Here is a 72,089-nt window from a genome sequence, read left to right as displayed (position 1 = left end):
TATATTTAAAAAGTAGAGCCAGACAGAATTTACTGAGATAATTACTTAGGAAAATTGCCTGCTCTAAAATTCCTATTTTTTTTCCCTTTCTCAGTTTCTATTTATAGATATATTAGGATGCTGTGGCAGATTCAGGAAGTCAAATTTCTTGGCTATAGAACAGTGGTTCTCAACCTTCCTAATGCCGCGACCCTTTAATACAGTTCCTCATGTTGTGGTAACCCCCAACCATAAAATTATTTTCATTGCTACTTCATAACTGTAATTTTGCTACTGTTATGAATCTCAATGTAAATATCTGATATGCAGGATGTATTTTCATTGTTGCAAATTGAACATAATTAAAGCATAGTGATTAATCACAAAAACAATATGTAATTGTATATTCAATATGTGTTTTCCGATGGTCTTAGGTGACCCCTGTGAAAGGGTCATTCGACCCCCAAAGGGGTCGCAACCCACAGGTTGAGAACCGCTGCTATAGAGGGTAAAATTTGAAGTAGATAAAAGTTCTAGAAAACTTTATATTATTTCTCAATATTTTTGTCTTGTTATATTTATTCTAGGATGTTCAGATAAAATGGGATAAAAGATAAAATGCAAACTGTTTGCCCTTTCTCTAAGTATGTAGTAAATATTACTTTTAATGAGGTGTGGCTGCAACATTTATTTTTAACTTCATGGTTCTGTCTTTGTGTTTACCTAACAGTAACAACATATATCCATCTTGGAAAATGCAAAAGATCAAAGGGTTTCTCCTCCATTTCTCTTCAAAGATAGAAAAGGGACAACAGGAAAAGAATGATAGTGGACATTTTCCACTTTTGAACTCTGTTACTATTTTTTAGTGTATTTTCACATTTCATTTTCGTGGTTAGTTTAAAACCTCTATAATTTGCTCTAGTAAACAAGGAATGATGAAAGTGTTTTCTTGTGATTATGAAGTAAACAAAAAACTTAACTCCACTTAAGAAAAAAATTCCAGGATATACAAGAAAAACAAAACACGGATGAGCTATAATTTCAGTGAATGACAGCATGCTAGCTAGCAAAAGCAAGGTGTCTGGTGACTTGCTACTTAGGTGCCAGGAACCTCTGAGAATTTTATATAAGCTACTAGAGCAGCGGTTCTCAACCTGTGGGTCGCGACCCCTTTGGCAGTCGAATGACCCTTTCACAGGGGTTGCCTGAGACCATCCTGCATATCAGATATTTACATTACGATTCATAACAGTAGCAACATTACAGTTATGAAGTAGCAACGAAAATAATTTTATGGTTGGGTCACACCATAAGGAACTGTATTTAAAGGGCCAGAAGGTTGAGAACCACTGTACTAGAGGAAGAGAAAAGGTGTTTCCCAAACTTCCTGAAGATATGAATAGCTGCCCTTTGATAAAAGAATTGTTTATATAAATAAAATTGGAAACACTGGGTTAATTTAAGTAGTCAGTTTATTTATTACTCATTCCCAGGGCTCTCACGTCTCAAACTTTATTCAGCCTAGAGAGACATAGCCATATGGAGATATCTTTATGAAGTGCATGTTCTAAGTGCTTTGTCCATTTAAAAATTTACCACATGAACTCGCTCATTTATGGATAATAAAGAACATTATAACCTGATGAACAAAAAGATACAGGGGCAGAGAAGCATCGAACAGACTGCCAAAGTACAGCGGGAAGGCTGGGGAGTTTTGCGGGGGTGGGGGGGTGGGAGGGGGGCGTGGGGAGGGGGGTGGTTAAAAGATCAACTGAAGGACTTGTATGCATGCATATAAGCACAACCAATGGACACAGACACTGGGGGGTTGGGGTGAGGGCATGTGCCGGGGGATAGGGGAGGCTGGGGGAAGGTCAATGGGGAAAAAAAGGAGACATATGCACTACTATTTATAATACTTTAAACAATAAAATCAAATTTTAAAAAAGGCTGTTCATTCTTTTTGTTATTGCTTTGAAGCTCTTTATGAATTCTGCTAGACATATGAGTTAACAATTCTTTCTAACACTCTGTATCTTGTCTTCTCAAACCCCCTCCATTCTTATTTCCTAAAGTTTCAGAGAAAGAAAAATAGTGTCCCATTTAGGTCAGAATGACTAGTGCAGGGAGAGAATTTCATGGATAAGGCAGGAAAATACTGTTTTGGTTTTTTGTTGCTAAACTGTCAGGTTCCATAGATGCTGACAAAACCCTACAAGAGCCTGAAGTTGCACTTCAAAAGGGGTGAGTTAAATGTCATGTTGGCACTGGGGGAGATATAATTTGCTAGTTTCATTTAGGCATTTAGTCAGGATTGACTCCAAACACAAGACATAGGCAAGTCATCAATTAGATACTTAAATTGAGGTGGGACCAACAGTGCACATGTTTAAGTTAGTTTCTCTTTAAAAAAAAATCAGTAAATGAATTTTGATACCTTATCAGGTAAATGAGAAACAAAACATGGGAGTTAACTAGACCTGAATTAAAATTCTGCCTCTGGCTCTAGCCGGTTTGGCTCAGTGGATGGAGCGTTGGCCTGCGGACTGAAGGGTCCCAGGTTCGGTTCTGGCCAAGGGCGCATGCCTGGGTTGCAGGCTAGATCCCCAGCGGGGGGCGTGCAGGAGGCAGCCGATCAATGATTCTCTCTCATCACTGATGTTTCTATCTCTCTATCCCTCTCCCTTCCTCTCTAAAATCAATAAAGATATATTTTTTAAAAAATAAAAAATAAAAAATAAATAAAATTCTGCCTCTGCCACCTAATAGTTGAGTGACTATTAACTAACCAAGTAACTGAATTTTTCAGTTCCCCTATTTATAAATTGGGCTTATAATACTGACCTCCTAAGACTGTTGTGAAGGCTGAAGAATACCCAGTCTGGAAAGGACCCAGCTTAGCACCTGGAGGCAGTAGTTGCTTAATAGCCATTATTAATAAAAGAAGGGTACACAGAGTCAGGCTCTACTCTAGTATCTTCAGCATGTGGCTCAGACACAGGCACTTGTTCATCATTTATATTTCGTAATCTACTCTTAAAGCACTGAGTCCAAAATGAGACGAGACATTGATTTGGAGTCTACCAGGCAGCTCAGAGGCAGAAGGCTGAAATGTTGAACCTGTGCAGTGAGGGCCTTTCTCCAGCATCCTGAGTTCACATTCTAGGCTGAATCCAATCATTTTTATAGCTACTTTGAAGCCTTTAAAATTATTTATAGTTTTTGAAAATATTTTCCATTACAAAAAGACTATGTAATATAATAGGGCGAATGTTTATTCACAGGCCATTTGGTTTGTGTGTGTGTGTGTGTGTTTTTTTCAAGTCAGAAACAGGTCTTGTGACAACCTAGAAAAATATTGTTCAACATCCCCACCTACTGGTGACTCTAAATAATATTATTGAATTAGTGAAAGATCTGAAAATTCCTAGTTTTAAAGATATAATATACGACTAATAATGGTAATGATTATTACCATTATTAATAATAATGGTAATAATCATTACCATTAATGTGTACTGAGCACTGACTACATGTCGGAGTCCTTTCCAAGAGCTTTATCGATATGGTAAATCACAGGATAATAAACTGCTTTGGATTGAGTGAATATAGCATAAGGAAGAAATAATTTTAAACATTATCACTGGGCGAGAGAACAAATCATTTACTCAATCTAAATTGAGTAAATCTAAGCATTGGGCCCACATTATCTTGTGTCTAGAGGATTGCAACATCCTCCTAAGTGGCCTCTCTGCCTTCAGTTTCCCCCCAAGCCAGTCCATTCTGCACTGTGATAGGGAGGGAGCTTGTTTCCTACAGGGTTTCCCACATAGCTACCCATACAAAGAGCACTTCAAGCCTACTGCTCACTTAATGAAGCAATGAAACATCACATCCTTCCATTTCCTGGTATGAAGAATGTTCATAAAACATTGGAAGGTCATGAATTTGAATAAGATCACTTTACAATTTTAACTTTTATGACATGTATTCATTTCCACAAATTTTACTGAGTACCAATTTTTCTAGCTTAAAAATTTGGATTCAGTCTCATCCAAGTGATGATGATATAATTGTAAGTCTAACATATACATATTGTTGGCACATGGGATTATTCTTTCCCTCTGTGGGCTTGTAATTATTAATACCCCGGAACAGGGTCAGAATAGAACTCATCCTTACCATGACCCTGACTTCACTAAACTCTTTCTTTTTACCTTAATCACTTCCTGTCTCAACTTTTGCAATTTCCTTTTTTTTTTTTTAATGGTCTTTCTCAATCCTCTCATTTCTAGCATTAAGTGAATGCTGGAGGCAGCTGGCAATCCATAGATTATTTAATGGAAACTGGTCATAGGAGAATTTTCCATTAGTTTAATTTTTCTTATATGGTTCACTAGCAATCATATAATGATCTTGATCATTGACCTTCTATCTCTGGAGAGACCAATTAACATTTATGCCTCTCACGTCTCCTTTCAAAATTAACTCATAGTTAGAAACAGATAATCAACTACCTTTTCAATGGGATTTAAGTTATAAATTAGCAGTTATAATAGCTATGCTGTAAGGATGAAGTGGTTATTTATTCAGTTCATAAAACTAAAAATTAGTTCACATTTACTGTAAGTTTGTGAATAAGCTTAATGTGCACTTTGGTTTTACATCTGATTTTATGTTGCCCTGATTGCCAATGAGTTGTTTCTGGAGACATGAGCAAACAAAAATTACAAATCAATCAACCCAAAATGTGTAATCATGTGTAATTATTTGCTTTCCATGTTAGTGTAAATGTTACTATAGTTTACTTTTAGTACTGTGTGCCATTTAATTTTAAGTTGATATGTTATTTTCAAAGTTATATATTCTGACTTATTTTAATGTGTCCAATTAGTATTGAAAGACATATTGCTAAAATTCAACATAGTTTGACCTATGTATTTATGGAAACTCATATATTTTTTTATATATTTTTTATTGATTAAGATATTACATATGTGAACCCTCTAACCCCCCCCCCCCCCCCCCGCTTATCCCCTCACCCCCCCGTTGTCCGTGTCCATTGGTTAGGCCTATATGCTTGCATATAAGTCCTTTGGTTGATCTTTCCCCCTTGCCCCCACCCTCCCCTACCTTCCCTCCAAGGCCCGGCAGTCCAATCAATGCCTCTCCATCTCTGGATCAGTCCTTGTTCATCAGTTTATGTTATTCATTATATTCCACAAATGAGTGAGATCCTGTGGTATTTATCCGCTCTCCAGTTCCATCCATGCTGTGGCAAATGGTAAGAGTTCCTTTTTCTTCTTCCTCTTCTTAAAGAATACCTTTCAGCATTTCATATAATGCTGATTTGGTGGTGATGAACTCCTTTAGCTTTTTCTTATCCGTGAAGCTCTTTATCTGACCTTCCATTCTGAATGATAGCTTTGCTGGATAAAGTAATCTTGGTTGCAGGTTCTTGCTATTCATCTCTTTGAATATTTCTTGCCACTCTCTTCTGGCCTGCATGGTTTCTGTTGAGAAATCAGCTGACAGTCGAATGGGTACTCCCTTGTAGGTAACTGACTGTCTTTCTCTTGCTGCTTTTAAGATTCTCTCTTTATCTTTTGCTCTTGGCATTTTAATTATGATGTGTCTTGGTGTGGTCCTCTTTGGATTCCTTTTGTTTGGGGTTCTCTGCGCTTCCTGGACTTGTAGGTCCATTTCTTTCACCAGGTGGGGGAAGTTTTCTGTCATTATTTCTTCAAAAAGGTTTTCAATATCTTGCCCTCTCTCTCCTTCTGGTACCCCTATAATTCTGATGTTGGTACGCTTGAAGTTGTCCCAGAGGTTCCTTACACTATCTTCATATTTTTTGAATCTCTTTTCTTTTTTCTTTTTCGGTTGGGTATTTTTTGTTTCTTTGTATTTCAAATCTTTGACTTGATTCTTGGGATCCTCTTGTCTGCTGTTGGATCTCTGTAAATTATTCTTTATTTCAGTCAGTGTATGCTTAATTTCTAGTTGGTCCTTTTTCATGTCCTCCATGGTCTCACTATACTCCTTGGGGGATTCATTAAATTTATCGGCGGTTTCCATAAAATTCTTGAAAAACCTTATAAACGTGGCCTTGAACTCTATATCCAGTCGTTTGCTTTCCTCCGTTTCTGCCATTTGTGACCTGTTTCTTTGTCTCCGCATTTTGGCTGCTTCCCTGTGTTGATAGTGTGGCCCTGCGCGCCAGGTGTCGTGTAGGGCCCAGTGGCTCAGCCTCCCCAGTTACCTGGGGTGGACACTCTTGGTGCACTCTTGGTGCCTTGGTTGTTGTAGGATCACTGGGAGGAATTGACCTCCACGCCAACCGGCTGTGGGAATCAGCTGTGTCTGAAGTGGGAGGATGGTCCCCCTCTGACCACTGGGTACAGTGGCTCCTGGATCTAAGGAGGTGCTAATTCAGCCCCTGCCTGAGGCCACACAGCAGGAGCCACGAAGAGGCTCAGCTGTGAAGCAATGCAAGCCGCTGCGGGGCCTTGGGCCTTCTCTTGGAAGTTCCGGGTCTGCCTGGCTGGGCTGTAGTTAGGTACATTCACATGCAAAAGCCTCTGCCACAGCCTGGGTGGGGCGGGGTCTCAGGGAGTCAAAGGGCGGAGAAAGCAGCTATGGTGATTCTCTGTGCCCGGAGTCGCGCGTCTCAGTGTCCCGGTAACGGCTGCAAGCACCTCTGAGGGAAAGCCGCCCTCAAGTTCGCCCGCTGCCACCTGACGGACCAGCTTCTCCCCGTATGAGTCCTGGGTCCCCAGAGACTTCCCAGAACCGGAGTTCAGAGCAGTCGGGAGCTTGTGGTTCAAAAAGACAGCCGCGTCCTCAGGTGCCACCCCCTTTCCGCGCGCGCGAGCCGCCACCGTACCTCTGCACTCAGCCTCCGCAGCTCCTCTGGCTCTCAGCGTGCTTTTCTTTTCTTCTAGTTGTAGAAATTACACTCAGCCAGCCTTCCTGTTGTTCTGGACGATGTTTGCTCCGTCCTTTGGGATATTTTTCAATTGTTGTGTGAGGCGACTATTTCCCGGTGTTTATCTATGCCGCCATCTTAGTTTCTCCTCGAAACTCATATTTTTAGTATCAAAGAATTTAGAAGAATAATCAATAAGCATTTTTATTTGAAATAATAATTTGATGTTTTAAACTATTTTTGGTTTTATAAAAGTTACTATGAAAGCCACTTTTTGACTCCTCTATCCCTTATTGTTGCCTTCTCCCCACTTTATTTTTTTAACCTAAAATGTATGATTGTTTTTAAAATATATTTTTATTGATTTCAGAGAGGAAGGGAGAGGCAGAGAGAGATAGAAACATCAATGGTGAGAATCATTGATTGGCTACCTCCGGCATTCCCTACACTGGGGATCAGATCGAGCCCACAATGCTGACTGGAATCAAACCTAACTGGGAATTGAACCATGACCTCCTGGTTCATATATCAATGCTCAACCACTGAGCCACACCAGCTGGACTGACTTTTTTTTTTTTTTTTAGGATGGAACATGATCAACAAATCATTTTGATTTAAGGATGAAAATGGATTCTATTGCCTTGCTCTATATTTTTCATTTTCTTATTTTATATTTACATTATATTTTTTAATTTTCTGTGTGGTAATAAAAATTCTCTTAAAATTTTACTTCACATCATCATCAATGGCTAACTGGAAATACAAGATATGTAAATTGTATATGCTTTCTAATGCAACAATTATTAAATTATTTATTTCCTTCAAATGTAAATAACATACAATAATCAAGAAAAATATTCTACATATAATGCCATATTCCCTTAATAGTATTTACTGATGGGTAAATAAAGAATATCCCATATGCTCCTTTACAAGGAGCAGGAGAATGACCCAGCAACTTACCGGTGGTAGCCTTCTTGTTATTCAAAGTAGAGGAACAAAACCAGTGAGTGCCCAGGCATTGCTAAGAGCACATAGTGCTGAACACACGAACAAAGAAGTGATGGATATTCCTTGGAGCACTTCCTCAATAGTGCGACCCCAAGGAGATGGCATTGACTCCTTATCTCCTTTGGGGTGTTCAGCATCTTTGGTAGGCTTCCCTCTTCCTGTGAGCAGGCTTATGTGTTTTCCCCAGTGTGCTGGGGTAACATTATCCTTTGTGACCTACATGTACCATGGCACAAAAAACCAAACCAGGAGAGCGCTGTTGAGACTACTGAGAGCCTGTGATCACATTTTCTTTCTTTTTTTTTTTTAAAAAAATATATTTTATTGATTTTTTACGGAGAGGAAGGGAGAGGGATAGAGAGTTAGAAACATCGATGAGAGAGAAACATTGATCAGCTGCCTCCTGCACAACCCCCTACTGGGGATGTGCCTGCAACCAAGGTACATGCCCTTGGCTGGAATCAAACCTGGGAACCTTCAGTCCTCAGGCAATGCTCTATCCACTGAGCCAAACCAGTTAGGGCCACATTCTCATTCTTCATCCTACCCTCGACACTTGCCCCCTCCTCCTTCCTTTAACTCTCTCCTCCACACTGCCTTTCTGATTGAGCCAATGCTACGTCATGATCCACCTGAAAGCATCCTTTATTGCATCCCTAAGATGTTAGACTATGGCTGGGACACATCTCCCCTCATGCCTCCTACAAGCCAATTTTTCTTGTCTTGATGTGAGACATATTATACATTTATGATGTAATATTGATAAAATTTATTTCAAGTAATTCTCTGGTTCTGAGGTGAGTATTGCATATATCACATGTATTTCAGGTAATTCTGTTGCAGATAGTACAACTTCAAGAACTACCATTTTAATCCTTGCATTAGATATAACCAACTACCTCTTCTCTTGACCTAATGTTTACTTACTTATTATACTAGCGGCTGGATGCATGAAATTCCTGCAAGGGGCTTGGCCCCCCGCCGCCATGACGGCTGCCTATGACTCTGTCCCTGGAAGGTCATCCGGAAGGACGTCCAGTCTAATTAGCATATTACGCTTTTATTGTTATAGATTCTATGTTTTTTTTATCCTCTACTGGCACCCAGAAGCAATATGTTGTGGAAAAAGTAGCATTTACTCAGCTCCTCCAATTGATAAACTGTTCTGTAGAGATGATATATTGGGCTAAAGCTATCAAGCACAGTGAGAGATGAGAAATAAATGCACTGTACATACAGTCTTAAAACCACAGCCTGGAGTTAGGAGGCATAGTTATCCATTACACTCAGTCACAAGTCACATAACTAGTGATTTAAGCAAAACTAATCTTGTGTAGTTTGAGGAAATTACATGAGTTCTAAAAAGAGTTATTGATTTCAATATTGTATTTAAAAGGCAATGTATTCATCAAAATTACTAACGATTATTAGTCAAATGAGTATATACAGCAAAGTGATTACAATCAGTACATTCACAAGTCATTTTTATAAAATACAGAAAGTTGGAAGGCTGAGAAAAAGTAAATGCTAAAGTCTTTTAATTTTTAAGGAACAGGAATTGTAAGGAAAGGAACCATTGAGAGTACATTTCACCACTGTACACTGATACACAGTCATTCACTGAGAAGAAAAACATGTTTGGAGCCAGTTATTGATTACAAAAAATAAGGGCAAACTTAGGATAAATCATGCATGCTGCTTAAATTTTAAATGATCTAATTTATTCTATATCATTCCTGATAGTAGATAAAACATGACTAAAATTCATACTTACAATATGTCTCTTAATTTCAATTATTGCCTCATATGATAGGAATGTTGGGACCTAAAAAGCATTCTGTTGCTGTTTCTCCCAAATGAACACTGATATGACATGAAGCAGTTGTTTTGTCTTCATCTTGTAGGTTACATATTATGCTTTGAAATTAAACGCTGGAAAAAATAGCATAGTTTGTTACATAATTTGTTTTCTGAAATAATAGACACCTCAGCTCAAGGCCACTAGGAAAATAGGTGGTGTATATAATACTGTAAGTAAAATGTTCAAAAATGAAGAAGAATGTAGCCCTTAAACATGTTTAATTTATTTGGAGGGATAAGGGTTTAGACTTGGAATCCCTTACTCTGCTTTTACCCATAGTGTGTGTCTCTGTGCGGACACTTCATTTCAAACAGCAGAATTGTTCGGGTTTGGGGGTGGATGGAGAGATATGCCTGGGAAAATTACATGCCACCTGTAGGCAGAAACTCTCAGATGCTGTTTTAGAGTGGACTGGGATACTCCCAGGTTTCTCCCCAAAATGGGATGTATATGTGTATCTGGATGTGTAAATCTACCTGTGTGAATTCCTTAAGAAGTCAAATAGAAAATAAAGTACATATAATCTACTTATGTACAGACTTATAAGGTAACAATTATTTTTCACCTGGTGTTTTAGTGTATACTATTGCATTTGATCTTTATATGAACCCTTTAAAACAAGTTATATTATTCAAAATCTCACATTTGAGTTCTAGTCTTCTTCATCTAAAAACACAAAAACAAAAAATCCCATCAAAAATTAAAAATCTCCTTAGCCGGTTTGGCTCAGTGGATAGAGCTTCGGCCTGCAGACCGAAGGGCCCCGTATTCAATTCTGGTGAAAGGCACATGCCTGGGTTTCAGGCTCCATCCCAGTAGGGGGAGTGCAGGAAGCAGCCAATCAATGATTCTCTCTCATCATTGATGTCTCCCTCTCTCTCTCCCTCTCCACTCCTCTCTGAAATCAATAAAAATATATTTAAAAAAATTAAAAATTGCTCCACACTCACTCTCCAAAAAACTGCTTTTCTCACTTGCTACTGCTACTACGAAGTCTCTAAAAGTTCAACCAACTTTTTTTGATATGTAAGGCTGCCACCAACCCATTGCTGCATCAGTTAGTTTTTGCTGTGTAACAAGCCATCCAAGATTCAAATAGCTTAAAACAACAATCATTTGTTAGTACACAGTTCTGTGGGGTCAGCAATTTGGGTTGAGCTCAGCTGGGCTGGCTTTCACCAGGACTCCCCATGAAGCTGCACTCAGCTAGCACGTCAGCTTGAGTCTGTATATTTTAAAGTGGCTTCATGTACATCACTCACCTATCTGGCAGTTGGTTCTAGCTTTTGATTAATTCTGGCTGTCAGCTGGAGTGATGGGTTTGGTGACTCTAGCAAATTACCCCAGGCTTGGCCACATGGTGGCGGCCTCAGGGTTTCTAGCATTGGCAAGAGAAGTGTAGCCCCAGTGTGTAAGTACTTTTCAAGCCTCTGCTTGCATGTTTGCTAATAACTAAATTCAGAGTCAGCATAGGCATGGGTGTAGGGTGCTGGAATCATTGGGGACCAATACTGCAACAGATCCATCACAATCACTATGCATGCATCCTCACTATGTCTTGAACCACTGCTTTCTTTTTGCCTTCATTGCAATTGCCCTAGTTCAAGCCTTCGTTTTATCAATCCACAATCCACTCATTCTTTATGATGTTTTTCTTCCTAAAACCCCTCAATGATTTATTGTTATTAGTTACTAGAGGCCCGGTGCACAAAAGTTTGTGCACTTGGGGGGGGGTCCCTCAGCTTGGCCTGTGTCCTCTCACACTCTGGGACCCCTTGGGGGATGACCACCTGCTGGTTTAGGCCCACTCCCTGGGGAATTGGGCCTAAGATGGCAGTCAGACATCACTCTGGCAGCCCGGGAGCCCTCGGGGGATGTCCACTTGCCAGCAGGGAGCAGGTCTAAGCTGTAGTCGGGCATCCTTAGCGCTGCTGAGGAGGCAGAAGAGGCTCCTACCACCACCGCTGTGCTGGCAGCCACCAGCCTGGCTTGTGGCTGAGCAGAGCTCCCCCTGTGGGAGCTCACTGACCACCAGAGGGCAGCTCCTGCATTGAGCGTCTGCCCCCTGGTGGTCAGTGTGTGTCATAGTGACCAGTCATTCCCAGTTTGTTCTGCTGTTAGGGTCAATTTGCATATTACCCTTTTATTATATAGGATAGAGGCCTGGTGCACAGGTGGGGGCTGGCTGGTTTGCCCTGAAAGGTGTCCTGGATCAGGGTGGGGGTCCCGCTGGGGTGCCTGGCCAGCCTGGGTGAGGGGCTGAAGGCTGTTTTCAGGCTGGCCACACCCCTTTAGGGTGTTGGTCCCCACTGGGGTGCCTGGCCAGTCTGGGTGAGGGGCTGAGGGCCATTTTCAGGCTGGCCAAGCCCCCGGCAATGGAAGCTCCCAGCCTCTCCTTTTTTTCTTTTATTCTGGGATTTATTTACCTTCTATAATTGAAACTTTGTTGCCTTCAGTGGAGCTCAGAGCTGGCTCCTCCTCGCTCCAGCTCCGTGGCCACGACAGGCTGAAAGCAGGTATCTGGGGATTATTTATGTTCTATAATTGAAACTTTGTTGCTTTGAGTGGAGCTCAGAGCCGGCCAGGAAGCTTGGCTTCCTCCATCACTGGAGAAACCAAGCCTCCTGCTCGCTTCAGCTCCGTGGCTTCCGGCCACCATCCTGGTTGGGTTAATTTGCATATAGTCGCTCTGATTGGCTTGTGGGTGTGGTTTAAGGTGTAGCAAAGGTACGGTCAATTTGTATGTTTGTCTTTTATTAGATTAGATAATAAAGTATACATTTCTTAGCTTGAACAAGCCCCTCAAGATCTGATCTTAACTCATGTTCCAACATGTCCCATGATGGACCTTATCATTCAGTCTCACCCAACTACTGACTTTTCCAACTGGCCATGTTCTTTCTTGCCTTTGTTCTGTACATTCTGTTCCTTTTGTCTTCCACCTGTTGAATTCACACCAGTTCTTCAAGACTCGTTCAAATGTCACATTCTCTGTGAAGCCTCTGCCTGTCCTCCTTGGACCCAGGCTGCCCTTGAATCCCCAGGTCATGATAATTTACTTTTGGTTCCATGGATGAGAGGAGGGAGGGCTGCCACCACTTTCCATTCATTTTTGTAACAAATATTTACTAGGAATTTACTATTTACCAGCTGCTGTTTAACATTTATATTTAATGTTTAATTTGATTTATTTAATAGCAAGTTATAGTTTTGCTATTTACTACATGTATTTATTATAACTTTATATAAGCAGCTCTCAAATACACATAAAACAATACATCTTTTGCTTTTGTACGTGGACTAACCTAATCTATTTTCTTTCTTCACTATTGCAAACATACAAGTAGTTTTATATTAATCTAAAAAAGATCATTAGCCCTAGCTGGTTTGGCTCAGTGGATAGAGCATTGGCTTGCAGACTGAAGGGTCCCACGTTCTATTGTGGTCCAGGGAACATGCCTGAGTTGTAGGCTCAATCCCCATTAGGGGGCGTGCGGGAGGCAGCCTATCAGTGATTCTCTCTCATCATTGATGTTTCTATCTCCCTCTCCCTTCCTCTCTGAAATCAATAAAAATATATTTTAAAAAAGACCATTAAAACATCTTTTATTGGAAATGGAGAGAGAGGTCAGTGGTTACTTAGATGTGAAGGACAAAGGTTACTGGAGACAGTGGATGTCAAGGTTGAACAAAGTAACTTTCAATAAAAAGTAGAGTGAATAACTAGAGAAGTGAACATTAAAATATTTTAAATGTACTCTCTCCATTTTTACCAGTAATAACATTGTAATTAAGAAACACATATATTTCCCTAGCTTTAAGATATCTTATGTGTACATTTATATGCCTAGAATTATGTAAATATTTTGTATTTACAAACAATTATATGGCAAATTTTATTAAAGATAAAAAACTTATTCTGCTTTCAAAATTTCACTTTGAAACAATTTTAATCTAGAGAAAAGTAAAGAGAGTAATATAACAAGCACCTATGTGCTACCGAACAACAAATAAACATGTTATTAGCATCAGCCACTCATTGGGGTTTATAGTATGGAAAGTTACAAGGCAAGATGATATCTCATCACATCCCTAAAAAATCCAGTGGACTCCAGAGGTTCTCAACCTGCGGGTCGCGACCCCTTTGGTGGTAGAACAACCCTTTCACAGGGGTCGCCTAAGACCATCCTGCATGTCAGATATTTACATTACGATTCATAACAGTAGCAACATTACAGTTATGAAGTAGCAACGAAAATAATTTTATGGTTGGGTCACAACATGAGGAACTGTATTTAAAGGGCCAGAAGGTTGAGAACCACTGGTCTAGACACTTGAATGGGTTTAACAGCACTTTCTCAACAGAGATGCTTCTGGTCTAGGGCTGAGTTATTAGCTCTGGACCCCAATTCAAGTTGAAGTCTCTTTTCAAAGCTTAAGACAGATGCCTATCTTTGTAATGATTGTGATAAAAAATGTTATTCATGAAACTGATAACTGTTTGGCAATAACTATAGTGAGTTCTGGCCCAGTCAGAGCTACTAGTTGAGCAGCTATTTTATTTTACTTTTTATTATATTTTTACTGATTTCAGAAAGGACGGGAGAGGGAGAAAGAGATGGAAACATCAATGATAAGAGAGACTCATTGATTGGCTGCCTCCTGCCTACCCCAAGGTGAGGATTGAGCCTGCAGCCCTGGCTCCTGCCCTGACCTGGAATGGAACCATGACCTCCTGGTTCATAGGTCAAAGCTCAACCACTGAGTCGCGCTGGTCCGGCTTGAGCAGTTATTTTAGATAGAAAGTGCTTCTTCTGTTCCTGGATAGTCCCTAAAGGTCGCACTCCGGGAAATAACGTTTCCATTCCATGCAAGACTTGTTCATTCGTCACAGGTGATGTGATTCTTCCTTTAAAAAACATTAGTACTTGCCATTCTCTGAACCCAGCTGCTGGAAGGACCAGGTAAGGAGAAAGCCTTTGACAGAGAGGTCATGCCTTTCTCAGCGAGTAGTAGGGTTCAGGCCATACCACCCTGAACACATCCCATCTGGTCGTCAACAAGTGGAGCTAAAAAATGGGAAAGGTTTAAACACTCCCATCATCTTGGCTGTTTAGGCAAGATAATGCTCCTCAGTGACAATCAGGCAGCACCCACCCCAAATCTCTACTGATTTCTCCGCCTTCAAGAGAGCACACGTTATCATTTTCAACACACACGACTCTCTTGCCACTTTGGATTGGAAATGAAATACGTATTGCGATTTCATTTTCACTTTAACAAATGTCCATTGTACCACTCAGAGGCATAAGATATGAGGAATCCGCAGGGGCCCGGTTAAATGGTTACATAACAAAATACGGTAAATGGGAGCGAATGAACCTCCAGGAAAGCGAGGCCTGGGATTCTGAGCTCTTGAGCACCCAGCAGGTCGGTCGCGACTCCTGTGATGCAATGGAGCCTGTCCCCAAGTCACGGAGAAGGGCCCTCACCAACCCCTCGCTTTGCCCCCGAGTGAGTAAGCCACGGCCCAGGTTGTGCATCACTGAACGGTGCGCTGAGGTCCCCTCTCCCAGGCCTGGGCTCACAGGGGCATCGCTCATGTCTCCTGAGAGTAGGGATGGGGACAGCGGCTCTTTCCCCAGACAACACAGGGGAGCGTTCCCTGGCCTTTCTGGGTTGGTTGTGAGGAGCGCCAGCTGAGAGAAAGGGAGGGGCGGGGGTGGGGGGAGGGTGGGGAGGAGATGTAGGGAACTGGACTCCATTGCCCCGGCGAGCGGGCGCAGGTGAGGAAGCGAGCTCGGAGTTGAGCATCCCTCTGGACCGCAGACGGTGCGGAAAGGCGGTCCCTCGGCCACCCGGCTCCCAGCGATCTGCGCTGTACCGGTGCAAAGCCTTCCTCCTCCAGGACGCCGGGGGGATCCCGAGCCTGCCGCCCCCGCCCCTGCAGCCCGGGTCCCAGCCCCGCCCCGCCCCGCCCCGCCCCGGGCAGGAGGTTCCGCGGGAGCCGGCGGCGTGGCGGCGCCCAGGTCTCCCGCGGCCGGGAGGATGGCCAAGGTCCCGGAGCTGGAGGACGCCTTCCCGCAGGCACAGCCGTCGCCCCCACTTGCCGCTGAGCCCCGGGGCGAGTGCTGCGTGCCGCTCCTGAGCAAGGGCCTGCTCGGCTACCCCGGGGAGAGGGTGTACCTGGCGGCCGAGGCGCAGCCGGGAGGCGCGCTGGGCGGCGCGGAGCAGGAAGGCGACCCCCCGGAGCTGCAGACCGGAGTTAAGTCAGGTGCGTGCCCGCTCCCTCGGGGGATGCGATCGGGACCGGGATGAGGATGCAGTCTGTGAAAGGCATCCGGTAACAGAAATAAACACACCGCAAACGCACAGATACGTAGCTCATTCTGTTCGGATCTTTGTATTTCCCTCCAGGAAAATCTTTGTTAACTAGACATGAAGGGACTTCCCGTAGGTCTTCCCGTTTGACGCACAGGCACCTTAGGAGACTTGATAATTTCATATTCTGATTTTCTGTATCGTCTTTCCAACTCGCGATCAGAAATGCATTTAAGCAACGGCAACTTTTCCTCTGAAGAGGAGGATTCGGACAGTCACGACAGCAAAGCCAAAGCAGCGGACCCACACCTGTCGCAGAAGAAAACCATCACGCAGATGATGAAGGATAAAAAGAAGCAGACACAGCTCACCCTGCAGTGGTAAGACTCGCCCCCAGGGGTACTTAAGCACCTGTTGCGTTTTCAAAGTCAGTCTCTTCAGAATCTTTGCGTTTCTCATTCTGCCTCTCCCTCACACTTTTCCACTGAGACAAACCAGTTAGGGCTCCCTCACACTTTTTGTGGAAAGCTTAAAAGACAAATTAGAAACGTACCCGATTTTTTCCCCCCACTGAGTGGCATAGAGACATATTTTGATACCCATGAAAAATGATCTGCAATACAAATAAAAACCACAGTCACTTTTTTCATTACTGGCTAAAACTAGAATTTATTCGAATGTAAGCAGTAATGAATGCCTTTATGACTTATTTGCTTAACATGAAATCAGTTTACACCTTATGTGTTTGTGATTTGGGAGCTTTGTGTTTATAAAACACGACTCTTAAAAACAATTTGAAAGGATGAAGGATCTTAACATTGCCTTTATCCGTAAGAGGGCAAATTAAACAAAGAAGGCAAATGAAAAACTATCTATGGACCATAAGATGAAATGCATTTGAACTAGAACACATGGAAAAATCAGTTAAGATATTGTGCTATAACTTAAATAAATGTTCAACTATTATTATAGCACCTTTCATATATGATTTATTATAGTGAAATATCACAAATTGGATTTTGTGGAAAAACTTTTAAAACCAGCAATTTATCAGTAGGCTTTCTCTATAAAGAACATTTTGTAATATTGATCTAAAAGAAAGATGATTTAAAGTAAAATATAATATTAAACTTCCTCTCACAGTGTGAAGAAATAGGAGTATAAATTTTCTCCCAAATTCCAAGTAATAAGCAAGTAAGTAAAAAAGTCTATTCACTGATTAGTTACATATTCTGTTTATATGTAAAGTATTATCTAAATCTTAGAAAAATACAAAAAACTATAAAAAACTAGTAAAATTTTATTTTTATTTATTATAACACTGAATTACAGTCTCATATACTAAATTTTTATAATTGTATATTTGACCCCCTTGAAATATTCAAATATAAGCCAATAGTCTTCTAAAGTTATGGCTTAACTATTGAAGCTGATGTCACACTTACTGGTTAAGACCAGAGCAGTAAATAATTGAGCTGATAATCTGAAATATTTAGGACACAACTATTTTCATTAGGAGAATTGAGGCAAAAATGTTTTGATTTCAGATATATTATGGAAGTCTTTTGAATGATCACTTCCACGTTTTTTTCAGTTCAAATTGAGTGAATAGAAACAAACTTGGGTTTTTATTTTATAAATATGAATGCATTATGATTTTTAAAAAGTTATACTCCAAATTGTATTCATGTCTAGGATTACTCCGTAATTTGAAGACAAAAGCAATGCCTATAAGAACATCAAAACAGCCAGGGGGAAAGTAGGCATCTTATGCATGTTATTAATATACAACTTTTAAATAGTTGAGTGTTTCTCAGTGATATTCATGTTTTTTTGTAACTATAAAATCCTGTCATTTTATTTAAATTTTCCACACCCTTACGCCAAAAATGTGTCATATATATATATACATATACATACATATATATATACATATATGTATGTATATATATATATATATATATATATGAGTTATTTGTATTTTGAGAATTTTTCCCTTAAGTTTATAGATTATATTGGGGATGTTAAAAATTAGAACTGAAAGTGAAAGTGAAAAATCTGGCTGATTAACTCAGATTTTCATTGTCAACCAGGTGTTTGATTTTATCTTTGCAAATCTTACTTTGTCTTCGGTTCTTATATTCCTTCTTTATAGCAAAATAGATGTCTGATGCTTTATCTGCTTGAGGAATATATCCTTTACCTTTTATCTCATGTACCTTGGGAATATGTAAATCAGAGATATTAAAAAGTTCCACCTAATTTTAATCTGAATGTATGCTCTATATTGCATTGTTCCCATATAGTAATAATTATGACTTTACTATACATAAAATGGGTAAGTTTTAGCCAAAATCACCTACTGAATTGTTAGAAAAACTAGAAATAGAATCTACAAGTTCTGATTTCTTGATTGTTCTTCAGATATTTGTAACCTTTAAATATATATCATTACATTTATATAAATTACATTTAATTGCAATTATAGGTGTCCAAATTAAATAGAATTATCTTTATATTGTCAAAGTTTATATTATTGTATTTATAATATAGAGATGAATTTGTCATATTTGTATGTATCTATAGAGAATTGCATAATGTTTCAAGTGTGCAGAATGTTTTAAGTAATTATAGTACTGCTCACAGCTAAAAGATGTGGGATAGAAATAGATCAGTACCATTTCAGAGTTGAGTGAAATGAGCTTATTCTTATGTATTTTCCAAATAAATGCATCACCATGCTTCCCTAACTATGCGGGGTTCAGAACTAATTTCTGAATGAAAGTATGGCATTTGCCATCCTGAAGCCTGGCAGCCCTTTAGCATTGATAATGTTCTTTTAAAAAACCATCATCTTCAACTTCACTATCAATAACTGTATATCACAGAGCAAACCCTGTTGAACAGTGAGGATTAATATAGAAGTAAGACCTATTCTTTGAGGTGTGGATCACGCAGGAGTGGTTTTATGTTAGCCCTTATACTGTAACTGCACTAGCAGATGTTCATTGGGATTCTTGCTCTTCTGACATTAATCCTGTGATCTGATTTTGAATATCCTGAATAAAGGTAGTCTGCTTATGTCTACTCATGAACTCGTTTGCATAAAATCTCTATTCAAAATGGGCATCAAATCAATATGAAAGGGGAATGGAAAGAAGCAGTAAACAAAATGTTCAGCCTTACTTTTTGCCTTTTCCCTTAGGCTTGAAGAGAATTACATTGTATGTGAAGGAGTTTGCTTACCACGGTGCATCCTTTATGCACACTATTTAGATTTCTGCAGGAAAGAGAAATTGGAGCCAGCCTGTGCAGCCACCTTTGGAAAGGTAAGTGACACATATTGGCTATACTACCTTACAATTAAAGTTATGTCAGGCAGACAGCGTGGGAACAAATTCATCTGAACAAGTTTTCATACAGAATATTAAGAAATTTGTTTCTCATGCATAAACAAAGTATCTTAAGAGCTGTATCTGGAACTACTATATATTTTACTTTGACTTTACATACTATGTGTTTTATCTTGAACTATATGTTTTACCTTGCACTACTATATATTTGGCTATCAGAAGACTTAACTCGATCTTAAAGGAAAGTCCAGTTGAGCAGTGACATTTCCCTTCTATGAGGGATATATTAAAGAGTGTGATCTGGCCTGTATGGAGAAGCAAAATTAAGTAGAAGTGACAAGTATCTTGCCAATGCAATTGGTGATTATGTTTATTATTTAGCTATTCTGAGTATATGAGTTTTCAATACATTTTTATTCTATTACATAAATAGTTCTCTTAATTCTCCATTTCACTCTGAGTATGTTTACACCTCAAACTCCAAGGTGTGATGGAATGGGTTAAATTTCTCTCATTTATAAACATTTCTTTCGACCCAAACTATATGATGAGAATGAGACTCTATAGAACTGACATTACTATATTTCTATATGTTGATCCCATTTTGAGAATAAGGAAACGCTGTCAATAACTTGGGAAAGTCTTGTTCTTTGAAATTCTTCTCATGCTCTATTGTCTAAGAACCTAGGAAATCCCAGAAAAAAGCTGTAGGAAGCTTAGCTAAGGCTCAAACATTGCTTCTTATATAAACTGAAATCCAAATTCTATCCTGTAGAGGGACTCGTTGTCCAGAAAATAATGAATACTATGGCCCAGCTTCTCCATTTGAAAAAATAAAATGGTTTATTACCTTATTTTAAAAATCTGTTTATGAGGGATAGTATGATATGGTGCATGTGATCCAGTGATTTAGGTTTTAGCCTAGACTGTGAATAATTTGTTGTGAGACCTTCTGAAAAGTAATTAACTTTTTAAAAATTCAGTTCCCTCTTTCTATAACATAAGGAGGATGAATAAGACAACTTTTAACGTCCATTTTAGCATTATTATTTCATGAATCCACTGTATGGCAGTAGTTTTTAGTTTGGGGAGTCATGAAACACCTTGAGAATCTGGTTAAAAACTACAAAACCATTTCCCAAGAAATTAACACAGACATAAACTTTGCCATGGAGTCCTTCAGAGATCAAGTATGGATCTCCTATAATCCAGATTAAAACTCCGGCTTTATGTAGAAGAGATTTTTGTTCTTTAATCAGATGCTAATTTTTAAAGTGAATTTAGAGACAGAAACACAAAGAAAAAGTTAAAACACTGCTGTGGAGATTCAGTCTCGCAGAAAAGATTTCATGTATTTCTTTGGGGTTGGAGATGGGTATTTAATTATTGGTAAACCTATTGGTTTCTTTATTATGAGAAACCTAAATCTTTCCATTAAGTAGATAAAATAATAATTGCCTTGGTAGTAACATCAAGTAAAAGCACATATTGGTATGATCTGCCTTGGAAATTGATATAATTTCCAAATAGAACAATCTCATAAAAGAAGTCCCTTCCTGCCTCTGCTTATGTATTATTGCTTATCAATGTGTGTATGATATTCCTTTTCCAGACTAAATATTTACTTAAAGTTCAAGATTTACTTTTTAGAATTAGTTATGGGTGACTTGGAATAGAACCACACACTTTCTGAAAACTAAAGTAATTGACTTTCATTTTAGACAATTCGCCAGAAATTTCCCCTCTTAACGACAAGACGGCTTGGAACAAGAGGCCATTCAAAGTAAGACACATCAATAAACACATATCACACCTGTACATAGGATACCTTGTGCATGATGATTGACACGATGTAAAATAAGTATTGTCTTTACTGGTGAATAGAACAGGTATTTTCTTCTTGATGAGACAGACTTTTAACAACTGTAAGAAGTAAAAAGAAAAATAAATGAGTTTTAGGATGTTTACTTAAAAAGCAAAATTTACAAAGAAACCATAATATTTTTTCTGATGGGAACATTTAAATGAATCATTTTCAAAATTTTAAAGCCACCCTTGAAGGCACCAGTGTCAGCAAAGGAAAATGTTTGTAGCTCAGTAAGTGACCCAATGGAACTCATGCTTCTAAAGAGCAAAGCCGAAGTCGGGCTGGAAGCATGGTTCAGGTTCTTCCTCTGGTTTTCTTTCAGATAATAATTTCTTAGAATCCCTTCTTTCCCCTTGAAGACAAATAGCATGCCCAAATGACCTTGTTGGTCATCTCTAGTGTATACAAAGGCACATAAAATAAGGTGTCATATAGTCCTTCTCTTGGTAACTTTAGCTATTTTTTCTCTTGTGGCAATTTTTGTAGAACCCACAGTTATAGGTTCTTGTCTATCAGTTATTTACTCTTTTCAGTTTTTAGTTTTTCCTTTCCTTCTGCCTAAAAACATATCCAGATCTCTTTTATGTTGATAAAAATAAAATAATCGCAAACCTACTATACCACTCTTCCTAATTACTGTTATTCTTTTTATCTTTGCTAGTTCCTTTTTTAAAAAATATTTTAAATTCTCACCTGAGGATATGTTCTTATTGACCTTTTTAGAGAGAGAGGAAGGAAGAGGGAAAGAGACAGAAACACTGATTATGTGTCTGGACAGGGAATAGAACCCACGACCATTTGGTGCACAGGACTACACCCCAACCAACTGAGCCACACCAACTGAACCACACTGGCCAGGACTCTTTGCTGTTTCTTGAAAGAGTAGCTATCTGCTCACTTCCCCTAGTGTGAATCACTTCTCTGTTCTAGTCCATTTCTTTACTAGCATTTGGGCATTAAACCCAATGGCTTACTTTTTACTATTACTCATTGTCGTTGGCACCTGGAAATACATACAAAAATACATACATAAAACTTCCTCGATGGCTTCTGTCACAGCCCTGCCAGGTCCTCTTCCTCCCCCTACCTCATTTTCTGGCGCACTGGCATCTCTTTCTGCCCTAACATCTAATTCAGCACTGTCCAATTAAATATAATGCAGCTGCATAGCTTTAAAAAATTGTAGCAGACACATTAAAAAAGAACAAATAGAATTGATTTTAATGTTTTAATCTAGCATGTCCAGAACATTTGATTACCATGTGATCAAAATAAAAATCATTAATGACATATTTTATGTTCTTTTTTTTCCTATTAAGTTTTTGAGATCCAGTGTGTATTTGACATTTACAGCACATCTCAACTCAGACTAATCCCATTGCAAGCAGTCAATACCCACATGTGACTAGTGGCAACCCTATTGTCTAACTCCGTCTTAGTCCCTTGCCAAAAAAAGAGGGCCTATTTTTGGACTTCTCTTGAATCTCTCTTGGTTCTCACTTTAATAACCTGGTCTTGACTCAGTTCTTCCAGTCTGTTCAATACAATTTTTTTCTAAATTGACCTTCTAACGTTCAGATTCAATCATGCCTCTCTCGTGCTCAGAAACTTTCAACAGCTCATCATTTCTACTATGAGAGACAAATTTTTCTCACTTTGACATTAAAGGTCCATTATGAATTAGTCCCAATCCATTTTCCTATTTTATAATCTAGTTCTCATTTCTCAGCATATAGCCTATGCTTTCCCCAAATTATTGTCCTACTACCCATTGCTTCACCCTCAACTGTCTCTTCTTTCTTTAGCCTGTCTTCCTCCATTGAAATGACCTTTTCCCTATGGGCATATTGAAATATTATCCATTTAAAGGCATGTCCCATGAACTTCCTCTTCTTCAGGATCTTTTCTTAGCCTTTTGATTTGTTGTAGATTCTTTCTTTGTATCTCATAGCAATCTGTTGGAACATATCTTAATGTGAAATTAACTTATTTCTTCCCCTCAACAGATAATATTTTGAGGATAGAGACTTTGTCTCATTTATACTCATATTTTATCTGTTGTCTAATACATAATAGATTATCAATTAGTATTCATCTAATTGATTCCAATTAATGTTAACAGTATCATGGCCTGAGAAGGAGAAATAAATGTCGGGTTGAAAGATATGTTAGCTTTTTCCTTCTGACCAAGTAAGCTTTTATTTAAAGTTGACACAATTTATCTGGCTGATTTCTACTGAATTTGATTTCTACTGAATTGTGTGTGGAGGAAAGATCAGTTTGTGTTTGAAGTAGATAGATAATAAAAAAGAGGCAAAACGATGCTGAGAAATCCTCTTTCTAGGGCCTACAGAGGGCAGGCAGGCAGGCTGCAGAGAGTCAATTAATCCTGGAAGGAGCCTTTAGGATTAGGGATGAATCATTAACCCTGTCCTTTGTGACACACGGAGACTCCAGTGTTTAGGTTTATGTAACGATACATGGTGACTTCAGGCAGTTTGTTTGATATCTAAGAGCAGACATGCCCAAGAACAAAGCATTAGCAATTTGAATTTTCGTCTACCTTCCTGATATGCCATTTGCTTGTTATAACTTGCTATTATATGTTTGGTATTTTGATATCATGGGAAAATGAAATTTTCCATATGTAAACTAAGGATGTCAAAAAATATGGCAAAATGTAGAGTTTGTGTAACTTGTAATTGGTAATGTTTCGATGTAATTATGCTTAGCCATGTAGTGTTCTTGTTTTTATATATTTCTAAGAATATATAAAATATTCTATTTTAATTTTAGGAGATGGTACATATCAAAAGGCAGCATTTCTTAGTGGTTAGGAGCATGAGGTTTAAAGTTGGACAAATCTAAGCTTTTGTTTCATACTTTCATATAAAGCTGTATAACTTTAGATGAAGTGTTCAGGTTTTCATCAGTAAAGTAAGTATAAAATATCTACCTCATAGGTTTCTTTTGAAAATTAAATAAAGTATAGGAATGAAGAAATGAATATGTTTTGAACCTTTTTATTCTTAATGATATGAAATTAATAACTCAATGTTTCATAATATCAGCAATGCAGTTAAAGTTATTATTTATTAAGCAACACAGACACAGTAATCCTTACAATGACAATACAAGATTGGAATTCCTGTGTTTTACAAATCAGGAAACTGCAGTTAAGATTATTGACTTGCTCAAGCCCACACAGATACTATAAAATAACAATATTGGCATGGAAGTCAAGGTTTATTTGGCTCTACAGCTTAAGCTTTGTCAACTAGTAAAGCCTACCTCTTTCTGATATCAGTCATATCAAGAAAACAATTGTTTAATTGAACTTTTGTTTTTTTGAAGTTTTTTTATGATCTAAGTTTTAAAATTTTATTTTTTATTGGACTTTTATTATTTTTATTGGATTCTTTCTCAAAGAGCTAACATTTTCTCAAGCTTCAATCATAAGGCATTTTTAACTATTTTATGTTTATTGAAATATATTTACATTTTATGTAAAAGCAAATTTGTAGTACAAACACAATTTTGCTTTCTGCCTTTAATTTTGTCCTAAACATTCCTATATGTTGATATAGTATCTTTACAATCATCATTTCTAATGGCTGTTTAATATTTTAAAAATTTATATTTTATGAAAGATGTTTTTATGTCTCTAGAAATATGAACAAATGATGAGCCAGAAATATAAATGAAGATGTAAACATATTTTGGAAAAACAGGAATTTATAATTTCTCCCAATTTTACTAGTAATTTTGTAAAATTTATTTTATTGTAGTATTTAGCATAATGCCCTAAATATATTATTCCTGAATATTTATTTATATTATTTCAAAATATAAGTAAGTTGGGTATTAATTTATTTGAACCTTTGTGGATTACATATTAGAATATATTAATGATGGTCATTTAAAAATATGTTCTCAATTTTTTACAAATTCTTATAGAATATGCTATAGTATGTCCAATTATTTCATTTGGGTCTGTCAGACATAATTTATTTTAGATGATGATTAACCTAAAAGATTCTTCTGTATTTTGGGCACAAGATGAACCTCTTCTAAAACTGTCCTTACGTGCTTTTAGGGTCCATGGAACAATGTCACTTTCCAGATTTTACTGGTCCATGTATGAAATCCAAAAGTCTGGGAAACACTGATATATGGTGACAAAGTGATGGTTAATAGAGTTGAAAAAATAGGAGTGAATTCGGTGTTTATTTTCAAGGTCTGTTTTTCTAAATTCTGACATAACTGTGTTATAAAATGGTTAATCCTGCCCTAGCTGGTTTGGCTCAGTGGATAGAGCATTGGCCTGTGGACAGAAGGGTTCAGGGTCCAATCCCAGTCAAGGGCAAGTACCTCGGTTGCAGGCTCCTCCCCTGCCCCTGCCCTGGTCAGGGCACGTGCAGGCAACCAATGGATATATTCCTCTCTGTCTTTCCTTCTCTCTTCAACTCTAACAAAAACAACAACAAAAATCAATGGAAAAATATCCTCGGGTGAGGATTAAAATAATAAAAAAAGGTTAGTCCTCACCACTCATCTCTTTCCCTCATCAAAAGTTAAAAGATATGAACAGTTTAACTAAATAAAATGAGTCAAAAATTATCCAACCAAAATAAAGAGAGGAAATATTTTTTTTAAAAAACCAGATACCTTAAAAACAACAACAAAAACAAATGGACAGAATCACTATGTGGAGCCCACTGTCAAAATTAGGAACAATTGAAATTGATTCCAGTGCCAGTCAATGTTCCTCATAAGAAGCCATTGCTGCCAAAGGTTATGAAAAAGGGTCTCTAAGGATTAGCACTTGGGGTCAGAAAGCCTCACCCTGGCCTAGCGCATCTGACCTAAGTGTGTTTTTAGGACAAAGCCAGTCTAGTTGCAGGCAACATTAGCGTCTCAGCTCTCCATCCCTTTCTTCACTCTCACCATCACCCTTCCTGCCAAGAAAACCAATATCCCCAATTGATTCTTCCCATTCTCAACACTCAGATAAAAACTGACTTTGCTTTTGGGCTTTTTCTTCTTTTCTCTTTGATTTGCAACTGATGCCAAAAATATATACTGATTATTTTTCTTTGAAATCTTTTTAAATTTAGATTTCTAATAAATAAAACAACATTCTATAGGCACAAAAGAGTAATGAAAAGTATTGCTTATTTTATGTATATGTGTGTTATACCAAGAATGAGCAATCATTCTTATTTATATTGATATATAAAGCATGGTGTTAAAAAAGAGTTTTTGAGATTCAAAGAATAGTAAAATAGAATACATGGTGTCAAAAAACATCCACTATTAATATTTATTTACGTAATAAGCATTTTACTGAGTGTCCTGAAGCTGACTAAACCTAGGGATACAGTTCTGAGTAAAAAGAGCCTATATCCCACCCTTGCTCAGAATAACTCAGAGGAGTAAGGGAGAACACAGTTGAGTAGATTTCATGCAAAGGTAGATTTGATTTGAAGTTACATTTTAATTTCTTATAGACTTTGATCAGTTGAATCTTGGTTTTCAGACATGATGGACAAAAGCTATTATCTTATTTATTAGCGGTGATTTAGTGGGTTAATAAAACTGATATGGCAGCTGCTCTTATCATAGTAAGTTATTGCAAGTCCCTGAACAGCTTAATCCCATCATTTCCTTATCAGTTATCATTTGTGTAGTGTAAACGAACATCAGGGCTACTTGCTCAGTGGGAACATATGTTTCAGGAATTCTATATAATGACTGAAATGGAAAAGAAGAAATATAGGTGTAGGAATAAATAGATCAGCAAATGAAGAAAAGTATTAGATGCAATGTAAATATTTTAGTAGTAAAAAAGAGCAGCAATAATTGCATTTGTCCTATTAAAATATTGTATATTTTATAACATTAACTTTAAAATGTAGACATAAAAACTAATGAATAATTATTTATTTCTAATATAAGCCTAAGGACAGTTGATGCTAATGAATGAGTACAATTTTGTTAGTTCACAAAGACTACTTGGGTTATGAAAACATTTTCTTAAAGGAATTAGCTAATCATACCCAGGATTTTAGAGCATTTATTATTTATCTTCTTTATTAAAAATTGATAAAAAAACATTTAGAGAAAGAACTATGGAATGTTTTGGAATCTTTATTCAGAGTAACCTATAGAATAGGCATCAGGTAGTGGTATATAAATTAAAACAGTGAAAACTTCACCTTTTTATTTAACGTGCACCAGCATATGTTTTTGTTATGCTAGAATATTTCTGGCACATATTTCCTAGCAAGTTTATTTTAGGGAAAAGTATTAACAACAAAATAGTGCTAAAAAATGTTGCAAATGAGAGGAAAAAATCCATGTAAACGTTGCATGAAATGGCTCTTCCCACTTTTATGAGGTTTGCTTTTAGCTGCGAGGACAGAGAGCTGCTCATTTATTATCTCTTCTCTGTTCTCAAAGACACTGACTCATCACTCAGATCATAACATATACCTAGTTAGACTAAAAGGAAGCTTAAAGGAGGAAAATTATATTATCAGCTCCAGAAAAAAACTGGATATGAAACGTGCTGAAGTTTTACAATGGTCATTGCAAAAGAGATATTTATATTCCTAATGACATTCTTCCCACCTAAATACACTGATTTCATGTCCTTTATATACATTGTTAGGTATACAACATTTGTTCAACCCCAATATTTTACTGGTGAACTGGAAATACACAGTGCTAGGAGGAGGTTGTTGAAAACTATTGGCTGTAAGATAATTTGTGTTTTATCAGTTTCTAAATTTTTAGCAAGGTACATTGATTCATCAATAAATGAGATTTTTTTTCTTTACAGTAATGTCTAATGGGAACACAATGAAAGGAAAGATACAATTATCTTCCTCCAAATCTTATAATTTAGTAGGGGAGGTAAGCCATGTATACACATACCAATGGTATGAAGTATAAAGCTATAAGAGATAAAGATGACCATAAGAGGAGTTCAAAGGAAAGTGAAATTAGTTTTACTAGAGATCAGGCAAAGCTTCATGCATTAATGCCATGCCTTAAGGCATGGATAAGAAATGAGACACGAAGGAAGAATATTGCCAGTGGAGAGAGAGCTCAGCAAAGTAAAGGCCCCAAGGTAGGAAAGCACGTTATCTATGGAGAACAAATGATTCTGATAGTAATACATAGGTAACACATTCTGTGACTCATATTTCCATTGATTCATGACATAGTCCCCCCCCCCATTATTGCACAAAAGTGTGAAGTGAAAATGATAGTGAATTGGGCTTCTCATTCCATATGAGAAACAACTTTTAAAGGGTCACATACTTTATACATATTCCTATGTATGATATCAATGTCTTCCTCACATGTAATGTCATACTGTTTTCTTCATCTAACAGATACACTACAAAGGAAACCTACCATTTTTTATTCAATTGATTAAATTTAAACGGAATAGAGCCATTTGCAAATAGATACATTCTATATACTTAGAGCCAATGCATACATTTACAAATTTAAGTGCCTACAATTACTTTGTTTTTTAGCTTTGAAACCTAACTTTTTAAAGGTTTGAAGGAATTGGCGGTAGGTGATTTTTCTGTCATTATCAAGTAAAGAGCCAAAAGTACATTTTAAATATATTTTAAACAAGCAGGATTAGTTACCATCAAAGAGGGATTTAGCATATTAATATGTTGCTTGAAAAAAAACCAGGAAAGGAAGGCGCTCAATGGGTTTCAGTTCTTACTTGAGCTTTATTTCAATTTTACTTCAGTATCCTTTTTCCTTTCATAAACTCCAACATTAACACACGGCTGGTTCCTGTCCTTGTTCTAGGTATCATTATTATGGGATTGGCATCAAAGAAAGCAGTGCATATTACCACTCCGTTTACTCTGGAAAAGGCCTGACAAGGTAGAGTTCTAATATCTTCAAACTAATTCTCTGCCTTTCTTTAAAATGCATGATATCTATTGAATAGAATGACTTACTAATTTTACTTATAAAAATGTTTTATTTTAAGCATCAGACCTTAATTACAACTTCGAATGGACATTTCTGTGATATGGTCTAGATTACTGAACAATTTTTATAAATCACATCATTAATGACTAATGGTGAAACAGGTGTTTCAGAGAGATGAACCAAAAAAATCAGGGAAGCAGAATTGCTTTTAAATTAGTATTTAGTCATAAGGCTGAATCTGTTTTCAGGCTGGATTCAGTAAAAATAAAGGCAGAAAAAAACATTGTGTGTTTTTCTTTTGCTAAGAGACAGCCTGTTTAAATATCGATGTGCTTGACCAGTATCTTACACAGATGAAAAGTTTATTACAATTGTCTCTAATCACATATGTCCTGACTACCAGCTTACCTTTCTAAGATAAAACTGTTGACCTTTTTGAGTCTGTGAAAGGAAAAACACAAATGAATGTAAAGAACACATTTGCTCTGATCTACCATTAACTCCCAGGAGGAGGTAATTCACAAGTGAAATGACATTCAGTGAAACCTATGATATATACAATTATTATTTTTTAAATTCTAGTGCTCAGAATGATTAAATCCACATCTGAGATTGCCTTGGTGACTTATTAATAATTGCTGTTAGCTCTCAAAGAATGAATTATTTTAAAAGTAAAGTGTCCTGTGGAAAAAAATAAATGTGGTCACCTGAGTCTTGCTAAGATGAACTCAAATATTACCAAGGGCATAATGGAGGCTTACTAGCCACTACCTACCCATTTTAAACTGCAGTTATAGCCAGAATGCACACAAATATTTAATATCAAGTATTTTTTGCTTGCCTCAAATTTTACTAGACATCCACACATATTTTTAATTTTACTTTTCCTTAGTAGAATTATTTTTTATTATGTTGAAAAATATGTTTGGATCTCTTTGAATATCTAATACATTTCTCCAGATTTATTTCACTAATCATAGTATGCTATTTTGTAGGTTTTCTGCATTTTCTTGATAACTATAACTGTATATGTATATTTTTAACTAATGGAAAATATACTGATTTTTTAGGTTTTCTGGAAGCAAGCTTAAGAATGAGGTAAGATTATTTTCATTTCTTCTGTTTTACATCTGCTATACTATATTGCAAACTGATCAATAAATGTTAATCACCCTTGTTGGCAAATATAGAAATAAATGTTACTTATTAGAAGCTTCTTGAATGACAGAAGTCGTCAGACAGAGCTAACTTATACTTGGGACAGCTAATGGTTCTTTGCATGGACCTACTGAACAACTTCCAATTAACCTAGGAGAGGTGATTTTTTAATTATCCATACCTCACATCAGATGTTTAAGCTATTGTAAAAAGAGACCATTACTGATCAAAGAAATTTCCACTTAAGAGTAAACAGAAAGCCCAATGCTAAGGATATGGAAAGAATTGCTATTTGGAATATACCTGTTTAGATACAACCTTTAATAGTTATCAAGAAGCCCAAATGTTATGTTATGGTTTGTTTCAATATTATGGGTCACGAACAATGAAAATAGATCCTGCATATCAGATATTTACATTACGATTCATAACAGTAGCAAAATTACAGTTATGAAGTAGCAATGAAAATAATTTTATGGTTGGGGGTCACCACAACATGAGGAACTGTATTAAAGGGTCGCAGCATTAGGAAGGTTGAGAACCACTGTTAGTCACTCTGCTGACCACTTCTTCAATGAGGGGGATTGTGGATGGTGGAGGTGGGAGCTAGGGAGAAAGGGCACATTATACCATCCCCCATCACTTTATCCCTAGACTACCAGCCCCCAAACAAACCACAGATCAGCAAACTGACTTTATCTAAATGAGTTGACTGCCATTAGGGATTGCATGGCTAATTAAGCACATGATAAGGCCTTCATTATCACATTAACTAAAAAAGAGGTGCTGCTGAACTAGGGCACATGACCCTGAGTTGGGTGGTAAATCTGGACCTGAGGTCTATTGTAGCTCCATTAGTTTGGTGAAATGATGCAAGCATATTATCGTAAGAAAAAAATATAAAGCCCCAATCTTCTGAAATGACCAAGTTCTTCCCACCAGTGTTCTTAATGCAGTTAATGGCTAGTTATATAATAAAATTCTTGAGGTTGCTCTCTTTGTCAATGAAATAATAGCTCTTTATTAGATGAGCAATTGTGAAAGTGCAAGCATATTGACTTAGAAATATACTTCACTTGACTGAAGTTTATGTCAACAGGGAATTTAAGTAACTTCTCTGAGGTGTTTTTTCTACCACTTTGGTAGAGCTGGTGTACTAGCAAACTGTCAGCTGATGTAGCATGTGTATGGCAGCCCTTGCTTTATAGAGTAATAGAAAAATGTATCTCAAGTCTTCTGTTTCATCCTCAGAAGAGTACATGACACATTCAGGTGTAGATTTTGTCGATAAAGTGAAAATAAGTGATTTTGGTTAGGCTATAAAGCCTATTTTTCTAAAGATACCTGAAGCAATAATAGAGTGCCATTATGATAATGATTATAGAAATGAACACCATTAAGGATTTTCTAAAGGCTCAGAACTACTCTAGATACTTTAAAAAAAAATAATAAAGTATTTGTTTAACAAAATTGAAATTAAAAAAAATATTTTGTACGTAAGGTGACCATCATAGTTTGCTCAGGACCCAGACTTTCAATGTAAGTCGTTTGAACATTTATACTTATTAATGTTCATATTTCTGGTCATTTGAACATGAATAACTCTGAGGTAGGGAAAATGTTAACATTACTAGTTTACAACTGAGGAAATTGAGGCTAAGAGATACATCTGCTTTCTAAAATAGTCTCAGTAAAGTTCTATTTTTTAAAACCCACAGTCAAGACATTAATAGATATATGGAGTTAAAGGTGCTAGGGGACAAAATAGTGAGTGGATAGATTTGACCCTTTACATTGTAGCAGGAAAATATATCTTAAGTGATTATAAAGGGTGTCATGGTAGTTAACCTAGTTGAAGTGGTTAAGGACATTTCCCATAGGAAGTGACATTTAAGGAAATAACTGAGAAAGAAGTGGGAATTTGGAGGAGGAGTGCAGTAGGGGAAGAGAGTGGAAAAGTGGTCAAGACAGTTGGAACAGCACAGATTAGAGTTTCTCAGACTTAGTATTATTTACATTTGGGACCAAATAATTCTGTGTTGTGGGGATGTCCTGTGATCTGTAGGATGTTTAGCAGCATCACAGTGTTAGGACAAGAAAGAGGACTTAAATATTTAGTTTAATAGAGACAGAAGCCATGGTAATGGATAGAAATGTCTAGAAATAAATAAATGAGAGGAGAAGCGATTACAAGAAGAGTTGTGAAAAGTGAGGTAAAAGAAAAAGTCAGCAAGATAACTGAAGAAAATTTAGAGAGCCAAGAGGAAGAGAATATTGTGGCAGAGAGCTGAGAGAAAAAAATTGCTTCCAATAAAAGGGAATGGTTACTACTATGAAATGGCGCTAAAAAGTCATCAAGATACAGACTGGAAAATATCAATGGGACTAGTTAAGTGGAGATAATTAATAACTTCCGGGAGAGCATTTTCAGTGGAGAGCTGGGTTTGATTTGTTTATAAAATGAGGCGGAAGCCTGACCAGCATGGCTCAGTGGTTCAGCATTGACCTATGAACCAGGAGATCATGGTTCTGTTTCCAGTCAGGGCACATGCCCAGGTTGCAGGTTCAGTCTCCCATGGGGGACATGCAGGAGGCAGCCAATCAATGATTCTCACTCATCATTGATGTTTCTCTCTCTCTCCCTCTCTCCCTTCATTTCTGAAATCAATGAAAATATACTTTTAAAAATGAGTGAGAAGTGGTATGTTGAATGTAGAAAATTTAGTTATGTTGAGGGTGTTACTTGGGGAAGGACTTAAAATTTAGTTTTGAAGAACGATTAGACAATCATTCTAATGTTGGTAAAACACTTCTGGTAAGAGTAGAGACCGTAGCTATGAAAGACAGGGAGGGGAAAGTTGAGAGCACAAGGTCACTGAAGGTGGGCATGGACGAGCTTCAGAGTGGAGGAAGTGGCCCCGGAGAAGGAACACCTCTTTCATTAAAACTGGAAGGTGGAAAGGGTAAGTTCAGATGCAAGTAGATTTGCAGATTTTGTGGCAGAAATTGAGGTAGCTTGGTGGCTTCAGGCTTCTCTTTGAGGAATTAGTCAGTGGTCAGTTAGGTCATCTGCAGTGAGTGAAAATAATAGGAAAAACAGAGTTTGAAGAGTTTAAAGAAAGTCCCAGATCTTCCCAATTAGGATGCCCAGAGGGAATGTAGCCCTAAGGCATTCATTGTATGTAAGGAATGAACTCTTTCATGCTTATGGAATCTAGCTAAATGCAGATTAAAGAAGAGCATCACAGAAAATTCTATAGAACAGTACTGTTTTGGAATATGTAAAGTATTCAACTCAAAAATAATAAGACAACTCAATATAAATAAAGTATGTGAACAGGCAGGTCCCACAAGATAAAAAGAATGACTACTGGATAATGTGTTGTTCATAGTGCCCATTCTAACTGATCAGGGTCCATAACGTATGGTCCATAATATTTTGGATACCATTTCTGCCAATAAACATATGAAAAGTGCTCAATTTAAACTTTTAATTAGAGAAATGCCAATTAAAACTGTGAGTAATTATTTAACTATTATTGGAATAATAGCAATTAAAAAGTCTAAAAATACAGTTTTGAGAATGTGGAGGAAAGGAGCTCTCATAAACAGTAATAGGGATAATAACTAGTAAAATTGAAGGTGCACACACCTTACAACTGTTTTCCTAGAGTAACCTTCACACTGTGCACAAGGAGGCATGTCTGAGGATGTTCATAAAAGTATTGTTTACAATCTCAGAATATTAAAAAATAAATGTCAATTATGATATAATGGGGAAACATGTTTTATATATATTTATATGAGAGAATGCTATACTTCTTTGGAAATGAGTGTGAACTATAGCTGTAAGAGTCAAATTAGATTAATTTTAAAAACCTAAAGTTGAGTGAAAAAAGCTTATTGAACTTAGAAGGATACATACTTTATTGTACCATTTTTAACGTAATCGTACTTATTGCTTAAGAATATTTACATATGAAGTAAATAGAGGTTTGAATAGGAATGATAATAACCAAATCCAGAACAATAATTATTTCTTTGACGAAGGAAGGGAAAGAGATTAGAGAGAACTACAGAAGCTGCTTTAACATTTCAAATGTCTAATGTATTAATCAAGGTAGTGAGTACATGGGTATTTATTAATTTTTATCTATACTTTAAAAAAAGTTTTAAATCGTTCTTAGTATAAAAGCAAACAAAATCAACAAAAACAAAACAAAAAGGAAAGAGGATGGTAAGAATAATTGTCAGTCAGTGGTATGAATTTTGATAGTCTTAAGTTTTTATTCATAAATATAGTGCTTCAAATTTTATTGTGTTTTAACTAGCTAAAGTACTGATTTGCCATTATTTCTTAAGGAAAAAATACCTTGATTTCATACATTTCAACCAGGAAGTTTCCCTGATAGCTTGAGTATCCTTCTCCTTAACATCAACTATTCATGGCCAGTTCAACAACTTTGTACCAAGATAAATAACAAATCCTCCCTTCTTGGTATATGCTCTTCAAATATTTGTAGAGTGTTATCATGCTCTCTTTTAGTCATCACTTAGCCAAACTGTGTAGCTGAATTCCTTTAATCTTTCCTCATAAATCAGACCCTCTTGCCTTCTAATCATATGGTTTCTTTTCTGTAGGTTCCTTCTTATTTTCTTTTGGAAATAAGATTTTAAAAATAGTTTACTCAAGAGTACTGAAGTCATCAGTTGACAAAAAAAAAATTCAGATCTCTGTAGCTGGCTTATGACCTGGCACCTTTTAGTACCGTTAAAATAGCAAACACATTCCTGGAATCAAAATTATTATATTTTACTTTTTATTCCAATTTATCAATCCCTCTTTTTTCTGTTCCATGTTCTGGACAGATATTATTTGATTTTATAACAACTTTGACACAATTGTTAACAGATTCATACCAATTAAGTTTTAAAACCTTTCCCTTGAGCACTCTTTTTAAAAAAAAAAAACAAAAAAAAAAACTTTACCATTGGACATATTACATATGTCCCCTTTTACCCCCATTGCACTTTTGATATTACACACAATCAGTAGCTTCGAGTACACAAAACTATTATTTATCAACATGAGGGCTTTAAATAAATATTAAAATAAAACATATATTTTGTTCCTTAATATGTGTTTCTTTAACACTCTAAAATTTTTATTGGGAAATGTAATATTATTTGTAACACACACGCACACGCACACACATACACAATTTTAAAAATAATCATAAGATTAAAAACTGACGATGTACCTCATAGCTTAAAAGAGAGAAGTCTTCTGCGTGCCCCACCCCAATCATTTCCCTCCCCCTGCCACCAAAAGTTTCTGCTCTCCAGAATTTGGTCTTAATCACTCCTTTGTTTTTCCTTAAAGTTTACCACTATGAATGAATACCTAAACATGTGGTGATAATTGCATAACAATCTGAATGTACTTAATACTGTTGAATTGTATACTTAAAAATGATTAAGATAGTAAATTTTATTTATTGTTTATTATTGCCCAGCTTATTATCACCAATGTATTGTTTATTATTTTCCCTACATAGAAATGGATTCATTTTTTTTTCTGTGGCTTTCTGGTTTCAGTCCACATTAGGTTTTGTGATTCATCAGTGTTAATACATGTAGTTCTAGTACCTTTATTTGTACCGCTGTATAGTATCACATTGTATAAAAATATTATATCACAATGCATTTATTTATTCCATTATTGGTGGAAATTTTTGCTTGAAAAACAGTATCTCTATGGATATTTTTCAAGTGCATATGTGCAGGAGTGAAATTCTGTGTTGTAAATAACTTCTCCCTGTTGGTGGCATAACAGCATTCTATAGTATCTTTTGATGAAAGTAATTTAAAAATTCTATGCTTAGTGGGGTTTTTTGTATATTGTGTGTTAAAATCTGTGTATATTCCAGATCATAAATATATTTTTCTACATATTATTCTAAAAGTATAAAGTTATTCTTAACATTTAATTATTTCATCTGTAATTGTTGCACAATGATGACCATTATCCGCTTCCATAACTAAAGGTTAACAAGGCTAAAATCCAAAATCGAATAGAGATGTGTTTTCCCCAAGAGATTCTAAAGAACAAATATCTGAGCTTAAGGTGTGGGGAAGGTTGAGGTGAGAAAGTCCAGAATGCTGGTTTGGAGGTTAGAAGATTTAGACTCTAATTAAAATTCTACTGCTAATTATCCCTGAGACTGAATAATTAAACTAACTTATCTCATTTATTTAATTCATAAGTGAGGAAGCTGGGTTTGGCAATTCTTTATTCTCTCAGAGTTATAATGATTTCAATAGTTCTAAAAGTAGACCTTTCAAAATTTATGCTCTTAAACAAATGTGAACTAAAATCTCTAAAAGTTGTGAAAACTAGAAAATGTTCAAAGCTAAAATCCAAAGTAGTAGGAAATTTATCCTGACTATGAAACTATTTACGGTTTGGAAACAATAATTCTGCTGACATGTCTTGTTTATTCAGTCACACAATTTAAAGAGTTTACCTAAATCTTGAATTTCCCATGGGTTTTAGGATAAAGAATGACATTTTATGGGTTCCTATTTTATTATAACTGTATTTTTAATAATGACTTTATTGCTTTTCATTTTTCTAAATTATAGGGTGGCTTCACTCGTAAATATTCACTTAGCTCAAAAACTGGAACGCTTCTTCCGGAATTCCCCAGTGCTCAACACCTTGTGTACCAAGGATGCATTTCTAAAGAAAAGGTATCAATGAAAGCTACTTCTCTATTGATTTTCTGATAGGTTGGTTCCATATCTCACTTTGCTAGGAATCTCATGCCACTTGCAGGAAGCAGTCAGAAATCTGCATACTCAAACATAATGGACTGATTTATAGAAGGGACAAGTGTTTACTAACATCGATCAAACACTTTCCAATTAATTATTTACCATCTCCATGATAGTACATAATCAGAAGTTGGTAAAATAAACATTACAAAACTAAAGATTGTTTTTTATTTAAAGCTCAGTATGAAGGAAGAAAATACCAGAATGCATCCATCACATGCAGGTTTTAAATCACAAGCTTTATGTTTGGGATGAACTCCATTTAATTTCTATAAAGAGTTATCAAGCATTTCTCTAGAACAGAATCTGTTCCTAGCACTGAGGGGAGGTACCTAGATGAATGCAAGGCCATGCACTAGATGGTAGCAAAGTTTCTTTTCAATTCTAAAATTCTTGGTTCTCTGGCATTTGCAAGTTATTTTGAAAGTTAAGGAAGAAAAACTTTTCATAGGATTCAGTTTGTAAATGGTCTTCAACATGTAATAAAACGTGTGGCTAAATCCTCCTCTATTTCTGAATTTCTGAAGTCATTTTTATATACCTACTAGCTGACTAATAGCAGGATCTATTTTTAAATCAGGGCATAATTTCTACATTCTTTTTTAAACCGGAGTTCATTTTTCATTAGCATTTGAGGAAAACACCTTTGGTCATATTTTGAGGTGCAAAGATAGAGGAATATGATGAAGTAATGCCCAATTGTGTGACTGTAGAAACCAGAAATGAAAATAACACATTAATAAGAAACTACTGGTAAATAGGTAGACATGCACAGTAACTTCTGATGACACTTACTCTGCCAGTTAGGAATAGGTGAAGTATTGAAGGTTATTCTCAAATGCCGATTCCAAGCAAAGCTCCTGAAGTGCGTCCACTTCCTGCTTTTCTCCGCTCCCATCATTTTTCCCTTATAGAGGTAATGTGTGATACTATGGCTTAAGATTTAAGAGAGCTCCAGTAAATGTGAACTTGGGGCAGTTTGTGGGGGAACCTGTGAAATCAGTGGGACCTCAGGAAACACAGTTCTTTCGGGGAGGGTATGGCTGAGCACCTTTGTGGAGAGGATTCCTACACATTGTGAAGACCTTACTGTGTAAATATGCCTGATGAGAGAAAAAGGTGGCGAGAGAGCAACAAAGAAAAAAGAGAAGTGAGGAACATATTCCAATAGTTTATTTCAGTTTCTCTGCTGGCTCCCAAGGGATTCCCTACTGTCAACTTGGAAAACTGGTCTGTAGATCATTATCTCACTCAGGTATCAAGGTGCTTACATAACCCCTGGTTTCTAAGTCATTCCCATTGGTCCCCATCATGAGCACCAGGGACTAGCACTCATTTTGTCCCTTGAGGGCCCTGAGCCCCGCCTTTCACCTTCTTCACCGGTAGCCAAGTTCCCCAGATAACTTCACAGTCCTAGAAAGAGGGGTGGGCGGAAGCTCAGCATCTGCTTCCTTGAGACAGAAAGGATGGGACTGACCAGTGAGAAGTTGACTCCACTGAGGGGTGTTAGCTGAAGCTGAGGGACCTGATTTCTGCCTCATCATACTGTCAATTGCTACCCCCCATCACATTCTCACTGACTTTACTGGAGATAAAACTTGCCTTTGTTCCTGCATCTCTTCTCAGAAAATCAAGCAAAATTATGTTTATAAAGAATGCAAAGTATAATACAATGAAAATTTGTTGTCCTAAGACTATCTATAATAATAAAAGCATAATATGCTAATTAGACTGGACAGCCGAACGACCTTCTGGATGTCATTCCGGATGTCCTTCTGGACAAAGCTGTGGCAGCAGGGGCTGAGGCAGAGACGGTTAGGGGCAAGCAGTTAGGGGCGATCAGGCAGGCAGTCAAGTGGTTAGGGGCAATGAGGCAGGCAGGCAGAGTGGTTAGGGGAGATCAGGCAGGCAGGCAGTTGAGTGGTTAGAAGCCAGCGGTCCCAAATTGCAAGAGGGATGTCCAACTGTCAGTTTAGGCCCGATCTCAGGGATCTCTGCGTGATCAGGCCTAAACTGGCAGTTGAACATCCCCCGAGGGGTACCAGATTGCGAGAGGGTGCAGGCCAGGCTGAGGGACCACCTTACCCCCGTGCCCCATAGTCAGCATACCTCCTTGGAGGGAGATTGGTAATTTGCATGTAATCTTTATACAGTTTGAGCTAATCCTCCAAAAATGTGTGCTGTCACTGGGCTGCAGGGATCAAGGTTGGAGAGCAAAGGATTAGATAGGAAATCCCCATCGCTGTCACCACCCTAGATACTATGTGATAAAAATAGCTAATAACGCTCAATTTCTTAACATGCATTATGGATTACTCCAACCACTTTCCATCTAGTTAATTCATCTAGTCCTCATGACATTCCTATTTGATTTTTATTGTTATCATTATATCCACTTTACAGATGAGGAAATAAAAACACACACATGTTAAGTATCTTGCCTAAGGTCACATAGTAAGTGGCAGATTAGAACTGACATTCAAATCTAGGTAGTCTGTGGGCAAAGTTCACACCTTTAACCTCTAAGACATGCTTCTGTTCACATAAACTACACAACTGGTAACAGTGGGGACATTTCTAGCTTATCAAATGATTTTGAATTTGAATATTTGTAAGTTGCTAAAATATTATCTAGTTCTAACCCATTCCAAATTTTAGATTATGTTTAAAACTTTATGCAATATAAATATCTGTGGTAACATGGAAATAGAGACTTTTCATGATAGACACTCAATACCCAAACTTTTTTTGGGTGAAGGAGTCATTTGATATTATTACTAATTTTAGGTAATATTTAGTAAAGTGTTACTATGTACCAAGCACTGTTCTATGTGCATCACATCTTACTTCATCCTCTTAACACCATATAAGTGATATGTTATTACTACTCTACATAAAGACAAAAGCCTGAGGTCCAGAGACCGAGAAACATGTGCAAAGTCACATCTGGTAAGAAGTGCAGTGGCGCTGGGCACTCAGGTTTAACTGACTCAAGAACTGAACCTGGAAACCACTCCACCACACTGCCCAAGCACCCACTTAATAAAACTTAAAGGCGAAGAGCTGGTGTGTTTTACCATTTCACACTTATTTCTCCAATCAGAGGTAATTTTCTTATTGAGCAGGAAGTCACCATGGTGCCTTGGCCTGTATGTCTCTGCAATCACCTTTATCGTTGTTTTATGGTACTGTTCTATGATTATATAGTGTTTGCCTTTCTCCCTTCACAAGGCAGTAAGCTCCCTGAAATAAGAATTTTTCCTTTATTTTTTGATTCCTCAGCATTGAGCACAATGCCTGGTATATGCCAGGAGCTTAATAAATGTGTGTTGAATGAATGAACAAATGAAGGCAGTGTTGAAAGGATGCTGTGGTTAAGCTTTTTTTCCTTGGAATAGGTTGATACCCTCATAATGATGTACAAAACTCACTGCCAATGCATCCTGGACAATGCAATTAATGGGAACTTTGAAGAGGTAAGGGTGACAAAAATGCTTTGCTGACCATACTATAAATATTTTCTTGTTCTGTTCTTTATATGAGTTGAAGCAAAAATCGTAATGTACATACTCTTTGCTCTGCAACTAGATCCAGCATTTCTTATTACACTTCTGGCAAGGGATGCCTGATCATCTCCTCCCCCTGCTTGAAAACCCTGTTATCATTGACATTTTCTGTGTTTGCGACTCAATTCTTTATAAGGTAAGCTACATGGGCTCTTTTAAACACAAACTATATATTTCTTTTAAGAGCATTCTATCTACATTTCTGCAATATATTTTTGATAAATTTGTTATTTCTGGCTGGAGAAACACCATCAATTTTTTTTTTCTGATGAGAAAGCAAGCAGTTTAATAGTCTATGTTTAATAATATATGTATTTTAATGTAAGTTTACATGAAAACAAAATCAACTTTTATTTATAGCTAAGGATAATTCTAAATGTGACATACTAATACATGGACACTTAGTTAATTTTTATTAACTGTTCAAGGTGTTTTCAGATTAAATAACAATATGGTTGTTGTTTTTTTCCATCATGTCAGTGTTTTGGGAAAGAGCAGAATTAAGCACTCTCACAGGACTAATAACTTGAAAAATCTTTAAAGTCTCTAGCTTTAATGCATTAATGTCATTTTTGTTCTCAAACCAAATAAGAGTCCCCAAGCATCTACAGAAGGATCACAAAGACATCCTGAACAAAGACAAGAGGAGCCAGTTGGCCTTCTAGCCAAACACTTAGCAGGAAGGGGGCGAGGCTAGCTCCCCACAGTCTGTTCTCTAGTTAGAGGAGCATCAAGGTCCAAGCCGAGGGAGAAAACTGTACTGAAATCTGGGTACCTTAAAGTGCATTTCCTACAGTTACCTACTAAATTGTCATTAAAAAAGAATCAGAGTTAGCAAGAAAACCCAAGCAGCGCCTTGTTAAGCATTAAGGAAACAAAATCCTCCTAAGTTATGAAGCAGAAGCTAAACAGATTCGGTCCAGAAGCACCTTTGCAGACCAACTGGCAGGTGGGCTTGAGGCGGAATGGGGTGCCCACAGTTTCATCCTCTGTTCAGCCCTCCCTCATCACAGGATGAGAGAATGGAGGAGTAAGTGCAGGATATTCTCTACTCTTAGTTCAAGTTACAGAAGGACAGAAGAGAGTGAGAATTGTCTTATTTTGGGAGGTCGAATAAGAATATTACTATTTGGAAGGAAAAGACTTAGTTTGCACTGACTAATTGCAATATTTAAGGCTTGAGAATGTAACCAGGAAGTGGAGGGAAGGTGGTTCCAAGAGCGGGACTAAGAAAAGACCCGTAGCTCAGGCGCACGTTGACCAGTAGGATACAGCTGTTTGGATGTCATTCAGCACCTCCAAGAATATCCTTTAAGTATCTTTCCCCACCTCAAACGGTCTCTTTCTTTGAGTCCAACACAAAGTTCCTGAGTTTCTCCTGAAATGAACCAAGTTTCTCTTCTTCACAGAGAACTCAGGGAGGCACAGTGAACACTGTCCATGGAGCAGTGTAAGATCCACATCCCCCCTTAGAGAGCGGTCCCAGCTTCTAGTCACTGAAACAGTCTGGCAAGACAATCCATTAATAACTAACATACTGAGCCTAGACAATGCTGTGTCTTGTTTTACTGTCTCATCCTCAGGGAATGCGTGTTTTGCTGGTAGGCTACACAGGCCTTTGTAGATTAGTGTCTACCCACATTTTGAACTTCCTTCTCCTGTGGATCTCTTGGTCCTCTTCTCCAGGCTGGACCACTAAGTTTATTAGTCAGCCTAGTGGATCTGCACTGCTCCTATCCTTTCTGGCTTAACAACCTCGTTTTTCATCATAGTTTATCCTGAGCTGGAATCAGCACTAATTTCTCCTTCTATGACTTTTCATCTCATACATCTTTAGGGCTCAGTCTAGCCCTTTCTTTTTGGTACTCTTTCTGTTCTTATAATTAGCTCCCTGGACCCACTATGTTAGTGTCACCTGCTTAACCTAGTAATTGCAATGTTTTTAGATCTTCCCCTCCCTCTGCCTTTTAAACACACACACACACACACACACACACACCCCCTCATACATGCATTGCTTCCAGAGATAAAAGTATAAGTTTCAGAAATGAATTAACATGTTATTCTCTTGAAAACTCGGGATAAAAGTAATTGACAAATAATGTCTTTCTACGGAAATACTAAGTAAGAATTTATAACTCTCTTTTGCTGTGATTAAGGTTCTTACAGATGTACTCATTCCTGCAACAATGCAAGAAATGCCTGAAAGGTAGGTTCAGTCAATAATACTCACAATAAGCCTGAAAAAAATGATCTATATATTTACCCCTAAGTTTGCAAGTAATTAATGTTCACTGTGGAGAATGAAAAACATGGGTAATTACATTTTAAAAAATTAATCATAATCTCACCATCTTCTTAATGTCTTAATTATTATCTCACAGACTGTTTTCTAGGAATAACTGTAAATATGTACATTTTAAAAAGTAAAACGATAGTATACATCGTTTTGGATGTATATGGTGAAAAGTTTTCATATCAACAATACAAACAAACATTATCTTTTCAAATGGTTGCATAGGTTTCTAGCATCGGAAAAACACTATACTTTCTTTATTGATCCAATTACTTATCAATTGGAGCTTTTTGAACCCAATTCCAAGTAGCAATTATGATCCTAAATTCACAAATGAGGAAGCCAGGAGCAGGGAGAAGTTAGTTTATTATTTTATATTTATTTAATTTATTTGCTTGTTATTTATTTAGTCAGCCTATATTTTAATTGAAGTCTGTTTAACCCCAAACTGTCTACTCTTTTCCAGTACCATGTCTTAGTCCTCAACTTAAGCACCACCCCTAATATATTTAAATCTGTTTTATTTAAATATAATCAGTAGGTTATTAAATGATTTTTAAAATTTTTGTATGTTCTCATAGTATAAACACAACCAACATTTGCAATTTTGAAATAGGGTCCTCTAATGAGCACATTTTTGATAATTTATCCCAGAGTTATATTTGGATTGTAATAATATACTACTAGAAACTAATATTACATATCTGAAATGATGTCACTTCCAATGTGATGGGCTCTGACGAAGCTAAAATATGAGAAATCAAGTGCACACCTACATTTCCCAAAAATATTTTATAGAAAATGATTGAATCATGAGTTAATATTGATAATTATTTATTAAACACTGTGCATGACAATCTTTAATCTAAGCACTTTCCATGAATTATTTCACATAATTCTCATAATAATCTTGTGACATGGATACTATTGTTATTCGCACTCAACAGATGAGGAAACTGCAGCTTGAGGAGACTGAGTATATTGAGCAAGATGATAAATGCCAGCCATAGGCTGACTTCAAAGTCATGTTCTTGGAATCACACAATAATTGTACACCTTTGTTAAACTACATTTATTTAATGCATTTGAACAACATAGCATTTAACACATTGGTGTGGTTTCTTTTTTTATATAGCTTATTAGCAGACATAAGAAATTTTGCTAAAAATTGGGAACAGTGGGTTGTTTCATCCTTGGAAAACTTGCCAGAAGCTCTGACTGACAAGAAAATACCTATTGTGCGAAGATTTGTATCCTCTCTGAAGCGACAAACATCTTTCTTGCATCTTGCTCAGGTATGTTAGCAAGCCGAGGGTACTGAGTCATCAACTCAAACATGAACCTTCTAATAGCAAAGTCTGAGGGACTTCCAGAGTGTGGAGACTGAGTAGAAAGGAGTAAATGCATTGTGAGATTCTAGAACAGAGAAAGGACATTAGTGGAAAAACTGATAACATTAGAATTATTTCTATAGGGTAGTCAGTAGTTCCATACCAAGGTTAATGTCCGATTTGGGTAATAGACAACGGTTATGTAAGATAGAATATTAGGAGAAGCTAGATAGACAGCATACGGAAATACAGTTGGCCCTTGGTATCCATGGGTTCAACAACAGTAGATACTGAGGACAGTTGTACTCTGCACTGACTTTGAAAGTTTGTTGTAAGTTTATAATTACTTCAAAATAAAAGTAAAAATGTAATTCGAATGCAATGTAAAATGTAAAACTCTTATTTGCCACATGAATCTAAGTAACAAAAATTAAGTTTGAAAGAAATGAGCCCATGTGATATTTAATGTTGTGAAACCCATAAAACCAACACGTTTTAAAACTGCCTTCTAATTTGGCTTTCTTAAATAGAGGAGAAGACAACAATTTTAAAATTAGACTACATGTCTGTATATTTTTTATGTGTTTTTTTAAATATGTATTTTTATTGATTTCAGAAAGGAAGGAAGAGGGAGAGGGAAAGAGCGATAGAAACATCAATGATGAGAGAGAATCAGTGATCATCTGTCTCCTGCACACCCCCTGCTGGGCCCACAACCTGGGCATGTGCCCGTAACTAGAATTGAACCCGGGACCCTTCAATCCACAGGCTGATGCTCTATCCATTGATCCAAATCAGCTAGGGCATGTTTGTATATTGTTAAAGTATACTTTTCCTCTTCTCAAATGATCATTTGCTTTAAGAAGGTTTCTAGCTCCCTAAATTTTAAAAGACTAGTTTGGGGGTGGGGGTGGAGGTGAAAGTGGTCATAGAGGGGATGAATGGTGATGGAAAAAATAAAATAAGAAAGAATAATAATAAAAAGAGACTAGCTTGGACTAATTCCAGATAAGAAACATAATTTCATAAAATCCTTATTTTGTAACTATGAATTAAAAAATTCATTTTCAAAGTCCAGAATAGTTTTCAAACTCTTAACAGAGATGATCATGAGTCTCAGTTATTGCTTTTTAGTTTTAAGTAAGAAAACACTTATGATAATTTTTCCTGAAGGAAATGTTTCTCTAGAAGCTAAAACTTTCCTTTAGATAGACTATCACTAAGGTAGTTTAGTGATTTTTAAAAAGAAAAAAAACCCACAAACCTTTTGTATGCAGATTGCCAGACCGGCTCTCTTTGACCAGCATGTTGTGAATTCTATGGTATCGGATATAGAAAAGGTTGACTTGAATAGTATTGGATCTCAAGCCCTTCTCACCATTTCGGGCAGCACAGACACTGAATCTGATATCTACACTGAACGTAAGTCTTCTCTCTCTGCTGAGCAGGGTTTCCCAGCTTCGGCACTATTGACATCTTAAACTGCATAACTCTTTGTTGGGGGCTGTCCTGTGCATTGTGGGATATTTAGCAGCATCCCTGGCCTCCACCCACTACACTTGAATCCAGTAGCAGCTTTCGCCCAGTTGTGAAAACACAGAGATGTCTCAGACATTGCCAGATATTCTCCCCTGGGACTACAAAAATCCTATCTGCTTGAGAATCCTGTTTTTTAAAAACATTTTAAATTAGAAAAGTTTTCTCTATTTAAAATCAGTTGTACTGACTCATTGTGGAGAACCTGGAAAATTTAGGAAATATGAAGAGGAAAATAAAAGTTATCCATAATCTCATTGCCTAGATATTACCAAAATAGAAATAACCTGGAAATAATCAAAATGGTCTTGAGTTTTGTGAATTTTCTTCCAGTTTTACATTACAAGCATCCACATTTCCATGTATTGAACACTCTTGGCATCTATGGCATATGATGCATATAAAAATGTTATCTCTGCACAAAACTGTTTTTCAAAGCAGAGAATCCCTGATCAGCTTTGGTCCACCTGACCGAGTTTACCAAGCCACTATGTGTGTCTAGACAACCAAGCTTGGTTTCCAAGGAATAACAGCCTTCTATTTTTTTCCCTTCATCTTTTCTGAAAAGATTTTTTTAAAAAATGCAGCCTTATATAGGCTATAGCACCAATAATAGATTGCTCTCTGGGGATGGTCTAATTTCAACCCTGCTTTCTGTTTCACAATATAAAATTATATTACCCTTTGAGACTCAGTAAACCTTGAACTCTTTAATAAAATGATAGTCTCAAAGTGGCCCTTTAAATTTTACATGATAAAAGATTATTCATGTAAGTGGCTCAAATCTTCAGTGCAGAATTTAAATTTTGCTAAAGATAAAGAATATTGCATAAGCAAGAAATCTATAAGCCTAGTTCATCCTTTAGCTTTCAACTAAGCCATTGCATTTAATGACAGCATTGGATTCAAAATGAGTAATCAACTCTGTTGACAACTTACTCTTCCCTAGTATAAACATACTTATATAGTATCTAAACCTATATTTCAATACATACCAAGATCACTTATTAAAATTTTGAAGAGTAAAGTACCATGTTCTCAAGATATGAAATTAATTCCTTTAATACATGTAACTTAATCTCCCTATTGTTCCCTTTTATTATACATTATTGATGATCCCTAGTTTTAGGTTTTCTCATGGGTTCAATGCAGAGTGCAATATTCTGCTTTTCTCCCCTTTTCTACATGACAGATGACTCTATCACGGTGTTCCAAGAACTGAAAGATCTCCTGAAGAAGAATGCCACCGTGGAGGCCTTTATTGAATGGTTGGATACTGTGGTAGAGCAGAGGGTAATTAAGGTACTTTTCAATACTAAATGCTAAACTGGCTGTAATTTCTTACTGCTGGGGCTGGGGTGACAGTCTGCGTGTAAAAATGCTTTGAAGAGTTTTGAAGCCCTACAAATAAGGCAACCCGAAGAGCAAAATTAGGAATATGCCAGATTTGAGAGCACTGGGCATGGATTTGATTCTATTGATCCTTTTTTGACAAAGGACTACAAGACAGACACTATAGTAGTCCCTCTTTAACTGCAATTTTGCTTTTCGTGGTTTCAGTTACCTCAGGTCAACAGTGGTCTGAAAATATTAAATGGAAAATCCCAGAAATAAACCATTCACAAGTTTTAATTCTTCACTGAGTAGCATGATGAAATCTCTCGCCATCCCACTCCTTCCTGACAGGATGTGACTCTTCCTTTTCTTCAGCTACCCATGCTATACATGCCCCTGCTTGTGAGTCACTTCGTAGCTGGCTGGGTTGGCAGACCTACCCCAGATTTTCTCAGTAATAGCCCCAAAGTTCAAGAGTAGTGATACTGGCCATTTGGATATGCCAAAGAGAAGTGTGAAGTTTTTCCTTTAATTGAAAACTTGAGTAGAATACAATAAGATATTTTGAAAGAGAGGGAGAGAAGGAAAGAGAGAGAGAGACCACATTTACATGACTTAGTATAATTTATTGTTATAATTGTGCATTTTATTATTGTTGTTCATTTCTTACTGCACTTAATTTATAAATTAAACTTTCTTATAGGTATGTATGTATAGGAAAATCTTAGTATATATAGGGTTTGGTACTACCCGCAGTTTCAGGCATCCACTGTGGGTCTTGGAATGTATCTCCTTTGAATAAGGGGGGGCTACTATAGGCCTTCCCTATCAGTCAATAGAGTTACAGCTGAATAACATCAGTAGTGAAAGATAAACTTAGAAACTGGAAAGATTCTGGCCCTTTTCTAAAAAGCAAGTTTCCATAAATGCTGGCAGAAAATATGGTTTTAAGTATTTACATTTTTTTTAAAATTCAAAGAGCTCAGTATTTTGTGTTTTCCATGTGGTTTCTTCAACTCTTTCTGTTAACCTTCAAGTCATCCATCATGAAAACAAGACAATGAGAACAAATATATCCATCACTGATCGGTGTTAGCCATTCCATATCAAGGAAACTAGTTATAGTGTAGGGACTTTTTTTATCCTAGAAGGAAAACAGATTATCAAGCAGGACCAGAGAAGTCAGAGTTAATCATTCACAGAAATATACCACCCTTCCTTCACAGTTCACTTTCTGTTCTGTCAAAATAAAATAAGAGATAAAATATTTGTAAATTATTTCATTTTGTTGTCCAATTCTATTAGGTAACAAGCCCCTGCAGAATAAACATCTGTTAACCTTAAAAACTGTAGAAAAGACAATGAGAATCCCGGGATAGATCATTTTATTTGATGAAACAAATGGCGTGCATGCCATCTGTCCATTTGTCAGACAGGTTATCTACCTCTTGGGTCTTATGTAGGGTCCATGTACTAATGAGATGACAGATTTTAAAGTTCCATTTTATTCCTTTACTTTCTAGACCAGCAAACAAAATGGAAGGTCATTAAAGAAGAGGGCTCAAGACTTCCTGCTGAAGTGGAGCTTTTTTGGTGCTCGAGTAATGCATAATCTCACCTTGAACAACGCATCCAGTTTTGGTATCCTATGTGCTCTATTCAACTCTTCTTAAATGAATTACATCATTTGTTGCACCAGTTTTTCAACATGTGGCACCGTCACTTCTCAAACCATATCTGAATATTAAGCCCGTAGAGACTAGTAGTTGTGAGCCTGGGTTTTAGAGTCAATTAGAGTTCAATCTTAATACTTCTCTCTGGCTTGGGCTTTACTGAAGCTCTCTGCTCATCACAGAAGAAGGAGAATATTCCTTTCATTGAGGTATATAGGGATCTGAGTGATATATATGATATATATATATATATATATATATATATATATATCAGTCATACCATCATTACATTCCATAAGGCTTCGATAAATGCTTTTTATTAAACAAGCAAATAAATGGTAATACATGCATTATTTTCCAAAGGCACTACTATTGTGATATGGCAATTTTTTACATATTTTTCAGGAACCCACATAGTCGCACTTCAGGAATTAGAGAGCAGCTTAGAAGACATGCTCACATGTTTCTGAACCATCTTTCCTGCTATGTGATATGTGAAGCAAACTGAGTCGAGCGAGCTTTTTAAAAAAGGAAATATCTTCTTTCTCCTAAAAATATTACCTTAGTTTATTGTTATAAAGCTAACTACAGTACTTCTGCATTTGGTAGTTGCATTTTGAGAAATATTTACATTCTAAAGTAGCTTATAAAGAACTAAGTTGTTTTTATTTAATTTTCAATGTAATTAAATAAAATCAGTGAACTTGTATTGAGGGATGAATAAAATGTATTGAGTTTATTATTTTAACTATCCTGCTTACATTTAAGGTTTCTTAAAATATGCAACATTGAATCCCGACCTTTTTATGAAAAAAAAAAGGGACTCTTTTTGGGAAATATGTTGAATAGTGGAAAAAAGTTTGAGATTTTCCAGAACAGTTTCTACATGCAAATTACTCTTTTCCTTTTTCAAATCAAAGAGTATTTTGTTTCAGGCTTTAAGGACATCTTCTTGATACTTTTTCCAGACTATGTTGGCCATTGTCTAATTATTTAGTACAAAGTAAACAGAAATAGAGCAGAATAGAGCTTATTCTCCCCAGGTTAAAGCTTATCACACGCCAATGTGTGCCCTCTTAAAGCATAAAGCATGTCTCACTTTCATCCGTATTTTCCTTTGATGTAATTAGTGGCCAAAGAGCTGCCAGGACAGTACACACAGTGAGCTGGCAGGCGGGACACAGAAAGATTAGAGACCCAGGTTAAGCATGTTGGTCTTAGCAGGTCATTTAAAGTCCAACAAGTATTTGTTTATTTCAGTTGCTCCTTGTGAAGTATTGCGAGATGGTCACCAAGATAACTTGACTTCTCCCTCGTTCTCTTTCCTTCTCTTTCTCCCCCTTATTTCATCTCACAATGCCCTCTACCCATTCCCCGTCCATAAACAAGGTTCCTTCCATTTGATCCGCATGCTTCTTGATGAATACATCCTCCTGGCCATGGAGACCCAGTTTAATAATGACAAAGAGCAGGAGTTACAGAATTTATTGGACAAGTATATGAAAAATTCAGGTAACTTAAAATGTACACCTTGTTTTGCATATTTGTTTGTTTAAACCTAAGTTCAAGCATTTGTAAGCACACATGTTAAATGGGTTTACTAGTATTCCAGTCTCAGAGTTTACCCCAAACACATCACTGCTAACATGGTATACTGATATTAATGGAGTCCTGTTTTTTCCAGGGACTGCTCTTTTCCATAGAGTATTCAAAGTACTTTATCTGAAACTCTGAAGGAAACAAAGTCAATGTTCTTAATTTTTGAAACTTTAGATAAGATTGGAGAGATGACTATAATAAAAAACCAAAACACTGTAATTCAAGACAACACATGTAGTATACCACCTTATAAATGGCGTAGAAATAAGCTCTCTAGTAGTTTAGAGAAGGAAGAGAACTCATCTACTTGGGATGTGATGAATTGCATTTTGAAAACTGTTCATGCCAAAGTGGATTTTTTATTTTTTAAAATATATTGATTTTTATTGATTTCAGAGAGAGAGAGAGAGAGAGAGAGAGAGAGAGAGAGAGAGAGAGAAACATTAATGATGAGAGAGAATCATTGATCAGCTGCCTCCTGCACGCCCCACACTAGGGATGGAGCCTGAAACCCAGGCATGTGCCCTGACTGGGAATTGAACCTTGACCTCCTGATTCATAGGTTGACACTTAACCTCTGAGCCACGACGGCCAGGCCAAAGTAGATTATTTTTATTGCTGTTCAGAGCCCACCTATACCCACAAGCATACAGTTAACTGAAACAAGCACCCAGCCAAGAGCCAGCTTTGTTTCCCATTTCTCATGAGCGTCCAGATTTCTGATACAACCCTGAAATATTTGCAGTTTCTTTTACTTGGGCTCCTCTACTGGGAATATGGGAATGATGTTAACTTTCCCGTTTTTAAAAACCATTCCAGACGCAAGTAAAGCCGCCTTCACTGCTTCTCCGAGTTCATGCTTTCTGGCAAACCGTAATAAGGCGAGTGCAGTTGCCAGTGACACTGTGAAGAATGAAAGCCACGTGGAAACAACCTATCTTCCTCTGTTATCCAGTCAACCTGGAGGCTTAACCTCTGCTCTGCACCCGTTCCCTGCGGGGAATGCAGACAGCATGCCGCTCGCAGGTACCCTGGGGAACAGCCGAGAAAACCACCCAGGCTTCAGTATTCATCACAGGGGGCTCTGCCGTTGTTTTCTTGAAATTGGTAACCTCCAGGCATCCCAAGAATTAAAAAAGCTTACCTTCACTGACTTTTAATAATGGTTTATAAAATTCCTATGGTTTTCAGCATTTGTTACTCACATTGTTAGCAATACTATTGTTAACATGGGCGTCCCACTTTGACACACTGTCTTACTTATAGCAGAAGTATAAATAATTAGTTATCTTCATTTGGTGGAAGAAAAATCAGATTAGGTGTGCATAAAATCCTTAAGATGCTTTGAGAGTCAAAAAAAATGGGCTGTAATATATTTTTGGCTTTCAAGGAGACTTTATTTCTCCTCCATTAAAAAGTGGATTTAGCCATTTCAGCATAACCATTATAAATTTACTCTTTGGTCTGGGGTACCTTTTGTGTCAATCTGAATGTCTAGTGGCTTGGATTAGCTACTAGATAATTTCGTATTGCTTTATGTCTTTTTTGAAATCCTTTTACATACATTGCTTCATTAAACACACAGAATTTTAAACCCAGAAGAGCCTTATAGTTCAAGGGCTTAATTCCACCAATGGGAACTTGGAAGCCGAGGGAGTCGATGGCAATTATAACTCATTGTTCATCAGCATGATGTTTTGAACTGGCTGCTTTAAAGCCATGTCATTTAGACTTTATTGCCCTTTCCTTTTACCCTAAAAACCAAACCAGCTTGTTTTTTAATTATAGAAAAGTGAGGAAAGCAGACCCCTTTGCCCTCCCAAGCTTGAGCTCTAACCATCTTTATACCCATGGAAGCATGAAGCCTCAGACTTTCTTCCGTAGTCACTAACTCCAAAAGTCTCCACTGCTGTGAAATATGCCTGTAGTGTGATGGTGTTTTTAAAATCTAAATTTTTGGTGTTCTCCACTTTTGTTGTTTTGAGAGAGTAGGAATGAAGTTGGAAAAGGGTATAGTAATAAATCTTTTGCATATTTTTTAAAGAAGTGGCCCGTCTATTTTAATCTGCCATTAGTGAATAGTTTGGTAACTCTCTTTCAGGTCAAATGGAGCTTTCCCAGAGTTCTGGTCATCTGATGACACCACCCACCTCTCCAGCCATGGCCAGTCGAGGAAGCGTCATTAACCAAGGTCCAATGGCAGGGAGACCCCCAAGTGTGGGTCCCGTACTGTCAGCCCCGCCACACTGCTCAACATACCCGGAGCCCATTTATCCTACTCTTCCTCAAGCCAACCACGACTTTTATGGGACCAACTCTAACTATCAGACTGTGTTCAGGGCGCAGCCTCACCCCCCATCAGGACTCTATCCTCATCGCCCCGAGCATGGTCGGTGCATGGCCTGGAGTGAACAGCAGCTCTCCAGAGATTTCTTCAGCGGCAGCTGTGCTGGGTCTTCCTTTAATTCTCGGCCACCTTCTAGCTATGGACCATCCCCGCACAGCCAGGATCCACACAGCATGCAGTTCTTAAATACAGGAAGCTTCAATTTCCTGAGCAATGCCGGGGCTGCCAGCTGTCCAGGAGCAACGCTGCCTCCGAATTCACCTAACGGTAGTAACATTTTTAAAGCTTTCCTGGCTTTTGAGAGGGCAATAAGACAAACCAGACATTGAGTTCCACCTCTGTTGAGTCATCTCATGTAAACCTTCTGAAGATCATGGAATCTTAGGCATTTGGAGCTAATTTCTGCTGCATATAAACATATCCTTAGTTCTTGTGGTTTTCCTAAAGTTTTACATGCCACCTGTGATGAAAAAAATATTATGTCAAACCATATGTTTGAGACCAACCTTAATAGCACCAGAGAAGAATGCTTTTTTCTTTGAAAACATTTTTAATGAATTATTTTTTCCCCCAGAGAACTAGCAACAGATCTTAAAGATTAGGACCAAAACTATGCCCCTATTTGGCTGATAAAACACTTTAAGGAGCTAGAAAGATCTGTAGACTTCTTCAGCACCAAACTAAGCTCTAGGTATAGACAGTTCTGGTGCTTCTCTCCTAACCGTAGGCCAGTTCTTCTTTCAGAAACAGGAATCTGTCAATGAAATCGGTATTTGATAAGTAGTGTAATTTTTGTGAGAAGCTAATAGTGCTTTTTTTCACTCATAGGAATCTTGATAATTTAGATAAGGGAAATATTAGAGAGATGTAATTAGATCTCTAAATTAATAATAAAATAACTTACGAATTTAAAAAAAAACACTCAAAAAACAGTATGTGAACCATTCCATATATAAGTAGAAACCCAACTCTATGGTAAATGTAGCTATGAATATAATATTTACAGTATGATATCTCTAGGCTCTATCCTATCATCTTGTCCCCCTTTGCCTTCCTGAAATATTTTTTGTAATAAGTTAACTGTCTGTTCTTGACATTTTCTGTTCTAGGCTACTATGGAAGCAATGTGAACTACCCAGAGTCTCATAGACTTGGATCGATGGTGAATCAGCACGTTTCTGTCATCAGCAGTGTCCGCTCACTGCCTCCCTACAGTGACATCCATGACCCACTTAACATTTTAGATGACAGTAGTAGAAAGCAGACCAGCTCTTTTTATGCAGACACATCACCTTCAGTTGTATGTCGAACTCCAGTAGTAGGTAAATTATTTTAGTAGTTCTTGAAAATATTTTCAAAAGTTGTTAACCTTGTGTATGCAGTATTACTTTGGAGGGTGACTGTTGAGGTGAACTGGGCACTCAGGTTCCTACAGTTTATTTGTCACTTTGGATCTGATGACATAGATAGATAGATAGATCTATACATATAGATATAGATAAGATATAGAGATAGAAATAAAGATAGAGCTAGAATATATTAATCCTCACCTGGATATTTTTTTCCTTTGATTTTTTTTTTTTAGAGAGAGTGGGAGGGAAGAGGGGAAAGAGAGAGAAACATCAATGTGAGAGAGTCATAACAATTGGTTGCATGCCGAAACCGGTTTGCTCAGTGGATAGAGCATTGGCCTGTGGACTGAAAGGTCCCAGGTTCGATTCCGGTCAAGGGCATGTACCTTGGTTGCGGGCACATCCCCAGTGGGGAGTGTGCAGGAGGCAGCTGGTCGATGTTTCTCTCTCATCGATGTTTCTAACTCTCTATCTCTCTCCTTTCCTCACTGTAAAAACTCAATAAAATATATTAAAAAAAAAAATTGGTTGCCTTCCTCAGGGCGACACTTTAACCTCTAAGCAACACCAGTCAGGGCTGACATTCTATTTTTGTATCTGCAAGTAACTGTTTACCATTTCTCAATATGTATGGCACTACTGCTGAAACCTACTGCTAGATCTGTTATTCTTTTCAAATAACATACATGAGAGCTGGCATCTAGTATGTATGCAAAAATGAATATAACCTGTGAAAGGCAGTCTAAAAGTCTATAGGTTTTATGAGAGCAATAATTATATCTTTTTCTCACTCTCGTGTTCATGGCTGGACCCAGGGGAAATGCTGATAGGTATCTCCATGAGTACCTTAAAACTATTCCAAGTTTAAAAAACTGGTAACTTGTGGTGGAGGTTACTATCATGTTCTCAATTGTATGTAAAATGTGATTAGACAGCTCTGTAGACAATGTTTCTATATTTATTGTTCTACAGCATACAGTTTAAGCAAAAATGAGTAAAACAGTGTGATTTCCATGAAGTCCCATAGCATCTTCTTCCACCCAGGGTGCTGTACCTAAAACAATCCTGAAACTTGAATTAGATGCATTATCAGCACCCAGCAAAGTGTCTGCCACATAGTAGGAACTCAAGAAATCAGAGTTGCAAACATACACATTTTGTTTCTAAAATTACTAGTAAGGTACCACAGGACAAGTATATGTTCATGTGAGTATCAGGGCAGAGCGTTAATGCGTACATGAGGTGGCTGCAGCCTTCCAGTGGAACGGATTTCAGACTAGCATGAGTAAAGGGCTTTAACACCCAACCGGAGCACAAGGGAAAAGGAGATAAATTCTATCTCTCCCCTCTCAGTGTGCTTTTCTAATAATTCAACAGGAAGTGCTTCTTCCCTTCCTGTGACCATCACAGCTGTTCCCTGAGCAGCGTCTAGTAGCTCATCTCATGTTATCTGCAGATGGTCATTGCTTCGACGTTACTCTAATGAAGCAGAAAATTCCACTTCAGGAAGTTTCCTCACTGTGAGACTGAAATGCGCCGTGTTGCTATTGTTACTATTAGTTCTGTTTACTTGTAGAGATAGTGGGAGCTTTGATGGAACATAGCTTAGGTGTCAGATGGATTCTAAGCTCTAGCTGTCAGGGCTGGCTTACTAGTAAATTGCATACAGGGCTTCAGGGTGAAAAGAGGAAATAGAATAAGTAAGGCATGCAAGTGGAGTTAGCACCCACCTTATATCAACTGAGTTTTAAATCTTGGTTTTTGGTGGCAGAGAAGATGGTAGTTAGAACTATTAAAAAAATAGCAGTAAGCCCTGGCCAGTTTGGCTCAGTGGATAGAGTGTCAGCCCATGGACTGAAGGGTCCCGGGTTTGATTCCAGTCAAGGGCACATACCTCGGTTGTAGGCTCAATCCCCAGCCCTAGTCAGGGTGCATATGGGAGGCAATTGATGTGTCTGTCTCACATCAATGTTTCTCTCTCTCTGTCTCTCCCCATCCCTTCTATTTTCTCTAAAAATCAATGGAAAAATATCCTTGGGTGAGGATTAACAACAACAACAAAAAACAAGAATGCAGAAACCATAAATGCAAGAAATGCAGTGTTCGTGAGCCAGTTATTCTGATTTTTTTAGGATCTACAATGTGCCAAATTTCATTCTAGGTGTGAGGATATGGTAGTAATCAGGCCAGAATTCCTGCCTGTAAGAAGCTTACATCTTATTAAGCTCAGGGGAGATAAAGCAATGCATATATAAACAAATACATTGAAAAATAATTTCAATTATTCTGAAGTCAATTATATAGGGTAAAATGACAAATAGTGATGGAAGAGCTATTTCTAGATAAGGTGGTTGTAAAAGGAAACCGGAGGCAGAAACTTTGGCGTTGAAAACTGAGTGATAAGCAGGCAATGACATGAAGGTCTGAGGGAGCTCTAGGCAAAAGAAACAGCAAGTGCATATAGTCTCTGAAATGGGAACAATATTGGGAAGTTCAAGGTGCAAAAAGAAGGCATGTGTTTTGAACATGGTGAATGAAGAAGAGAATGGAGTAGAATAAACCAGAAGGCAGACAAATCCCCACAGGGTTTATGAACCAGGGTGAGCAATCTGGGTTTTGTTCTAAGAGTAATGGGAAGTCATTGTAACATTTGAAAAGAGTGAACAAGCTGATGTATTGTTCAGCAAGATTATCCTGGCTCTCTCTGCAGGGTAAGAGGGTGGGGCAAAGGTGAGGGTCACAAGATTAATTAGGAGGTTGCTGTGTTGGTCCAGGTAAGAGAAGACGGTGGCTTGAACTCCAATTGTGAAGGTGCAGATGGAAAGAGGAGGGTATTCATTATATCTTTTGGAGGTAGAGTTACGTGAATTTAAGTTTGGTATTGAGTTTTCATTGTGAACTGTATAGAATAAACAAATTCTGGAAGAATAACAAGGGGGGAAATGGAAGAAAATAAGGGATGGCTTTGAGAAACCACCAGATGCACTCAAACTTAGTATAGAGATGTGTGCTGAATGCAACAATAAACAAAGAGGTGTCAAGTGAGCGGCTCTTGCAGAGAAAATAAATGTCAATTTTCAATTGCTGATTATATTTTCCTTTACAGCATCCAGCTTGCAAACCCCAATTCCTTCCTCTTCATCCCAGTGTATGTATGGAACCTCTAATCAGTATCCAGCTCAAGAAACCCTGGACTCCCACGGAGCAAACGGGAGAGAAATGGTGTCCTCTTTGCCACCCATCAATACTGTGTTCATGGGAACAGCAGCTGGAGGCACTTAAACCAACAATGTTGGGTGGGGCTGAAACTCTAAAAATCCCTACTGCTCAATATTATTCTCTCAGAGTCTCATCAGAGTGAAGACAATGGGATAGGCGGTGTCAGGACATTGTTTTTCAAGTCACTAGGACAAAACGGTGGACAACTCCATAGTAAATGGAGATTCTTGCGGAGTTTGTTTTGCACACAAATTGTTTAAAATGTGATCTCATTATTAATCAAAGTTTCAGATGTTATCAAATGGAACCAGTGGAGCTTTGAAGATGCAAACATTTCAACTATGAAGATTTAATGTTTCACCCCCTAATTTATTGAAAATCTGTGCGCTGTTCACATTTTTTGGTTTCTAAAAAAGAGAAAAGTTTATTTAATGCCTTTAAAAATACCTTTAATATATTAGGATCTCAGATTCATTGTTTACTATCGCTTATTTGACAAAAAGTCAAATGTGTATGTTCTACCTCCTATGGAAATGTTTACAAAGTTAAGACTTAATTCAATCCAGCCTAGACCAAAGTTGCTTGACTTTCAATTCCTGTGCATTAGTTCGATTATCTCTGTTACATAGCAGTATTCCAATTCTATGTAACTGGAGATTATAAATGCTTTCCCTCTTTATTTAAAAAGATGAGAAATAAAGTATGGAAAAACTTTTAAAGGTGTGGTTGATCTCAGGGCTGGGACTGTGATATGTCCAAACACCCTGGAAAGAGATATTTCAGTCACTCAGATTTCTATATAATAAGGAGTAAATTAATTGTTTTACATGTCTCATGATAATGGCTATGAGGTCTTATAAGGACTGGGGTAGGAAACGGTTCATACTGTATTTTCAAGACAGTTTTACAATCCTAGGTTAGTTATAGAAATTTAAACAAAAACCTTCCAGAAAGGTAAACAATAGTGGTTATGGCATACAGGACATTTTGTGCTTTGGGAAGATAAGGAATGATGAATTTATATAAAGGTTATTGTACTATCTCACTCAATTATTAAAATCTAAATTAAATCCTCAAGTTTGTAAATGGCAGAGAACACAACCTGTCTGTTCCAAAGGCACACTGATAAAATGAAAAGAAAATAAATTTCAGTGACCCCTTGATTATAGGCATTAGCAATGGCTAGAAAAGACTGAAGTGAGTAATCTATTCACTAATTTTGAGATATTTGATTATCTAAATAAAGTATTCTGGTTGGAAAAAAGTTTTTCAATTAATTTTCTAATATCAAAATCTTATAAGTAGTGCTTAATTTCTATTGATCTTGGTTGCATAATACTATGGTAAAAAAATTTTTTTCCATTATAAAAATAGTCTATTTCCAGAATGAGCAAAAATGTATTTAGTGGTTGTTGTTTTTTTTGCAGAATCTAATCCTATTGGAGAGATCTCTGATTTTCCCTCAAATTTTTCTTCTAATATTCATTCAGTGTTTATGAGGATAAAATTGACCACTCCTTAGTTTGATCCTTTTATTTGTCATATTAGAAGTTTCTAGTAAAAGCCGCTCTGTCCATTCAATAGCATGGGAAGTTTTGGACATAGATATAAATGTACTTCTAGATTCCTTTTCCTATTAAAAAATTTATCTCAATAATTAATTTTTATGTATTGAGTATTCTTAATGAAATGTCTTGGTTGTGTTCTTAGATTTGGTTAGGTTTTGTTAAGGAGTTAATATGTTGAAGGTTTCAAGAGATAACTCTCTTTTATCCCACATTTTAACAAATTTGTCAGCTCACACTGGTGATAACGCCAACAGATAAGGTCCCTCCTCTCATGGAGCTTACAGTTTATGAGGTAGGGCAGACATTAAGCTAAACATTAACATAATTGGTAGCAATAAAGAAATAGTTAATTGAAGTTGTGAAAAGAAGGGAAGGCTGCTCAGAGAAATTATATAATAGGAGTTGAGCTTATGGTGATGCCTACAGGACAAAGGATCAGGAGAGCTGGTCTGGAAGAAGCGACTAGCTGAGAGAGAAAGAATGAGTGGGGAGTAAGAGATGTTGGGGAAGGGAGTTGTGGGGAGAGGGGTAGGCAGACAGGACAGATGTTCAGGATAGGAATCCAGCAGGTAAGGAATCTGTGACTCAAAGTTAAAAAGATGTGTCAGAGCTTGGGGAGCTTGGAAGAGTGGTCAGAATGAGTCTAGCAAAATATTCCTGAGGCTTTTAAACATTAATGATGACCATAGGGGTTTGTTGATAAAACCTGAGAAAGTCATATGATTGTGAAGATCTATAAAGTATTAGAAGACATTGATAAGAACGTCAAGCTGAGATTTTTATAAATCCTGATTTTGCTGAAATATTTTCTTAATGATATCAGCATTGCTTTTCTAGAATCCACTATTAAAAATCTTTAAGCTCCTTGTATGTGTTTAATGATGACACATTAAGAAAATTAATTTTATGGTTTTATTTTTGTTGAGATATTAGTTTTAGGAGTTATTTTCCTTAATAAAGGTCAGAATTTGGATCTCTTTTAAAAGTGATGATTTTAGCCAATAATTTAAGTTTTAATAGAATTCTCACTCCTTTTTAGAAATTCAATCCCCAACTTCCTCCATGGGAAAATGCACTTAAATAACAGGGACAGGAAAAATACCTTAATGCTGTTAGGTGGCATTTTTCTGTATTGCTGATGTGGTTCATATTAACCCTTCAGTTGAGGGGAACTAAAGGTGAAGAGAAGGTCAAAAACAAGATTTCTCAGTGTGATGTGGTGACTTCACCTCTTTTCTTAAAATAGATGTCTTAGAGTCTCCAAGAAAGAATTGGGTGAGAAGCACATTTACAAGAGTGAAAAATTAACTACTCAATATGATACCTGCTCTAAAGTAAAGAGAAACCATTGTTTTTATTAGTTAAAAACAAGGGTGGTGTTTTTACCAATCAATAGTCAGGATGAGGGTCAAAGATTTACAGCCTTCAAGCATCTTTAAACAACCTGAGGCAAATACAAGCTTCGTGGGCAGTTTATCTAGATTTGTCATTTAACCCTGTGTACTTTAGCTTATTAATGCTGTACACGTGGCCTCTATGGAAAATAAAGCAGTTTTCAATATTTTATATTATAAAGTAGCAAGATTTCTTGAATTTTAGGTGGTAATATATTTCTTTTATTTGCCTCCTCCTCAACACATATACCAGTTTTAACTCTTTACTTACTGTCCAGATTCCTCTATAGTTCATACTATTAATTTGAATTCTCTGGTACCAGAAGAAACTTCATCTAGAAAATGTGCCGGAAGATGGGATCTGCTTCACAGAATACTGAGTATTCAGTTGTCTAGGCTGTTAGAGGCACTTGGACATCAGACTAGCAGAGGAAGCCCTCTAAGAGCCCATTGATCCTTCAATGGAAGATAACCCCGTGGCATGTCAGCGGTTCTCTTACATCCTGATGTTCCCCAGGAAGTATCAGGGAAACAAATGGCCAAGAACTGACTCATGAATCCTGGAAACCAAAAAGAACAGCTTGTCTTTGACACATGCTTCAGTGCTAAATGGTTTGCTCAAGAGAGACCCCAGTATCACTTTTCCTGGGCTCCCTGCATTGAAGAACATAAGCCCATCAAAGATTCAGATGGGGTACAGCAGGGACAACGAAATACCAGGATGACAGGGGCTAATCTTGAGTCCTCCTAGGAAAGGCCCCCAACCAGCATTGACATGGTTGTTCAACTTTTTGTTAAAATATAAAAACAGGATCAACATAAAATATGATTTTGAAGTAGAAACAAAATATGTAACAATTTAAAACCATTATTACACAGATAAATCTGTGTTTGAAGCCGCATTAAACTGTGAGACAAGTTAAATAACTTCTCTGAGACTCATTTTTCTCATCTATGAAATGGACTTAATAATATCACAAAAGGTTTTTGTGATGGTTAATTGAGGTGATGCTCATAAAATATTTAGCATAATGGTTTCTGACATTGCACAGGCTCAGTAAATGGTAGCTGCTATTCATATTCATTTTTATTCAAATCCCATAGAATCAGTAATACTACTGAAAGCAGTGCAAGCTGTTCTTATGTGCCTTTATGCGTAAGTAGACAGCTCTATCGCTAGAGTTTTCTAGCAAGATAACTAGGCTGGTATAATTAAATAAAAATTTATAATGTAAAAGCAAAGGAAAAAAGCAAAACGTAGTCAATCATTAACTACTCCAATATGGTTCCATGGAAGTGACACAAGATACAATATGGTCTGATTGTTAGATATAAAAACATGAGTACAAACAATATTTTAAAATAAATTTGTTTATACATACTTATTGGCTTCATACAATGATACAAGTTATTTCTCTATTAATAATTCTGGGATGTAACTGTCAATGTTTACTTCAGTCTCATTGTCTTTGTTTTCACAGACCTGTAATAAATAGCCATAAAAAGATGAGATTTTTTTGATGAATAACATTTAAAAAAGTATTTTCATTAATTAATTTTATTCCCCTTTTAAAGTCAGTTAATATTTAAAAATATAAATGGTTAAATTTATAATTTGAAATTATTGTGTTGGACATTTCAAATGCCTTTATAACTGCAAGGTTAAGGACAAGGTGCTTTCTGTTTTCATTACTGTTGTAAAGAAAACCTTTACCCAAGCCTAAAGTACTCTGAAGCTACTAAGCTGAACGTACAACTATTGATTATTAATTATTGAGCATCTCCTCTAAGATGTACTGCAGGCACCTGAAGCTCAGCATGTACAGACCTGGAGCCATGAGCTCTCTACTCAGGTGTGTTCTGACCATGTTTTCCCTTTTATCATTACAGTCCTATGGGAGCGAAAAACCTGGAAGTCACCAGAAACTCTCCCTTACTGCCCCCTCTCCCAGCCACTTGAAAGCTATTCCTTCTCTTATTTTTGTGAGCTTCCTTCTCATTTTCCTCATCCTCATGTACAATGCCTCACTGCATGCTCATCTCTTGTCAGGACTATGGGATTAACTCTGACCCATTCAGCTTCTCCATTACTCACAGAGGGATCCTCCTTAAGCACAAACTACATCTCTGCTCAGGATTCTTCTCTGGCTCCTCTGTGACTTCAGAACAAGGTCCAAACTCATTGGCATGGGTCTAAGGCTTTTTAATTTTTTCTGCTTGGACCTAATATTAATCAATATAATGTATATGCTCTTTAAAATTTGCATGCAATTGGAAGGTTCATAGGATTTTTAGGTGTCAAAAGTAATCACTTTCTAGGTACTGAGATTTCTTTTATGTTTTATGGTAAGAGTAGAAAGTGTAGGAATATGAATGATAAATGGCCAATAGAGATGAAATGCTTATAAAAATCAATAGCTTTAATGGCTCTAAAATATTTCAAGACATTAGCATTTGACATAAACAACATTGAAGAAAACCTTATTTAATGGAAATTTTTGGCTCAATTCTCAGGCTTTCTAATGTGTGATATTGAAAGACTGAGGAAATAGATCTTGATAGACCTCAGTGACATACAGGTAGATAGAGACTTAACTGAGGCTAAGATTGAGATTTATAAAGTCAGTACACTGAACCTCAATAAATGTAGTAAACTCTCTTCCTCTTCATTCTGTCTCTTCTGTGTCTGCCTGATTTTTCTCACCTTCCTATATAGATGTTACATCCCCCAAGAAGTCTCTCCTGAAACCTCAAAGTCCAGGTTAGCATCCCTCCTATATGCTTTCTTTAGGTCTTATACTTCCCCAAATGTGACATTATCATGTTATTTCTCTCTCCTGAACTACACTATAAGCTCTTGGATGACTGAGGATATTGTTAGGCTGATGTATTTCCACAATAAATAAAGGTTTACTAAAATGGCATGTAATGAACACCATGAAACTCAGAATGAATAACCACTTTTGGGTCCATTGCTCAAGATGCTGTGTAACAAATAACAATGAAGATCAAATCCCCTATCAATGTCAATGTCACAGTTCATTCTTTCAAGTTCAGTTAATATTGATGAGGTTATAAACACATGGCTTCCTCCCTTGAATTTATTTCTCCATGCAAACACACCTCTCAATAGCCTAGCAACTCATCTGCCTTCTGCTGTTAAGGCTAGATGCATCCCACATTCCCTTAAATGAAAGGAATGATTCAGACTCATCTTCCACATATCCCTGTGAAGGAATAAAGGACAATTTTCCATCCAAGGTCAGTATAAACAACAATAGGTCAGTGTATCCAACAATAAAGAACTTCGCTAAGTTATGTTAAGGAGACCAACTCCTGCTTGGACTGGCTTTTCTGAGGCAGGTGTATGTGTGTGTGTTTGTGCATCTGCTGGACTACAGGTAACTCACGGAGAGAAGCCCCAAGTGCCATATAAAATCTGCCTGGAATTCCTTGCATTACTATACTCTGTATAAACAGTGAGGAAGATACTGCAGTATGCCAGGTAAAAGGTGGTTATGGCCTCAATTCATCATGGATTCAATAGGTTAAAAATGAGAAAAGCCAAGACTTGAATAATTGGATGTGGGGAATGGAGGTGATGGTGAGAACAATGGGAGAAAAAAGGGGTGATATAGAGACTTGGTATGTGATGATGCCAATGACTGATAAAATAATATAGAAGCAAGTGCAGTGTTTCTGTCAGGGATATATATATATATATATATATATATATATATATATATATATATATATATATTATATATATATGTGTGTGTGTGTGTGAAGAGTGATAAGAAACATAACCATTTTATGCAACTTAATTTTGGGATATGCATGGATGGGTCTATCTCTGGTCTAAAACTCAGGGGAACCATAAATGTTGGAAATATGCACTTGATGGTCATTAAGATCAGGTGTTAGTTAAAACTATAGGTGTCAAAGTTATTGCTTAGGAAGGCTTCCTAGACTGAACAGAGCAGAAGGCCAAAAGAAAATCCATGAGAAAATCCTATGTTTAAATGCAAGATATAGAGAAGGAATCCATGAAGGAATTAGTCAGAGCTAGGAGCAGAAAATAGAGAAAACTGTGGCTTGACATAAAGGAAGGAAATATTTCAAGAATAAGTCATGGTCAATAGTGGCTGTAGATTCCCCATAAGAAAAGGTTTGGAAACCACTGGGTTTGGCAATATGGAGATTGGTGGGCTTTGTGAGGGCAGTTTGAGTGGAGTGTTCTTAGCAAAAGGCAGCTTGTATGTGTTTGGACTGAGTTGTAAATGGGAAATGAGGAAAGGAAGACAACGAGTAGAGAACATTTATTAAAAACCTTTTCTGGACTCGCGCATTTGAGAACATAGTGCTACAGGGTTAAAGGAGAGCTTTCGTTTTTCATTTTCTTTTTGACTGGGAAAAATTTAAGCATGCTTATGGACTACAGAGAACTGTTGGCAGAGAGGAAGGCATTGAAGGTTTGGGAGAGAGGGAGATTATGAATGGGGTAGCACACCGGAAGAGGTGTCTTTATCCGGGCTAGACTGCATCAGTGGAATGCACTGATTCTTACTGCTTTTCCTCTCACTACCCCACCAGGACTTTCTCTGTTCACGTGCTATTAATTATCTATTCACACACTTTGGCAGGATCTGCAACACGGCCCATCCATTTATGAACTTTGTTCTTCCAAGTTCTCCTACAAAATTCTGGCAAAGGAAAATGGGATGGACCTGGTGATTGGTGAGTGAAAGATTTCCATTTGGTTATATACTTCTTTCTTAATTGCTACATTAACAATAAAATGACCTTATGATTCAGTTTTCTTCATCTAAAAGACAAGCTCAGTTTCAAAGTAAAGCAGCCATAAAATCTTCATGATAAGGTAAAAGTTTCTACAAAACCCAAATTAATGGGCGCAAATTCTCTGACTGCAGGAATTGAATTTAAACTACTGCATTACGCACACTGCTACAGAGAATACACAAAGTCCTGCTAACCTCAAGTGAAGCAGGAAGTTCTGGTAACAATAACGAACCATAGACACATGTAGGCTAGTCTAAAGGCAGATATCAAACTTTCAGCTTTTTAATTACCTGGTGAAAGCCCTTACTCTATTCCTGACCCCAGACCACCCCTCAGACTCACTCCTCCATCCCCATGTGTGACCTGCAGGACAGAGTAAGGGTTAGAAATGTGGCGAAGGTGTCCTGCTCTGCTTATTATGTGGTAGTGCTTACAAGCTGAGAATGTAATGCTTTGTCTTTTTAATTTCGTGAGTGTACATACAATTTAAAAGTCATAATGTAAAAATAGCAACATCAAAACAGCTCAGTCAGAATGACATGACTTCCTTAGATTCCTTTGTCCTATTGTCTCTTCATTCCTAATAATCTCATGTTCTATCTGACCATCTCCTGCTTCTCTTTTCCCATCTTTTCCTTTGGAAGTTCATAGCTGACATGAAAATTCTTTATCCACTGCCCTCACCCCACAGCCAACAATACTAACTTCCAACAGCAGCCTAGAAGCCTTTTCTGAAGTAATCAGTCAATACGTTGACCAAGAAGTACGGCGAAGCACCAGGACTACTATCCTGAGAGGTGGGAAGAGGGTCTGCAGAGCTAGCAGCCATTGGCCGTATACCTCATTTTATTTTTTGGTGCTTGTCTGTACCGAGAGCACTACTAATTATTAAAATCTGAGTCCTAAGCCCCAGAAACAGTATAAAGAACCAGACAGAGGCAAGAAAGGTACTTGTAGCATCAGAATGACCTGGAAGCCCATTGGTGTTTGATAAGTTGTTACATCAGAGACTTGGGAAATTTGGTGTATTATCATCATTTGAATGACTTATATAAGAAATAGTCAGGATTCAGAGAAATTCCAAGGTACTGTATACATTTCCCTCAAATGCTGGAAGAAACATATTAGTTAAGCAAATACCTAGGGAGACCTGGAATAAAGGCCCCCCCTTCCCCCCCCACACACACCTAGTGTTCTTCACAAATGAAGGCCACTTGTCTGGAAGCTGTGAAATAGGAAACATACATATATTGCAGAGTACATATGCATGCTTTGATGTTTGGGCATTTCTTGGTATAATCCTGAGGATTTTGATCTCTGCTTAACATCTAAAAAAGATAAATGCAAAGACAAAAATGATGAGGCAGGAGGAAAAAATTAAAATAAGCAAGCGAAGATTAAAGGTACCCAATCTATGACTCTTTTGGATTCACAGAAATTAGTAAATGAGACACATTTCCATTCAGAGAGTGGCAGTCCCTACCTATGCATATTCAAATCACCATTAATTATTCAGTTCTTGTTGGATTCAGCCCCTTTATTTCTGTAGATTTTTCCTGCTTAATGGTGGCACAGATGGACTCACAATTGGAGAGCACGTCAAAAAGATTATATTTTGCAGGTGAAGTAGGAAAGCTGACTGACCTTCCTCTGGGCTTGGTTGATCATTACCCTGATCAAACAAAGGGCCACATGTTCCAGCTGCCCTTATGCCCTGGTTACCACAGTGAGAGAAAGAAAGGGAAGAAAGAGAGAGAGATAGAAAGAAGACTTAAGACAAGACAGATAATTTATATACATTGACAGATCATTTGAATACAGGCATGTTCCATGCACTCAAATACTTCATTTTTTTTAAAAAAGGGACATTTAATGGGATGAAAATGACTCACAATAAATCATTTACTCTCTCTGTAATGTAAATAATAGCTTCTCACAACAAATTCAAACTTTTAAAATTAGAAATATTATGCAGTACGAACATAGAAGCAAATCTGAATGCCTGATTAGGAGTGAGGATGAAAAGGGTGAGGGGCGAAAAGAAGAAATATCACATCACGAGGATGCAGACATGCAGGGATCCATGTGACCACCTCTGCCGTCTGGCCATTTGTACAAGGGTGAGGGATTCATGGTTTTCTCCATCTTCTTTGAGCTTTCCACTTGAGCTTATGGCATTGGTTAGGTATTTGGATTTACGTCAGATATTTCTGCAAGTAAACACTACAAAGTGAATTTTGTCCCCAAACGAGTTTTAAAACCTAGTGCTCTTCTGAAACACATGGAAACATCTGGATACAGTAGGGTGTGGGGAAGAAAATTACAAATTATTATACACAACATGACCCTTTTCTTGAAAACATGTTTTGGGTATAGATATAAACAAAAAAAGTATTGGGGAAAGGATTAGGCCTCGAATTGCTGATGGTGTTTTTCCAGGGTACGGAAAATTACAGGGGACTTTCTGTTTAATGATTTCCTATAATAATTAAAAATTGTTGATTACTGTTGCAATTTGAAAAATTATAAAACTTTTTACATTATAATCTAAACATTGTTAAGGTTGAGGTGTTACTGATTACAGTGTTGAATATTTTCTAGTGACCAAGGACTAATGTGTGTTTCCTTAAGAACCCTGCTACTGAGCAGACCCTGTTTGAACCTGATGAACCAGATTCATTGACAGAAAAACCCTGAATACTTGCCTTAAGTTTAAGGAACTTCCTTGCAGTACCCCATTTCATTGGTCCCAAATCAAGGGGAAATGACAGATATTCTATTTGCCTATCATATTGTGGCACTTGCCCAAGGCAAGAGGAAAACCCAATCTAGCAGACCATTTGCACTTCTGCAATGAAAACAATAGCTGTTTTATTTAGACAAGAAAAAGTGTTTTGGAGAATGTGACTGGTGGAGGTAAGTAAATAAACTTAGCATGCAAGAAGCTCCAAAACTGAATGGCAACAGGGGTGACTACATTGAAGAGGAGGGGTGAGAAACATCAAACCAGCCCTAGAGTGACATCACTCTGAATATGAGATCATGTGTCTTAAAGACTCACTTTTGCCCTAGCTGGCTTGGCTCAGTGGATAGAGCATCAGCCTGAGGACTGAAGGGTCCCAGGTTCGATTCCAGCCAAGGGCACATGCCTGGGTTGCGGGCTCCATCCCCAGTGTGGGGTGTGCAGGAGGCAGCCAATCAATGATTCTCTCTCATCATTGATGTTTCTATCTCTCCCCTTCTCCCTTCCTCTTTGAAATCAATAAAGAAATATATTTTAAAAAAAGACCTCACTTTTAAAGAGGAAGTGAATCTGAGAAAGGACTTTAGTTTTATTCATTAACTTTAAAAGATTAAAGACAAAGATTTTCGAGTGTAACACAAAGAAAATGTGACTGCAACACAATGCCATTTTATTTGACATTTCTAGGGCTGCTGAGTCAGGGGGGACTTGACCACTGTGCAATGCACAGAGCTAAACATGAGGATACAATTCACAGTCCATTCTCCTGGCAACAACAAAGTCATTTGCTCAGTTTTGATGGTATAATTTCAAAGTACAAAGAGAAGGGTTTTGCACTTTTGGGCAACTTGAAGCCACATATATCTTGTAGTAAAGATTGCTTTGAACTAATTGTCAAAATGGCATTTTGCCTTCCATAGTTATTGGCCAAAATGAAATCAGGATCTCCTTCCTAAGTCATAAAGGTAGCTGAGGCCAACATGGGTGTTCAGATTTGTATCACATGTCAGCGGGTTAACTTTCAATCATCTGACCCTATTTTTGTTGCTCACTTCCAACAGCTGCAGATGGACATGTTCTGGGATAAAGGAGCTGTCTGAGGACATCATCAGTCTTTGCAGCTACTGACTCTATATGATTTTTTGGCATATACTAGTACAATTGCTACTTAGTTCTTCCTGCTAAACTTGGTCTTTCTCAGGGAGATGTTATAAGTCTGATAAGGAGATGCCTTCCATTCCAGTTGCCTCTTTCTGGGACTCCTCAGAGCAGCATACCCCAGGTGAAAGAGATAGCGTTCAGTGTCTCCATGGCAAGATAGCATTTCTTCAGCATGGTATCGTCTGTAATCTGCTGTCTCTATGAAGGGCATCTGCAACCGGCTTTGTCAAACAGAGTCAGATTGAGATCAAAGCTAAGGCCTTTGTGACTGGTTGGCTGGCAAGACAAGCAGAGCCGCAGAAGAACAATTGGGTGGCTGATGCACAGCTGATGGGTTCCCGTGCTTTCTCTCACGTCTGGTTTACCTCATTTTATCTACACTGATAAGAACAAGCAAAGTATGTGAACCGGACAGAGACTAATCATGACAGCATTAATATATTCACATAACAATCTAAAGGAATACTTATAACTCTCAAGGAGTATCAGGTTGATCTTTGAGCTGTAATTTGTATTGGTCACAGTGTCCATCCATGGGGATTTTAAAGCTTTCCATCCTATCTCTCCACCTGCCATCCTCAAGGAGAAGGAGTGTGTCCATGGATCCAGGAGGCACTGATCTGTTGCTAATCCATGGAAGGTGGCTGAACACTGGTTCATAAAAGCACCCAGTTCTCAACCAAGAGGAATTTCCTATCCCATGGAGATTGTAAACCAGATTAAGTTTTAAAGAAGATAGAAATTTCCCTAAGAATATTGCTTTCTGAACTGATTATTGAATGTGGAATAGGATTTTTTTCATTCTGCGGAATTGTTCAAGCAGTTAGAAAGCCCTGTAGTTGTCAAAAATAGTTCCATTTCTTTGATATTCTTTTCCTCATGTTAGCTTCAGTTACTTTTCAAGCTATAAACTTTCACATGTTTTCAGACATTTTCTATTAATTTTCTAGAATAGTCATATATCCTAATGTGCCACTGGATTGAGTTTACACAATACTTTTCAAAGGTACCAGAACTTTTTTGAAATTATTATTATCAATACTTATTGTAAATTCAGCACAACAAATTAAAAATAAAGTTATACCTGACTTATTTTCTAAATATAAATAGGACAAAATTTTATAAAGTGTTGTTTGTCTTTTCTTATAATTTTTAATCAGAACCATCATGTAAACATTCTCTAACCTCCATGGTTTGAAGGGCCAATAACTCACTGATACAACTCAACCAAATGCATGCTCCTTAAGTAAGTTTTCTGTGCCTAGCAGAGAGTGCTGCTAACAGTAAATTTATCTTCTATTTCAGGGCAAAAAGGTTCATGCACATCATTAGTTAGCTGGCATAAGCATGGTTTTAATACAAGCTCCTGTTATGTATGGTCATAGTAACATCATAACAGAAAAATAATCCTTCAATCTGGCAAAGGATGAGTTAAATTTATAAGAAAAAATGAATGCTCTTAACTATTTCTGAATATTCATGATGTGAGTGGCAACTCTCTTATTTTGAACTGCAATGTTTAATAGGCAGTCGTCACATAATTATGGTGCTCTGGCAATAATAAAAAAATCTACAGGATGTCCTCTTTGTGCCAGGACTGTGCCAAGTGGGTTATATGCATTTCCTTAGTGAGTCAGCCATATGAGATAGGCACAATTTTGACTTATCTTTCAGACCAATAAGCTGTGCACTGAAGATGTTAGGCGCGTTCCCCCTACTAACACATGGAGTAAGCAGCAGAGTTAAGAGTAAAAACTAAGCCCATAAGGTTAAAGCTTGCGTTTTGAGATATTTCAATTCTGTCTAGGAGTGACTCTATGCCCTGTCCCATCCACCCTCCTTCTCTTCACCCCCACTACATCCCTGTCCCATGTTATAGTCAGCTATTGTTGGCCTGTCATGAGCTGCTTAGGAGGAGTCTCTGAATTGGGCCTCAAGTCTCCAAATTATTTGCAAAAAACTTTCAGTTAATAATCAATTTTATGGCAGTTGGCAACAATTTTATTGTTTTGTTTCTCTCCCCAAATTTTCATATAATATACATGCAGCCAAAGAGAACTATGGAATTACTTTAAAAGTACACTATGAAACCTTATATCCAGTTATTTTTATTGATGAATTACAATAAAAGTTAAAGGTGAAATGCCTTAAGAATTTGGTTTCAAGTAGATCAATTGATTGAGACAGAGATATGTTTCTTTATGCTTCCTACACGCCAGGCACTGTACCAGGTACTTCACAACATTATCTCATAAGACCTCACAATAAGCTGTGACAAAGTGCCTTCATTTTCACTATTTATAGGTGAGGGGACCTCTGTGTAGGGAGGTGAAGCAACTTCTCCAAGCCCATGAGCTTAAAGCGACAGGGCGATAACTTTGTATTTTCAAACTCTTTTTTGTTACATCTCCCAAATGCAAAAGGTGTGATTTATGGCAGCTCAGACGTGACTTATGTCCACCATGTGGAAATCGGCCATTCTTCTGCTTCTTCTTTCTGGGAACACAAAGGCAGGGCTACAGATTCTATTTCAATACACAGTAAAACATTTCATAAGCTACTTACTTAAAAATTATTTTTCCCTTCCCTGAACATGGGCCCTTTTGACTCACAGTAAAAAACACCAAACCACCCAAGACAAGTGTATAATCTTAGAGTCCTAAAAATAGCATGGCAAGCTAACAAGAAAAATGTCCAATACTATGAAACATAACAAAACCTGTCTTTAGTAGCACCCTGGTCAACCTTGAATATATTAGTTATAACTCTGCCGGTACAAGAGGAAACACCACACTTCAGTGCATGGCATGTAGGAAGCATAAAGAAAAAGAGCAGTACTTTCACCTGCATTGATTTTGAATTCTGTGACAGGCTTCCTTT

At 37.3% G+C, this 72,089-nt stretch overlaps 1 protein-coding gene across 1 annotated transcript; it reads left to right on the top strand.

Annotated features, from left to right (window-relative positions):
* Positions 1 to 15,830: 15,830 nt before the first annotated feature.
* RFX6 (regulatory factor X6) lies at positions 15,831 to 57,606 on the top strand (the record flags this gene model as incomplete). The annotated part of the gene is made up of 19 exons (XM_081094244.1): positions 15,831 to 16,056; positions 16,327 to 16,483; positions 19,309 to 19,432; positions 21,178 to 21,239; positions 29,166 to 29,243; positions 30,365 to 30,392; positions 37,098 to 37,205; positions 40,688 to 40,765; positions 40,878 to 40,991; positions 43,015 to 43,064; positions 44,287 to 44,446; positions 45,760 to 45,904; positions 47,211 to 47,320; positions 48,877 to 48,994; positions 50,416 to 50,538; positions 51,445 to 51,651; positions 52,727 to 53,239; positions 54,082 to 54,294; positions 57,431 to 57,606. 19 exons carry the CDS (start codon positions 15,831 to 15,833, stop codon positions 57,604 to 57,606), a joined length of 2,790 nt encoding a protein of 929 aa, XP_080950370.1.
* Between the last annotated feature and the right edge of the window lie 14,483 nt (positions 57,607 to 72,089).

This window comes from Myotis nattereri (assembly GCF_964212035.1).
Source record: "Myotis nattereri genome assembly, chromosome: 6".
In the NCBI taxonomy this organism is placed as follows: Eukaryota; Metazoa; Chordata; class Mammalia; order Chiroptera; family Vespertilionidae; genus Myotis; species Myotis nattereri.
The sequence above is the reverse complement of the archived record's forward strand: the minus strand, read 5'-3'. Positions and strand labels throughout refer to the sequence as shown.